The 72,089-nt window shown below is 35.1% G+C and overlaps 3 protein-coding genes and 1 pseudogene across 4 annotated transcripts; 2 read left to right on the top strand and 2 right to left on the bottom strand.

The window, feature by feature from the left end:
* The first annotated feature begins 40,217 nt into the window (after positions 1–40,217).
* LOC113292579 lies at positions 40,218–42,765 on the top strand. Its single transcript, XM_026541466.1, has 2 exons — positions 40,218–40,492; positions 42,159–42,765. Exons 1-2 carry the CDS (start codon positions 40,335–40,337, stop codon positions 42,481–42,483), a joined length of 483 nt encoding a protein of 160 aa, XP_026397251.1. The 5' UTR covers positions 40,218–40,334; the 3' UTR covers positions 42,484–42,765.
* A 598-nt stretch (positions 42,766–43,363) lies between these two features.
* LOC113296970 lies at positions 43,364–45,449 on the bottom strand. Of its 2 annotated transcripts, none has more exons than XM_026545338.1 (3): positions 45,292–45,440; positions 44,480–44,550; positions 43,364–44,048 (listed from the first exon to the last, which is right to left on the bottom strand). In XM_026545338.1, the coding sequence occupies exons 2-3, from the start codon at positions 44,546–44,548 to the stop codon at positions 43,509–43,511; spliced, it is 609 nt and encodes a 202-aa protein (XP_026401123.1). In that variant the 5' UTR covers positions 44,549–44,550; positions 45,292–45,440; the 3' UTR covers positions 43,364–43,508. The 2 variants fall into 2 exon arrangements, with proteins under 2 accessions (XP_026401123.1, XP_026401122.1); XM_026545337.1 differs by having other exon boundaries at positions 43,380–44,048; positions 44,480–44,555; positions 45,292–45,449.
* An 847-nt stretch (positions 45,450–46,296) lies between these two features.
* Positions 46,297–48,309, bottom strand: LOC113296969 (cytochrome P450 89A2-like). Its single transcript, XM_026545336.1, has one exon. It carries the CDS (start codon positions 48,103–48,105, stop codon positions 46,564–46,566), a length of 1,542 nt encoding a protein of 513 aa, XP_026401121.1. The 5' UTR covers positions 48,106–48,309; the 3' UTR covers positions 46,297–46,563.
* A 13,844-nt stretch (positions 48,310–62,153) lies between these two features.
* LOC113294517 overlaps positions 62,154–72,089 on the top strand; it is a 12,308-nt pseudogene continuing 2,372 nt past the window's right edge.

Raw genomic sequence — 72,089 nt, forward strand, 5'->3', positions numbered from 1 at the left:
TTCACCTCGGCTGCAGTTGCAGCTCAACTCTGCCATTCATTCACTCAGGTCTAAACATTCATCTAAAATTCGCAATCCATGTAAATGCAGTTGTAAACAACCAGCACCAGCCTTATGCAATCATCTACAAGATCACTTGAGCACCACCAGAACTACCAACTCCATTTATGTATCTTCTGCATACAGCTACACCAACAAACCCTGCAGAAAGCCATTTCTTCCTCTCTTCTACAGTTTTGACAAAAAAACAAAACTAAGATAAAACTGCTCTAAATAACTACATCAAAATTCAAAAATGCAGAGTAAAATTCAGATTTGTCATCGCTTCAAACACATCTTCTTCTTCTAATAACAAATTTATTATCGTTTTTCCAGATTAAAATGTTGGAGCTCTGAGATGTAATCTATAGAGAAGAAAGAAAACCCTAGAAAAGAAATTACATGTTCATCATTTGCGGTGATGAAGTCTTATCGATCTTTCACTGCTGATGATTTTCTCGATCTTCTTTAATACAAACAAAGAACTCATTCAAAACAGATATCCTCTATCACGAAACAAGTCTGATGATTTCCGGTGATGAAGTCTTCTCGATCTTTCACTGCTGATGAACGAATCTAAGCTTAAAAAGATGAAAAATCGTTGAATAATCTCGCCGGAGCCGAAATATGGAGAAGAGAGAGTTAGAATTTCAGTAACTGAGAAATTACTCTGATTATGATTTCAGTAACAGATTTGAACTGAAATCAAACTATTAAAGTTTCCCAAATAATTTTTCAGAAAATAAAAATCGAAATCTAAGAATTAAATCAACCGATTGAATTGAAATTTTACATGTCCGATTTGATTTTCTAGGAGAATCTTCAGATTCAGTTCCTACTAATGATGATTATCCATTGATTTTCATTGAATATCCGAAGAACAACTGATGTTGATTTCGGCTTTATATTTAGATAATCAGGATCTTTGTTTGTAAAGCTTAGATCTAAGTTCTGAAATCATTTATCACTGAAATTTCGATTGGAAATCTTGTTCTCGGCATGTTTGTTCGTCTGAGAGAGAAAGAAAAAGAAAATGAAAGAGAGAAAGAGATAGAAAGTGAAAAAGAAAATGAAACTGAAATCTAAACCTAATTTTATTAACTGTACATATTAAAGGGTAGTCCTAGTACTATGAAAATTATTCTTTACTAACAAGCCTTGAAATCTAAAGTTTTGGGCCTAGAAATATCAAAATGTGAAAGAATGGAGTTGACAGTGAATGATCCATTTAGTGTGGTTTCTATATATTGAACCCATATAGTAGGGGGTTCTAGTGTTTTTCACTTTCAAATTTGGCATCCGCATCCAATCCAACATCCAACGAATTGGCATCCAATGGATGCACGGATGAACAGATTTGATGCGGATAATCCAATGGATTTGTGTTAGTTAAAATTTATAATGTAAAAATAAATCATATATAGATGACTTCTTATAGAACCTACACATTTTATATATGTATATTAATACATAAGTGCCATGGACAACACTCCAAGCAAACGCCTAAAATATCTTAAACTATCCATATATTTTCTAGAAACTATATAAATGCCCTTAATCTAACGAGTATGGATGTCCAACGGATTTTCAAGATTGGATATGGGTCTAATCCATAATACGTTGGATTTCAAAAATTCCATCCGCATTTAACCCATTAGCGAACGGACCGGGCATCCATCCGCACAATACGATTGGTCCCGGTTAAATCCGCGGATTACGAATAAAATGCTCACCTCTACTTGTAAGGTATATAAGAGAGAAGGTTATAAATAGCACCGGAGTTATACTAGTAGTTGTTACTTCACTGGAGGCCTAGCCATTAGTTCAGTGAAACTCGGTGGACTAACTTGCTAAAAACTAATTTTACTAGGGTTAATTAAATAACTAGAGATGTTTTAGCAGAAAAAGGGAACACGAATATCTCCGGTAGTCAGTCCATTTCCATCAGCCGGCCGGTGGGAGCGAGAAGTATGGGATGTAGTTGGTGTTTCTTCCATCAATCATCCGGATCTACGCCGTATATCAACGATCATGGTTTCGAGGTACTTAGGTATGATCTCCTCTTTTTTAATGCATAAACTCCTTCTTTCAGTCTGGTTTAAACTGGAACGAAATGGATTAAAAAGTACGGAGCTATCAGTTGTAACTGATGGCGGCAAATAAAATATTTTGATCCTTCATATTAATTTTTGTTATTCTCCCTTTCGGCAACTTGAACGGGTGGGGGCTGAATGTTACCGAGTGGCAGAGAACAATCCGAACCGGGTGTGTGTGTGGGGGGGGGGGGGGGGGGGGGGGTTAATCAACCCTTAGCTCCGTTCCTGAACCGATTGAACCCATGTTAGTGACTTGGGATACAGGCAAACCAATTCTAAACTTGTTTTGGAAGTGTGGTGTAACCGATTCCAAGAATGCAAATGCATGTAAATATGAAATAAGGATTTGCAGTAAAAAGATGTCAACATACTTTGAACACGAGCAGTAACTCTTATCATTTATTATTCAAAGATACTCCTTGGTACTCAAGGTGATCCTGTGTTGAAATAAATTAAGAATATTTTAATTAAGGTTTTTAATTTTATATGCATTAATTACCAGCAATTAATGTATATCTCTAGAAAATAAAAATTAATAATGTGCATTTACTAATTGGAAATTTTATATTGAGTGATTTCAGAAATATTGGACAACCATTTATTGGAATTAGAAAAACCGAATTTTGCAATTCATTGCATATCTTGATAATATTTAGGTTTTGGAAATTCCTTGTTGTCCGAACATCCTTGGTCTATAAGTACCTAAGTTTGTATTTGTAGAAAACTATCCTAAGATCCAGGTAAACTTCAATTCTTGTTGTTTCTGGTGGAGCCGTCTATTCGGAGAGGAAAGCATCCTAATTAGGTGAAGTCTTTATGTGGGATCAAGAAGCTCTAGAAGTACCGTGGTGGGATATTATATAATTGCACTATTATTAGTTTTCGATTTGATGTGATTGACTAACGGTTGTTGAAACTTTGATTGCACCTAGTTTGTTTATGCTTGATAATCTTCTCTTCTGATATAAGATTCACTCAAACTAGATCAAAGTATTGACGAGATCTTTAGAACTGATGTTAGATCTAAATATATCTTGTGATACTCCATTGTTAAGAGACTTTATTCTATGCGTGATTGATTACAAGAGATTCAAGTGGTATTGTGCAGGTTTTGAAGATAAAAGAAGATTTGAAGACGAAGAAGATTTGTTATTAGTTTTCGTATCTTGTGAATTGTGTGCACAAACCTTGATCGGCTGGGATCCAATTAGAATCAGTTTATCTGGTTGATTAGTTGCATGAGATCGACATTCTCTATATTTCTCTTTGATATCTATATTGATTGAGTGAATCTAAATGTTAGAGCAGTGCTCGTTCGAACTCGCAAGCGTTGCTATCTCAAGCTTGTTTGTCAAGTTTAGTTGCCAAAACTATAAGTCTTGATTTATAGTCTACTTATAGCTATGTCTAGGATTAGGATAGAATGTGTAGTTGAGCTTTAGACTTCACAACGTTCATCGATTGAAGAAAAAGAACTACTAAGGGGAGCTTGTGGAACTTCATCAACAAAAGGTATGTGGAGACTTGAACTCATCTATCACTCAAAAGTCTATTTCTATTCTATCTCCTTTTGAGATAAAATTTGTATAGATATATAGACTTTATATTATACACATTTAATATTTCGAGCTAAGATTAACTCGCTTACACATTTCTCGAAATATGTGTTGGTAAGCTTTCGCTTTAACCAAGTTCACCTTTATTCTTGACGAAAGTCAAAAGATGATCATGTGAAAATCGCATGGTAACATCTTACATGATTTGTGTGAGAAAGTCATTTGATGTAGACACGGAATTTATCGTATTGATCTATTGATCACTTGAAAATTGCTTTGAGGCTAATAGTTTGTATGATACAGCTATTCCCGTCTTCCAAGAATGTTTCAATGATTAACATGGAGTTTAGAACGATTAACTGTTGATTAGATATAGAAAAGTATGCGTACTTGTATGCTAACTGTTGCAAGTTATTCCAAGTCTGGGAACCATAGCATGCATACCCGTATGCGTACTGGTTTGATAGTTGAAGTCCGGGAACTTAGTATGCGTACCGACTGAAAATTTCAAGGCCGGGAATTCAACTGAGTTTGGTCACGTACGATAGTATGTGTACCCGTTCGCATACTGACGAACCCAGACCAAGTCCGGAACTCTAAGTATGTGTACCCGTTTGCATACTTGAGTCGGTTAAGTTCTAAAATCGGTTTGTTCATGAAAAAATACATTTATATATTAAGGGATGCAATCTTTTGCAAACCGTGGCTATAATGTCCATGAATTGATTCGAGTGAATCAAAATCGATTTTGCTTCAATTGTGTCTTGTATACTTCTATGAGAATATAAACAATTGAACAACTTCATAACTAGTTTCATTTGAGTCATTTGAACTAGTTGTGATTAAGATGAACAAGGTTGATATGAAAGTGTTCATATGGCTAACTTTGGTTAACTATTGTTGAGCCAACCATGTGCATACGATTGGATATGGTTACTCACACCTAAATGAAGTCACATTTCATTTGTGTATAACAAGCTAAGTTCGATCTGACGTTTGAAAGATATTAGCTTGACTCTAATCAGGTTTTCATCTAACGGTGAATATTGAATGCTTGGTTACCAAGGTAACATTGATTGCAAACCCTGATTTGAAGACTATATGAGGGAGAACTCTAGCAACCGGGAAACCTAATCCCCATACCTCGTGTGTGATACTAGTTGCGACTAGAGTTGATTCTCCTTCAACCTAGGCTTTTCCTAAAACCATTATAGGTTAACGACTTAAAGACTTCATTGGGATTCTGAAGCCAGACCCAACTATTTTCTTTGTAGTTGTGTGTTCTCATCTTACTTTGTTCTATCGTGTTGAGTATTATCTTCTCTAAGATTTGCTCGAGATTTAATCTCCGGTAGGTAAGATAAAAAGTAGTCACAAACATCTTCGTCTCATCGTTTGTGATTCCGCAATATCTTGTTTCGCTTCCATACGATTAAAATTATTGTGAGGTGATTGATATTACTAGGCTTTTCTTCGGGAATATAAGACCAGTGTATCAATTGGTTCCTGTTCACCTTGATTTATCAAAAGACGGAAGAAAAACTCGTAGATATTTTTGTGTGAGACGTATTTATGTATTCACAGGTTGTGCGTAGTTCAATCAATTGGTAAATACAACCTTTGGTTGTTGATTGAAATTGATTGACGCTTGGATATTAGTCCTTGGTACCAATCCAAGTTATTTCTCATATTAATCTGGCTCATAGATTTCTATTTGTTCGATTGAAGATTGATTTGAGAAATTGAGATAGAACTCTTGGATGTATTTTCCTTGATTGAGTCTTATTGTCTAGTTGATTCTCTTTGAAATATATTGGAGTTAGTCCATACAAATTGCCTAAACGAAATATTGGGTGTGGTTGTTAGACCCCAAGGTTTTTCAATTGGTATCATAACTGGCAAACACGTTTAACACCTCATAAGTCTGTGTTTGTAGCAATCTGACTTTATTGACAGCAGTGCTATCTCTATAAACGTACCACCAGTCTTTAATGGCTCAAATTACTTGTGGTGTAAAATTGCTATGCGTGCCTTTCTTTAAGCACGTGATTTGCAAACATGGGTTCATGTAGTTAATGACTATGATCCTCCGGTTGTTACAGAAGGTGATGTAACTGTTCCAAAGGATATTGGTAGATATGATCCTGAAAAAATCCTTTCTATGAAGCAAAATTCTGACAGTTAAATGTTATCATACATGCCATTACCCCAGATCTTCAGCACCATGTGACTATGTGCACTAAGTTTAAAGGTGCTTGGGATATCTTAGAAACTGTATTCGAAGGAAAATCCTCTGAAAAAGAAGCTAGGCTTCAAAACCTGAATTCTGATTGGGAAAACCTTCGTATGGTTGATGAAGATTCGTTTGATGAGTTTATTCGCAAGGTGCCTGAAATTGTTAATGCATCTTTTGCATTGGGTAAGACTATTCCTGAAAAGTACATTGTGATGAAGATTCTCAGATCGCTTCCAGCTAGATACGATTCTAAGAAACACGCCATCTTTTAAGGAAATAACCGTAATACTCCTTCCAGAAATAATCTGGTTGGGAAGTTAAAGATCTTTGATCACGAGCATATATCCAAATCTGGAATGGATATTGCTTTCAAAGCAAAAAAGAACATTAAATTACTTGATAAAAGTAGAAGTGTTGGCAACTCTGAAGTTGATCCAATTGAGACTGATTCATCATATGAAGATCTTGACAACTCAATTTCACTTATCACTAGACAGTTTAAAGATCTTCTATTGAAGAGAAGTAAAGGGTTCATCAGAGATAAACCAGGTCATCAGTCAAACCTCACGACCGTTCCCCTCCTAAAAACATAGACACCGTCGACACTGATGACGAGTATATGCCACATTGCTTCAAGTATAAATGTTTTGGTCAATTTGCTAATGAGTGTCCAAATCGTACAAAATACACTGGGAACAAAGGTGTTGATGCAACTCTTGATGAGATGTCTGATCATTATGATTCAGATGAAGATGAAAATCCAAATGTTGCACTCCGTGGTGAAAATATTGATTTTGATAATTATAGCAATACGTACATCAATCTTGATATTCTTCCTGGAGAAACTTCGTCAACTACTATGGATGATAAAATGGATTTTTCCCCGTCTACTGAAAATTCGATTTCACATGTTTAGGGTACGGAAATTTGTTTTGCAGCATGCTCAGCTATAGTGTCTGAACCGTCCTCAACATTGACATGTTCTTATTGTACTTTTACGGGTCATGAACTCTCTAAGTGTTACAAGTACAAACATAAAATAAGATATGTGAATAAACTTCAATAGAGAGCAAATCGATTAGCAAATAATCTCAAACTTGTTTAGAAGTCTAATTCACCTGAGGTAAGTAAAAAACTCAATTCCTCCCTGAAAAAGTTAATTTCTAAAGAATCAATTAGACCTCTCCGGAAAAGAACAAGGTCTAAACATTCTGTGAATAAGGGTACTAATAATTCCGTGCAAGAAGTGTATGGTGGACAATTTATTGTTCACCCCAACACAAGTTAAGTATGTTGATTGTGCGTCTTGTCTCATGTGCCTGACCTCTAAGAGACAAGAGTTTGCACAGTACAGGCTTTAGGAAAAGTTTGTTTTTCTTTTTGGTTGTTGTTTTCTGGAATTCTGTTGATCTTTTCATATCATAAATTAGTATAAAAAAGAATTTCCTTTTCATTAAAAATGGGTTAAAATCGAAAATTCTACAATCTTTAGCGTTATGAATTGGTCGTACGTGAATCCTACTCTGTATATAGGTTCTGTAGCCCAACATTCCTTTTTCCTTCCCTGAAAAACTCTTTTTATCACAAGATTGCTTGTTGAGCTTTATTTGTGTATTTCTTTCGTAATTCCATAATTGTATGGAGACTCCAAGCATCATGTCTTATGATAGAAAAGATGTTAATATGATTGTTAAGACATCAATCATGAAGGAAAAAGATAAGTCACCTTCCTCTACAACTTTAAAGAGAAAAAGGAAGAATATGAAGAAACCAAGGGCTACCCCCTCTAATATTCAGAAGTTTTCTGGTGCTCTTGAAGAGTTGAAGGAAACAAGGAAGGAGATTCAGCAAATAAAGGCTATTGTTTTAAGGACTCTTGAGATTCATAAGGACCTGATTTGACATCAGTCAAGAAGGTTTGTTGGAATTGACTCCTTTCTTCATGAACTTTATGTTCCAATGGCTATTGATGACAAGGATTACAGGACGATAAATAATTTTTCAAGGCTCTTAATGTCTAGGAAACTTCTTATAAGAATTTTTTCTCGTGTTTTAAGAAGGATAACTAGGGTTTGGAATAGCTTATATTGTGATTAAACATTGCTATTGCCAACGATTTTCATCTTGCAATATTTTTAGATTTATTTATTTAAATTCTAAAGTTTATTTGGAAGATGATTTTGCAGTATTAATCTTTATTGGTTTTATATATTGCAAAAATTGTTATGGGATATGTGGGTTTGCGTCTGTGAACTATGATTGTCCCATATATGTCAAAAGTTAAGTCTATTGTGTCATTATGCAATAATGATGGAAAATAGAATGAACTTTTGAAATGCAAAGATTAAGTCTATGATATCATTATGCAAATATTGATGAAAAAAATATAATGAATCTTTGAATATTCTGTAGTATTGATCTTTCCCTGATCCACTTCAATGTGAATGTACTGTATGACTCCGTAAGTTTTCTTATGTTGAGCATTTACGATTAAATTAATCATGGGTTCTCTTGTGGTTAATTTAATTGAGTTTTCTGGATACAAATTCATATTTCATGTAATTTGTTAATGTCCAAAGAAATCCTTCTTTTCTTGTGAAAGTAAGGTCGCTCTTGTTGTTCTTTCAGGAAGGACATTTTATGGGGGAGAGATCTTATTTGAACTTGTGCTTAATTGTCAAATCTTTGTGGGGAGTGCAGCTGTGGAATATTATAAGAGTTTTCTTGTATCTTTATATACTCCTTGATGAATACACTAAAGTTCGACTATGTGAAATCATCGAAACAAAGTTGGTATGTTCTCTTTTAGTCATGAAGTATCTCTATGAGAATTTCATTACGATCCAACTAGTTTTCGTATTGCCAATTTATATTGACAAAAAGCGGGAGAATTAATGTGTATTTCACACTACAAATACATATGGTTTACGGATCATTATGTAGGGGGGGGGGGGGGGTTCATTGTGAGATGAAGTATTGACTAAGGGGAAGTGATACATATCACCGTAGTAGTATTGTCAAAATTGTAATACAATTGAACTTTGAGCTGTGTAGTAATACTATGACACTGTATAACAATAAAATAAATCTTGTGGAATTATTGTTATGGCTACGGATCTTCAACAACTATATGATGAGTTGAACACGTTCAGAATCACTGGAGTACTTGGAAGTGATGCAGATTTCGAGTAATGTTGAAGAACCAGGGAAATCAAACATTTGGATGAGAAGCTACAAAGTTTATTTATTTTGTAATCCATATGTATTGATAGTTTTGTCACTAAAATTGACAAAGGGGGAGATTGTTAGAGCACTGCTCGGTCGAACTCGCAAGTATTGCTATCTCAAGCTTGTATGTCAAGCTTAGTTTCCAAAACTATAAGTCTTCATTTCTAGTCTACTTATAACTATGTCTCGGATTAGGATGGAATGTGTAGTTGAGGTTTAGACTTCACGGCGTTCATCGATTCAAGACGAAGAACTACTAAGGGGAGCTTGTGGAACTTCATCAACAAAAGGTATGTGGAGACTTGAACTCATCTATCGCTCAGAAGTCTATTTTTATTTTATCTCCTTTTGAGACAAAAGTCGTATATCTATATAGACTTTATATTATACACATTTGAGATTTTGAGCTGAGTTTAACTCGCTTACATATTTCTCGAAATATGTGTTGGCAAGCTTTTTCTTAGACCAAGTTCATGTGAAAATTTCCGATTAACATCTTACATGGTTTGTGTGATACAACCATTTGGTGTTGTCTTGGAATGTTTTGTAATGATTATTTCAATAACTTGAAAATTGGTTTAATGCTAATAGTGTGAAAACGGCTATTATCATCCTCTAAGAAAGTTTCAATGATTGAAATAAGAGTTTAGAACACTTAACCATTATTAAATATGTCATGTTGTGCACTCTTGCACATATGTAATCCATGTCCGAGAACCATAGCATGCGCACCCGTTTGTGTACCCGTTGGTTTGAGAAATGCGGGAACCTAAGTATGCGTACCCGTTTGCATACTGACGTACAGGTTTATGTCCGAGAATTTCTGCTGGTATTTGTAGTTCGCATACCCGTTTGCGTACTGGCGGAACTCAATCTTAGTCCGGGTATTTGAAGTATGCGTACCCGTTTGCATACTTGAAGGTTAAAGTTCTAAAATCAGTTTTGACATGAACATAAACATTTATATAATAAAGAATGCAATCTTTGCAAACCGTGGCTATAATGTTCATGATTGATTCGAGCGAATCAAACCGATTTTGCTTCAATTGTGTTCTTGTATAATTCTATGAGAATATAGCAATTGAACAACTCTTTAACTAGTTTCATTTGAGTCATTTGAACTAGTTATGGTTAAGATGAATAAGGTTGATATGAGAGTAATCATATGGCTAACCTCGGTTAACTATTTGTGAACCAACATGGTGTATACGTTTAGGTACGGTTACATAAACTAAATGAGGGTAAATTTCATTTGTGTGTAAAAAGCTCAATTCGATCTAACGGTTGAAAGATATTAGCTTGGATGAATCAGGTTTTTCATCTAACGGTGAATATTGAATGCTTTGTTACCAAGGTAACTTGGATTGCAAACCCTGATTTGAAAACTATATAAATGAGAACTCTAGCAACTGGGAAACCTAATCCCCACACCTCATGCGTGTTACTAGTTGCATAACTAGAGTCGATTCTCCTTTAACCTTAGGTTTCTTCGAGACCCTGTAGGTTAACGACTTCTAAGACTTCATTGGGATTGTGAAACCAAACCCAACTATTTTCTTTGTAGTTGCGTTTTCTGATCTTGCCCGATTCTATCGTATTGAGTACAATTGAAATAATTGACTCGAGATTAATTTCTCCGATAGGCAAGATAAAAGTAATCACAAATATCTTCGTCTCATCGTTTGTGATTCCACAATATCTTGTTTCGCTAGTCGATTAAGATTATTGTGAGGTAATTGATAATACTAGGTTGTTCTTCGGGAATATAAGACCGGTTTATCAATTGGTTCATGTCCACCTTGATTTATCAAAATACAGAACAAAAACTCTTGGGTATTTCTGTGTGAGACATATTTATTCAATCTATAGACTTTTCTGTGTGAGACAAATTTTTTTATCAAGTCTTTGACCTTGGGTCGTAGCAACTCTTGGTTGTGGATGAGATCAACTAAGGGAATCAAGTGCGTAGTATCCTGCTGGGATCAGAGACGTAAGAAACGCAACCTGAATCCGTGTGCGATTGAGTAGGGTTCAACTACAGTCCAGTCCGAAGTTAATTGGTAGTAGGCTAGAGTCTGTAGCGGCTTAATACAGTGTGGTGTTCAATCTGGACTAGGTCCCGGGGTTTTTCTGCATTTGTGGTTTCCTCGTTAACAAAATTCTGGTGTTTGTATTATTTCTTTTCCGCATTATGTTTTGTTATATAATTGAAATATCACAGGTTGTGCGTTAAGATCAATCAATTAGAATATCCAACCTTTGGTTGTTGATTTATATTGATTGACACTTGAACATTGGTCTTTGGTACCGTTCAAGTAACTCCTTATTCAATTGGGCTCGCAGATTTCTATTTGCTGATTGCGGATTGGATTAAGAGTTAGAGATATTAAGATCTTTGATATACTTTACTCTAGATTGAGTATGGCTGTCTAGTTGATTCTCTAGAAATTATATTGGAGTAAGTCCTCACAGATTTCCAAACGAATTGTTGGGTGTGGTTGTTAGACCCCCGCATTTTCAATTGGTGTCAGAGCAGGAAAACACATTGAAGACCTCATAAGTCTGTGTTTGTAGCGATATGATATGGACAGAAGTGCTATCTCTAGAAACGTACCACCAGTCTTCGATGACTCAAATTACTTGTGGTGGAAAATTATTATGCGTGCCTTTCTTCAAGCGCGTGATTTTCAATCATGGGTTTTTGTGGTTAATGGCTATGATGCTCCCGTTGTGGCGTAGGGAATGCCACCGTTCCAAAGGATATTGGTGCATATGACGTTGCTGAGATACTTGTTGCAAAGCAAAATTCCGATGGTTTGAATTCCATCATACATGCCATTACCCCAGATCTTCAGCACCATGTGACTATGTGCACTCAGTCTAAAGATGCTTGGGATATCTTAGAAACCGTATTTGAAAGGAATACCAGTGAAAAGGAAGCTAGCCTTCAAAACCTTAATTCCGATTGGGAAAACCTTCATATGGCAGATGAAGATTCATTTGATGAGTTTAATCACAAATTTTATTAAATTGTTAATGCATCTTTTGCATTGGATAAGAGTCATAAGACTTTTCCTGAAAAGGACACTGTGATGAAAATTCTCAGATCGTTGTCATCTAGATATGATTCTAAGAAGCATGCCATCGTTGAAGGAAATAACTTTGATGCTCTCTCTAGAAATACGCTGGTTGGAAAGCTAAAGATCTTTGATCATGAGCATACATCCAAAATCGGAAAGGATGTTGCTTTCAAAGCACAAAAGAACACTAAATTACTTGACAAAAGTAAAAGTATTTATGCCTCTGAGGATGATCTTTCTGATGCTGATTCATCAGATGAAGATCTTGATAAGTCAGTCTCTTTGATCACAAGACAGTTTAGAAATCTTCTATTGAAGAGAAGTAAATGGTTTTCCAGAGACAAACCTAGGCCATCAGTTAAACCTCACAATCGCATTCCTCCTAAAAACAGGGATGCTGACGAGGCTGATGACGAGGATATGCCACATTGCTTTAAATGTAAAGGTTTTGGTCATTTTGCAAACGAGTGTCGAAATCGTAGAAAATACACTGGGAACAAAGGTCTTGCTGTAACTCTTGATGAAATGTATGATCACTATGATTCCCAAGACGAAAAATCAAGTGTTGCGCTTCTTTGTGAAGATATTGATTTTGATAATTGTAGCAATACATACATCAATCTTGATATTCTTTCAGAAGGAGACACAAGCAATCTGGAAGAGAAAATTAACCTTTTTATTGGAAACTCTCTATCGGATTTTTCAGGTTCCACTATGTGCCTAGCAGCTTGCACATCTCAGGCGTCTGAATCATCTTATCCATCGGCATGCTCTTATTGTTCACTCAAAGGTCATGAACTTTCAAAGTGTTTCAAGTATGAACACAAGATGAGATATGTCAATAAACTTCAATGAAGAGCAAATCGCCTAGCAAGCAAGATTAAACTTGTTCAAAAAACCGCTGAGGCATGTAAGATTTTATCATCTTCAAAGAATTTGATTTCCAAAGATAGGTCAAGACCACTAGAGAAAAGAGTATGGTCTAAACAATTTGATAGACATGGGTCTATGAATTCCTTTCAAAAAGGTTATGGTAGACAGATTGTTGTTCACCAGAACACAACTTGATTGTGTTGTTTTTGTTGCAACTTGATTCATGTGCCTGATCAAAAGAGACAAGATTGTGCACACCTCAGGCTTTAAGAAAAAAAAATGTTTTTCTTTTCTTAGATTTGTCGTGTGAAATTGGAAGGGACTTCCCTGGTTAATCAATAAAAGAGGGTTATTCTCGACAATTCTACTATCTTTAGGGTTGTGATTGTGCGTGCATGAACCTGTATGGTTAAAGGTTACATAACCCTACATTCATTTTCCTTCTCTGAAACTCTTTTCATCTTAAGACTGCCTGTTGAGTTTAAATTGTGACTTCCTCTCACAAACCCATACAGGTATGGATACTCTAAGCATCATGTGTTCTGATGGAAAAGATGTTAATATGATTGTTAAGCCATCAATCATGAAGGAAAAAGATAAATCTTCGTTACCTCCAACCTTGAAAATAAAAATAAGGAATGTGAGGAAGCGAAGAGTTGTTCCTTCAAATTCTTAGAAGTTTTCTGGTGTTCTTAAATAGTTGAAGAAAACAAGGAAGGAGATTCAGCAAATAAAGGATTTTGTTATGAGAACTCTCGAAATTCAGAAGACCCTGGTTCGACATCATCAGTCTAGAAGGTTTGTTGGAATTAACTCCTTTCTCCACGAACCTTATGTTCCTATGACTGTTGACGACAAGGAGTTCGGTGACGATAAAGAATCTTCAAAGGTATCAATGTCTAGTAAATCTTCTTATGAGAATTTATTTCTTGTGTTTTTAGAAGAATACCTAGGGTTTGGAATAGCCATTATTGTGAGTACACATAGCTATGTCCAACGTTTTCATCTTCATGGTTTTAGATTTATTTATTTAAATTCTAAGTATTTTGGAAGATGATTTTTATAATTTAATATTTATGATTTTATATATTGAAAATTGTTATGGGATATGTTGTTTACGTCCGTGAACCAGTGACTATCCTATACTTGTTCAAAAGTTATCTCTATTATGTCGGTATGAAAGTATTTATAAAAGATATAATGAACTTTTGACTTACAAAAGTTATAGCCTTTTATGTCATTATTTGATGGAAGAAAGGATAAAAATTTTGTTTACAAGGATTATGTCTATTATATGTCATTGTGCAAATAGTGATGGAAAATAGAATGAATCCTTGTGTATTCCGCAGTATTGGTCGATCTCCGATCCACATTTTTGTGCATATATTGTGTTGGTCCGTAAGTTCTTTTATGTCGAGCATGACCAATTGAATTGATCATTTTTTTTGGTAGATTCAATTGAGAGTTTTGGATTCAAAATCATGTTTTCATGTTATTTGGTTATATCCAAAGAAATCCTTCTTTTCTTGTAAAAGAAAGGTCGCCTTTGTTGTTCTTTCGGGAATGACATTTTATGGGGGAGAGTTCTTAATTCAACTTGTGCTTAATTTCCAAATCTTTGTGAGGAGTGCGGTTGTGGAGTATTATAGGGGTTATCTTGTATCTTTATAAACTCCTTGATGAATGCATTTAGATTCGGCTTTATGATTACATCTAAATAAGTTGGTACGCTATTATTTTTTAGTCATGAAGTATCTCTATGAAAATTTCATGAGGATCCCACTAGTTTTCGTACCTTTGCCAATTTATATTGACAAAAAGGGGGAGAATTAATGTGTAGTTTCATACTACAAATACATATGGTTTACAGATCATTATCATGTCGAGATGAAGTATTGACTAAGGGGGAGTGATACATATCACCATAGTATTGTTGTCAAAGTTGTGATACAATTGAACTTTGATGTTGTGTAATAATACTATGACACTGTATAACAATGATTGAGAGCATTTGGTTTCTCATTGGTATCGCTACAGATCTTCAACAACTATGATGCATAGTTGAACACATTTGAGATTTCGAGCTAAGTTTAACTCGCTTACATATTTCTCGAAATATGTGTTGGGAAGCTTTCGCTTCGACCAAGTTCATCTTATATCATGTGAAAATTGCCGAGTAACATCTTACATGGTTTGTGTGATACAATCATTTGGTGTTGTCTTGGAATGTTTCGTAATGATTATTTCAATAACTTGAAAATTGCTTTGATGCTAATAGTGTGTGAAAACGTCTATTGTCATCCTCTAAGAAAGTTTCAATGATTGAAATAAGAGTTTAGAACACTTAACCATTATTGGATATGTCATGTTGTGCACTCTTGCACATATATAATCCATGTCCGGGAACCATAGTATGCGCACCCGTTTGCGTACCTGTTGGTTTGAGTAATCTGGGAACCTAAGTATGCGTACCCGATTGCGTACTGGCGTACATGTTCATATCCGAGAATTTCTGCTGGAATTTGTAGTTCGCGTACCCGTTTGCGTACTGGCGGAACTCAATCTTAGTCCGGGTATTTGAAGTATGCGTACCCGTTTGCATAATTGAAGGTTAAAGTTCTAAAATTGGTTTTAAACATGAACATAAACATTTATATAATAAAGAATGCAATCTTTGCAAACCGTGGCTATAATGTTCATGATTGATTCGAGTGAATCAAACTGATTTTGCTTCAACTGTGTTCTTGTATAATTCTATGAGAATATAGCAATTGAACAACTCTTTAGCTAGTTTCATTTGAGTCTAAACTAGTTATGGTTAAGATGAATAAGGTTGATATGAGAGTAATCATATGGCTAACCTCGGTTAACTATTTGTGAACCAACATGGTGTACACATTTAGGTACGGTTACATAAACCTAAATGAGGGTACATTTCATTTGTGTGTAACAAGCTAAGTTCGATCTAACGGTTGAAAGATATTAGCTTGGATGAATCAGGTTTTCCATCTAACGGTGAATATTGAATGCTTTGTTACCAGGGTAACTTGGATTGCAAACCCTGATTTGAAAACTATATATAGGAGAACTCTAGCAACTGGGAAACCTATCCCCACACCTCTTGTGTGTTACTAGTTGCATAACTAGAGTCGATTCTCCTTTAACCTTAGGTTTCTTCGAGACCATGTAGGTTAACGACTTCAAAGACTTCATTGGGATTGTGAAGCCATACCCAACTATTTTCTTTGTAGTTGCGTTTTCTGATCTTCCCCGATTCTATCGTATTGAGTACAATTGAAATAATTGACTCGAGATTAATTTCTCCGATGGGCAAGATAAAAGTAATCACAAACATCTTCGTCTCATCGTTTGTGATTCCACAATATCTTGTTTCGCTAGTTGATTAAGATTAATGTGAGGTGATTGATAATACTAGGTTGTTCTTCGGGAATATAAGACCGGTTTATCAATTGGTTCTTGTTCACCTTGATTTATCAAAAAACGGAACAAAAACTCTTGGGTATTTCTGTGTGAGACATATTTATTCAATCTATAGACTTTTCTGTGTGAGATAGATTTTTTTATCAAGTCTTCGACTTTGGGTCGTAGCAACTGTTGGTTATGGGTGAGATCAACTAAAGGAATCAAGTGTGTAGTATCCTGCTGGGATCAGAGATGTACGGAACGCAACTGTACCTTGAATCAGTGTGAGATTGATTAGGGTTCAAATACGGTCCAGTCCGAAGTTAATTGGTATTAGGATAGAGTCTGTAGAGGCTTAATACAGTGTGGTGTTCAATCTGGACTAGGTCCCGGGGTTTTTCTACATTTGCGGTTTCGTCATTAACAAAATTCTGATGTCTGTGTTATTTCTTTTCCACATTATATTTTGTTATATAATTGAAATATCACAGGTTGTGCGTTTAGATCAATTAATTAGAATATCCAACCTTTGGTTGTTGATTTACATTGATTGGCACTTGAACATTGGTCTTTGGTACCGTTCAAGTATCTCCTCTTATTCAATCGGGCTCGCAGATTTCTATTTGCTGATTGCGGATTGAATTAAGAGCTAGAGATATTAAGCTCTTTGATATACTTTACTATAGATTGAGTCTGACTGTTTAGTTGATACTCTAGAAAGTGTATTGGAGTAAGTCCTCTCAGATTGCCAAACGAATTGTTGGGTGTGGTTGTTAGACCCCCCGTATTTTCGGTTTGTGATTCCACAATATCTAGTTTTGCTTCCATACGATTAAGATTATTGTGAGGTGATTGATATTACTTATTCGGGAATATAATACCGGTGTATCAATTGGTTCTTGTTCACCTTGATTTATCAAAATACGGAAAAAAAACTCGTAGGTATTTATGTGGGAGACAGATTTATCTATTTAATAGAATTTTCTGTGTGAGACAGATTTATTTATCAAGTCTTCGACTTTGGGTCGTAGCAACTCCTAGTTGTGGGTGAGATCAGCTAACGGAATAGAGTGCGCAGAATCCAGCGTGGTTCAAGAGGCGTAAGGAACGCGATTGTACCTTATTCAGTGTGAGATTGGTTAGGGATCAACTACTTTCCAGTCCGAAGTTAACTTGTAGTGGGCTAGAGTCTGTAGCGGCTTAATACAGTGTGGTGTTCAAATCTGAACTAGGTCCCGGGATTTTTCTGCATTTGCGGTTTCCTCGTTAACAAAATTTCTGGTGTCTGTGTTATTTTTTTCCGCATTATATTTTTATATAATTGAAATATCACAGGTTGTGCGTAATTCAATCAATTGGTGAATCCAACCTTTGGTTGTTGATTGAAACTGATTGACTCTTGGATATTGGTCTTTGGTACCATCCAAGTTATTTCTCGTATTAATCCGGCTCACAGATTTTATCTGTTTGATTGCATATTGATTTGATAAATTGAGATATAACTCTTGGATGTATTTTCCTTGATTGAGTCTGACTGTCTTGTGATTCTCTTGGAGATATATTGGAGTTAGTCCATACAGATTGCCTAAACGAAATATTGGGTGTGGTTGTTAGACTTTAGGTAGAGGACTTATAGGTTGATTAGAAACTATGGAGTTTATTAGATATTTTGGAGTTAGTCCATACAGATTGCCTAAACGAAATATTGGAGTTTATTTGATTTTATGGTTTTTCACTAAACTTTAATACTTTCGTAGTTATTGGATAGATTGATCTAACCAGATGAAGGAGTTTATTAGATTAAACATATCAACGACTCATCTGTATCTTGTATCAAGATTGATTAGAGTGGTTACCAAACAGATTCTTCCTTTGATGTTTAAAATACGATCCAAAGGACTTGCTATTCACGTGCGTGACTCTAAAAGTCGACGACGCATGGATACTGAGGGAACTAAGTATCTATGGGTAGTCTGCTTGGTTCCAACTATACGAAGTTTATATTAGATTATGTATAGCGGCTTAATTCTGAGAGTATTCAAAACTTGACTAGATCTCATGTTTTTTTTTTTGCGTTTGCGGTTTCCTCGTTAACAAAATCTTGTTGTGTTTTTTACTTTGATTTCCGCATTATAATTGTTTATTATATTAAAGTAAAATACACATATACGTTAACTCCGTATTACTTGATAGTGATCCTATAGAGTTTGGTGATTTCCGAACCTATTATCAAGTAACACACTTTGTTGTTGTATTTTCTCGATCTTGTATCCATAGTCAATCACACAAGTTATGTTGTTGTCGTATTATCTCGATGTCGTGTCCATCGACGATCACACGAAGTATGAACCTAATTGTTGTATTGTCTCGACTATGTCCATAGAAGATCACATTAGGTAGAGGACTTATAGGTTGAAATAAAAAGAATATGGTGTATTTGGGTACCCTCGTCTTTTCAAAGATAATACAAGACACCAGAAATTTTGTTAAAGAAGAAAATGACAATGTGCAGAAAAATCCCAGGACCTAGTCCAGTTTAAATATTGCATCATGTTAAGCCGCTTCAAATACTAGCCTAATGGATAGTTGAGAACGAATCAACCCTTCGAGTAATTAATCGTGCTCCTTACATCTCTATATCCAACGTGATCCTACTCACTTGATTCCCGTAGCTGAAGCCTATTATAACGTAAGGAGTTGTTCAGCCTAAATAACTAACCTTACTTCAACAGGTAGCCTATTGATTTCCTTCATAAAGATATACAATCAAGGTAATGGAAATATATTTTCTTATGAGGGATATTTTAAGGTAAAGAAGATGTCAAGAAAACCTTAGCAATTAGGATAACTTACTCTCTTCAAAAGGTTATAGAGATTCCTAATCAATTATATATCACAAAATCAATCTCACATATATGATACTTGTGGAATTACATAGTATTATATCAATCTTATTCCCTGATCGATAATTCTTCAATGGTCGTATAACATAAGAGACTGGCCTTCATAATAGGCAGGGATTACTATAATCAGGATAAGATTCTGGATATCAAGAACTATCCGGTAAAAGATAATCCGACTGGGATTCACGAATCCCTTAGTGAAGACTTCAAAAGTCGTAACCTAATATAGTTTCACAAAGAAACCTAGGTCTTTAGATGACGAATCTAGCTGCAACTAAGACACAAAGATGCCAGGATTGAGATTATATTTTGCAGAAAGTCTTTTATCTATAATGATGAACAAGGCTAGGTATCTTATAATCTTATAATCAAAGTTGAGTTCTTGAACTTGTTTCTATATTCACGATTCATTTTTATACCGAGAAAGTTTAAGCTTTTCCATATAGATTGATTAGGGAAGCATGTGAGAAGTTTTCCTTGAATTACAAAGAAAAATGTGCAACTGCATATTTGTCGAAATAAGTTATGGTGCACCGAGTGGTTAGACCAAGAACATGGTTAGGTTGTACTTGAAATTTCAAGCGTTAATGTAGTTCAATAACTCTACAGAATAAAAAAATTCATGAACTAACAAAAATAGTTAGTGAAAAATTTGTTGTTTATGAGTTCAAAAACTTTTTGTACTGATAAGTTCGTGAACTGTCCAAGTCAGTTCGTGTACTAAAGTTACAAAAAGTATCCAAGAACCTCTTAAAATTACCAGTTCACGTACTGACCAAATCAATTGGTGTACTTGAGGATTCAAAAGTGTTAGAGCATTGCTCGGTCGAACTCGCATGGCGTTGCTATCTCAAGCATGTTTGTCAATGTTAGTGATCAAAACTATAAGTCTTGATTTCTAGTTTACTATAGCTAAGGTCTCGGACTAGGATAGAAAGTGTAGTTGAGCTCAAGAACTCCATGGAAATCATCATACAAGACGAAGGACTACTCAAGGAACCGGTGGATCGTCATCGACTCAAAGGTATGTGGAGACTTGAACTTATCCATCACTCAAAAGTCTATTTATCTCCTATCTTGAGACAAAAGTCGTTTTGCTATACAGACTTAGATTATACACATTTTCTATTTCGAGCCGAGTTTATCTCGTCTATCTATTTCTCGAAATATGTGTCCGTCAGCTTTCGCTTTAGCCAAGTTCATCTTTACCTAGTGACGAAAGTCATGAAAAGTTTCAATCACTTTGAAAATTGCTTACTTTGACGAAAAATAGTTTGTGAATAACAACTATAGAATATCAACGTCCTCTAAGAATGTTTCAATGATTGAAATGAGAGTTTAGATTACATAACCATTGGAGGATATAAGCATTGTTGTGGAAACACATATATGTATAAGTCCTTATTCCTTGAACCGAAGTTTGCGAACTTTGTGGATCAAGAAAACCGGAATGGTGGCGTGAGCCAAGTTCGCGTACTCAGTCTGCGAACTCAGTCCGCGAACTGGCGGAAGTTCGCATCCCGAGAAATTCTGTTGGAGTTTGTGAACTCCGTCCGAGAACTTAAGTCCACGAACCCAGTCCCCGAACATGAGTAGGTTATATCTAAAAACGATATTTTCTTATTCTCATATAAACTAAGGAATGCAAATTGCAAACCATGGCTATATAGTTCATGAACCGATTCGAGTGAATCAAATTGTTTTTTCTTAAATTGTGTCTTGTGTAGTTACATAAGATTTCCTTGCAATTGAATAACTCTCTAACTAGGTCATTTGAGTCACTTGAACTAGTTATGGTGAAGAAGAATATGGTTGATATGCAAGTGTCCATATAGCTAACCATTTGGTTGATTATTGTTGAACCAACAAATATACAAGTTTGGGTACGGTTACACAAGCCTAGAAACTTGCATTTCATTTGTGTGTAACAATCTAGTTTTCGATATAACGGTTGAAAGATATTAGCTTGAATCCAATCAGGTTTTCATCTAACGGTGAATATTGAATGCTTTGTTACCAAGCTAACATTGATTGCAAACCCTGATTTGAAAGACTATATAAGGGAGAACTCTAGCAACTGGAAAACCTAATCCCCACACCTTCTGCGTGATACTAGTTATGATAAGCTAGACTCGATTCTCCTTTAACCTTTGGTTTCTTCTTCTAAACCAGGTTAACGACTTAAAGACTTCATTGGGATTGTGAAGCCGGGCCGATACTACTTTTATTGTAGTTGTCTGATCTGATCTTGTTGTTTCTATCGTACGAGTACAATTGTAATAATTGGCTTGAGATTTCTATCTCCGATAGGCAAGATAAAAAGTAATCACAAACAAACTTGGTCTCATAGTTGTGCGATCTGATATTGATGTTTCTATCGTACGAGTACAATTGTAATAATTGGCTTGAGATTGATATCTCCGATAGGCATGATATGAAAGAAATCACAAACACTTCGTCATCATTTGTGATTCCGCAATATCTTTTTTCGATGCGTCGATTAAGATTATTGTGAGGTGACTGATAATACTAGGTTGTTCTTCGTGAATATAAGTCTGGTTTATCAATTGGTTCATGTTCACCTTGATTTATCAAAAGACGGAACAAAACTCGTAGGTATATTCGTGGGAGACGGATTTATCTCTTACCGTATAATTTTCTGTGTGATACATATTTGTTTATTAAAGTCTTCGACTTTGGGTCGTAGCAACTCTTAGTTGTGGGTGAGATCATCTAAGGGAATCAAGTACGTAGCATCCTGCTGGGATCAGAGACGTAGGAGCATAACTGTACCTTGGATCAGTGTGTGATTGATTGGGGTTCAACTACAGTCCAGACCGAAGTTAATTTGGAGTAGGCCAGTGTCTGTAGCGGGTTAATACAGTGTGTGTTCAATCTGGACTAGGTCCCGGGGTTTTTCTGCATTTGCGGTTTCCCCGTTAACAAAATTCTGGTGTCTGTGTTATTTTTTTTCCGCATTATATTTTGTTATATAATTGAAATATCACAGGTTGTGTGCTGTTCAATCAATTAGAATATCCGAACTTTTGGTTGTTGATTTAAATTTATTGACACTTGGATATTGGTCTTTGGTATCATCCAAGTTATCTCTCTAGTATTTGATATAGACTCGCAGATTTCTATTTGCTTGAGTATATATGAAATCGAAAGATTGAGATATAAACTCTTTGATATACTTTTTATCTGGATTGAGTCTGACTGTCTAGTTGATTCTCTAGAAAGTATATTGAAGTTTTTCCATACAGATTGCTAAGCAAAATATTAGGTGTGGTTGTTGTACCCCCACTTTTTCAATTGGTATCAGAGCAGTCAAACACTCTAAACCTGATAAGTTTGTGTTTGTTCGTTCCTTAAAAATTATCCCATGGGAAATTTCTTTGGAAAACTTGATCTTGGCATCTGTAACGTACGCCAGAAGTCCTTAAAGATTGCTCAAGGATTATTATGGTTAAAACCTCAGGGTTCACATGATAATCTCATTTCATCTAAAAATAAAATTTTTGATGATGAGAACCAATCTAAAGGAAAAAATAAAAAGAAGGATAAATTGAGGAAACGTTCGTCACGCTCAAGGATATGGACCCTCACTAGATTAACTCTTGATCTCTTTGAGGAATACTATCGTAATTGATCAATTGATAAAGATCTATTTAGAGCGTTCGAAGGCGTTTTTAAACTCTTAGAAAAACTTAATTTTGTTAAGTCTAAGAATCCTTCCGAAAAAGGTTTTGTACATGTTAAACCATCGAATAATATTGTACGACATAGGATTCGGAAGAATTTTCCTTCTAGCCAGATCAAACGAAGGATAGAAAGCTCTGACTGCCCTGATTATCATCATTACGTTGATTATATCACGGGGACTGTTCACACATATCAACCAGAAATGTTGCATGAGAATTCCTATGCACATTATGCCTCTTGGTAACAAGCCTGGCACTACCACATTTGTATATATCTTAGAATGGGTCAATAAATGTTTGAGTTGTGTACAGTTTTGTTATTCTCTTATAGAATACCAAATAAAGCTTTCTACTGCATCCATCGTCTCTCACAAAAGTGTGTTGTCACGGGATGCATAACCTTTGATGTGCAAACGGCTAAGAAAATCCTACTTTCCTTATGTGGGTCGCGGTTCACAAACGGGTCCAAGCCCATTTTTAGTATCTTAAAGAAGAAGTTCGCGCACCCTCTTCTTCATCACCCGTCCGCGTACGTAAACCTCTAGGGTTTTGTGTGTTTCCTCCATTGAAGCCTTCTTGGAGAAATTTAAAGAAAGGGTGTTCAAGATTCACTCCAAGTAAGTAAATTCCTCTTGTTCCTTTCAATTTCTCAGATCTCATGATGAATTCCAAGGGCTCAAAAAGAAGCTCCAAAACCTCAAATACCTCTAGCATGGATTCTCCTTGTGACCAAAATTCTCTTAGGATTAGGTTTGTGGATGATTCTTGTGCTAGAATTTTTGAAAAGATTTCATCTAAAGGTTTTATCCTAGAAAAGAAATTGGATCTCTCTAGTGGGCATGAAGAGGATTTAGCTTGCTTCAAAAAATTCAAGCTTGGAAATATCTTTGATGGTCATGGTCAAGGATTTGATTCCCTCACAAGAATTTTTTATGCCAACATTCATGATGTTGATCTTAATAAGATGGAATTCAAATCCATGATAAATAGAAAAATATTTCTTGTTGATAGAGAATTAATTCAAAGATTACCAACATTCCGCTGGGAAACGTGCGTCTTCCTAGACCAAGTGACGAACGTCCATCATGTGATGAAATCTCTATTGGGCTTTGTGGAAATAAGGTAGTTTGGAATCAAGGAAAGTTTCCTACTAATGATCTTAGTATTGTGTTGATGGCATTCGGAAAACTTGGTATCTCGAATCTTTGTCCCTCCACAATTGAGAATTCTTGGTGGAGCCATGAGTTTGCGGAATTGGTCTATTTCCTTGAATCGGGTGTTCAAAGTCTCGATATTTGTGGTTTTATCATCTTTCAAATGACTTCGATGACTTCACCTATCAAGATGTTAGGTTACCCTTGCTTGATTGGTCAAATTTGTCGTGATCGTGGTTTTGATCCAATTGGCAACTCTCCCGGGGTTCCCAAACCAGTTCGTCCCTGTACTTCAGACGCATAAGGGAGAATGTGTGCGAAGTACAAAGAGATGCTTCAATTAACGATTGTGACCCTATCACCTTGAGACTTCTTCAAAAAATTCACAAGGGCGTGTCTAATGTCGATTCAAGGGTGAAGTACGTACAAGAAAAATTGTCATTGGTTGCAACTAAGTTTCCTGAGCTCAAGGAAGAGTTGAAAACAATTCAAGCATCTTGGAGTATTTCCGATGAGGAAGACAATAAGTAAAAGATGATCTTTTTGCCTAGTAAATCTTCTATTTTCTTTTTTTTGTTAGAAGAATAACTAGAGTTTGGAATAGCCATTATTGTGAGTACACATAACTATGTCCAACATTTTCATCTTCATGTTTTAGATTTATTGGTTTAGATTCTAAATTTGTTTGGAAGATGATTTTTGTAGTATTAATCTTTATGGTTTTATATTGCAATATTGTTATGGGATATGTGTGTTTGCGTCCGTGAACTGTAATTGTCCCATACCTTGTCAAAAGTAAAGTCTTTCGTATATCGATATGCATGTATTGATAAAAGAATGAATAGACTTTTGCCAAATACAAAATTTAAGCCTATTATGTCAATTATTGATGGAAGATAGGTTAAAATCTTTTGTTTGCAAGGATTATGTCTATTAAATTTCGTTATGCGAATAATGATGGAAAATAGAATGAATCCTTGTGTATTCCGCAGTATTGATCTTTCCTGATCCATATTTTATGTATTACTGTGAGGCTCCGTAAAGTGTCTTATGTTGAGCACTAAACGACCAAGTTAATTATTTTTATGATTAGCTTAGTTGTTGTTCCGCGAGATACTTTATGTCGAGCATATTCAACTAAATCAATCATCTTGTTTGGTTATTTAGTTGTTTCTCCGTAAGTTTTCTTATGATGAGCATGACCAATTAAATTGATTACTTTTGTGATTAGTTTGGTTGTGTATTTCGATTAGATTAATTATGGGTTCTCTTGTGATTAATCTAATTGTATTTTTCTTAAGTCTCCATAAGTTCACTTATGTTGAGAATCTTTCGATTAAATTAATCATGGGTTTTCTTGTGGTTAATTTAATTGAGTTTTTTGAATTCAAATTCATACTTGTATGCGTTTTGTTATGTCCAAAGAAATCCTTCTTTTCTTTCGAAATTAAGGTCGCTCTTGTTGTTCTTTCGGGAATGACATTTCATGGGGGAGAGTTCTTAATTGAACTTGTGCTTAATTGCCAAATCTTTGTGGGGAGTGCGGCTGTGGTATTTATAGGGGTTATCTTGTATCTTTATAAACTCCTTAATGGATGCATTTAGCTTCGGCTATGTGATTGCATCTAAATAAGATGATATGTGTTTCTTTCTTTTGGTCATGAAATGTCTCTTTCGGAAATTTCATTAGGATCCTGTTCTTGTACCTTTGCCAATTTTATTGACAAAAAGGGGAGAATTAATATGTAGTTCACACTACAAATACATATGGTTTTCGAATCATTATGTAAGGGGGAATGGTTTCCATGTGAGATGGAGTATTGAATAAGGGGGAGTGATACATATCACCATAGTATTATTGTTGAAGTTGTGATACAATTGAACTTTGACGTTGTGTAATGATACTATGACATTGTATAACAATGATTGAGAACTTTTGTTTTCCCGTTGTTATAGCTAAGGATTTTCAACAACGATGATGCTGAACTTACAACCTTTGGGATCATTGGAGTACTTGGAAGTGACGAAGATTTCGAGTAATGTTGAAGATTAGACATGTGGCATAGGAACTACAAAAGTTAATTTATTTATTTTTTGTATTCCATATGTATTGATAGTTTTGTCATTAAAATTGACAAAGATGGAGATTGTTAGAGCATTGCTCGGTCGAACTCGCATGCGTTGCTATCTCAAGCATGTTTGTCAATGTTAGTGATCAAAGCTATAAGTCTTGATTTCTAGTCTACTATAGCTAAGGTCTCGGACTAGGATAGAGAGTGTAGTTGAGCTCAAGAACTCCATGGCAATCATCATACAAGACGAAGGACTGCTCAAGGAACCGGTGGATCTTCATTGACTAAAAGGTATGTGAAGACTTGAACTTATCTATCACTCAAAATTATATTTATCTCCTATCTTGAGACAGAAGTCTTTTTGCTATATAGACTTAGATTATACACATTTGCTATTTCGAGCCGAGTTTATCTCGTCTATCTATTTCTCGAAATATGTGTTGGTAAGCTTTCGCTTTAGCCAAGTTCATCTTTACCTAGTGACGAAAGTCATGACAAGTTTCAATCAGTTTGAAAATTGCTTACTTTGACGAAAAATAGTTTGTGAATAACAACTATAGAATATCAACGTCCTCTAAGAATGTTTCAATGATTGAAATGAGAGTTTAGATTACATAACCATTGGAGGATATAAGCATTGTTGTGGAAGCACATATATGTATAAGTCCTTATTCCTTGAACCGAAGTTTGCGAAATTTGTTGATCAAGAAAACCGGAATGGTGGCGTGAGCCAAGTCCGCGAACTCAGTCTGCAAACTGGCGGAAGTTCTCGTCCCGAGAAATTATGTTGGAATTTGTGAACTCCGTCCGGGAACTTAAGTCCGCGAACCCAGTCCGCGAACTTGAGTAGGTTATATCTAACAACAATGTTTGCTTATTCTCATATAAGCTAAGGAATACAAACTGCAAGCCGTGGCTATATAGTTCATGAATTGATTCGAGTGAATCAAATCGTTTTTGCTTAAATTCTGTCTTGTGTAGTTATATAAGATTTCCTTGCAATTGAACAACTCTCCAATTAGTTCATTTGAGTCACTTGAACTATTTATAGTGAAGAAGAATATGGTTGATACGAAAGTAATCATATGGCTAACCATTTGGTTGACTATTGTTGAACCAACAAATGTACAAGTTTGGGTACGGTTACACAAGCCTAGAAACGTGCATTTCATTTGTGTGTAACAAGATAGTTTTCGATCTAACGGTAGAAAGATATTATCTTGAATCTAATCAGGTTTTCATCTAACGGTGAATATTGAATGCTTTGTTACCAAGCTAACATTGATTGCAAACCCTGATTTGAAAGACTATATAAGGAAGAACTCTAGCAACTGGGAAACCTAATCCCCACACCTTCTGTGTGATACTAGTGTGCTAATCTAGAGTCGAATATCCTTTAACCTTTGGTTTCTTCTTCTAAACCAGGTTAACGACTTAAAGACTTCATTGGGTTTGTGAAGCCAGACTGATACTACTTTCTTGTAGTTGTGTGATCTGATCTTGGTGTTTCTATCGTACGAGTATAATTATAAGAATTGGCTTGAGATTGATATCTCCGATAGGCAAGATATAAAAGAAATCACAAACACTTCGTCTCATCGTTTGTGATTCCGAAATTTCTTTTTTCGCTGTGTCGATTAAGATTATTGTGAGGTGATTGATAATACTAGGCTGTTCTTCGGGAATATAAGTCTGGTTTATCAATTGGTTCCTGTTCACCTTGATTTATCAAAAGATGGAACAAAAATCGTAGGTATATTCGTGGGAGACGGATTTATCTATTACCGTAGACTTTTCTGTGTGATACAAATTTGTTTATTAAAGTCTTCGACTTTGGGTCGTAGCAACTCTTAGTTGAGGGTGAGATCATCTAAGGGAATCAAGTACGTAGCATCCTGCTGGGATCAGAGACGTAAGAGCATAACTGTACCTTGGATCGTGTGAGATTGATTGGGGTTCAACTACAGTCCAGACCGAAGTTAATTTGGAGTAGGCTAGTGTCTGTAGCGGGTTAATACAATGTGTGTTCAATCTGGACTAGGTCCCAGGGTTTTTCTGCATTTGCGGTTTCCTCGTTAACAAAATTCTGGTGTCTGTGTTATTTCTTTTCCGCATTATATTTTGTTATATAATTGAAATATCACAGGTTGTGCATTGTTGAATCAATTAGAATATCCGACCTTTTGGTTGTTGATTTAAATTCATTGACACTTGGATAGTGTTCTTTGGTACCATCCAAGTTATCTCTCTAGTATTTGATAAAGACTCGCAGATTTCTATTTTCTTGAGTATATATCAAATCGAGAGATTGAGATATAAACTCTTTGATATATTTTTTATCAAGATTGAGTCTGATTATCTAGTTGATTCTCTAGAAAGTATATTTAAGTTTGTCCATACAGATTACTAAGCAAAATATTTGGTGTGGTTGTTATACCCCACTTTTTCAAAAAGTATCCAGGAACATCTCAAAATCAACCAGTTCGCGAGTTGACTAAATCAGTTCGTGTACGCAAGTTAATTAGAGAATAATTCATCAAGTCTATTATTTATAAGTTCCAAGTTCGTGTATTGAGAAATCACTTCGTGAACATAAAAAACTAACTTGACAACTCCTTATAAACTTAATACGCAATTACGATATGTCGAACAATAAATTGCTCATAACCTATTATACATTAAGTTCTTCATTTGCTTGAATTTTTGATTCGGATTTTATCAAGTACTATCTTGAACTGGAGAATTCTTCTTTGTAGTAATATTCATCATAATACTAAAGTTATACGACGTTGTCTCGGTATATATAATGGTAGATAATATGAGAAAATAGGATAATCAGTCTCCAAATATATTTATTGATGAAGTTCTCGTAGATGTCTCTGTTGTTTTTCAGTTTTCAATCTTCAAGGTCGATTGGTGAATTTTGATATTCATCTTTTATTCCTAGTATGAGAATGATCTTAGTAGACTATAAATCAAGATGTAGTTTGACCATCAACTAAATTTGATAACAAACTTGATATACCAAAACTTGTAAGTTTAACTGGGCGATGCTCTGACACTGTCTCCGTTCCACTTTAATTGCATAAGTAGGTTTTTTGAATCCCAAATTACTTGATGATTATTCATACTTTCACAAAATTTCATGATTTGTTGATATTTTAAAATCGACAACTAACTTAGAAAATTGTGAAGTTTCAAGTTTCTAAAGCTCTTTCTCAAATACTAACAAATATTACAGCAAAAAATAGTATTTACACATATATAAAACTATTAATTAGTGTTTACACACAAAAATTTTCAATATATGTTTTTATCCGCACTTTAATATATTATTGTAGTTACTAGGTGTAAGGATATGTTGGTTTTTCCAACAAAAAAACATGCCACTTTCGCCTTCCTGTAAATATATATCAATATCTAATGATGTATTTTTACATATGGGAAATATTTTTAAAACTAAGTTAGTGTTAATACAAACCCTATATTTCTTCCCTAAATAATTATGTGAAAATACCACAAGCTTCGCCACTTCATGAAGCTGCACAATAACCAATTTCTTCTCTCACCTAGGTTTTATCAATCTTCATTTTATTTCACTTTCATTGTATTTGCTTTTCAATGGTGAAAAAGAAAATTATATCTCTTATTGAAGCTTTAGGCTTGTTGAAACAAGTGTTCCTTATGCGGAATCTGTTAATACCGGGTATAATGAAGTAGTATGTGGAATAAGGGCGGTTAGATTTGTGATTCAGGTAACCATGAAAGACTGTAGTGAAGTTACTGGAGGTATGAAGATTGTTATTAACGGATCACAACTGTTCGCAAACGGCTTTAATACAACAGTTTGTAATGGTGATATTATAACTGGTAGCGCTGAATGCATATCTGGCATCATAACAATCAATGCAGGGGCCAGAGCTGCTCTGTCAAATATTCCTAACGGATATTCATAAAGTGTCAAATTAGCTACTTGTTGTTTATCAATCCTCAAAGGAATAGGATCTATTATCACAAATATACAACAAGCTTTGGTATAACATTACCATAGTGTTGATAGCATTTTTAGAATCGCTAAAACTCGTCATTACAATGTTATATTGGTTAAACCTCAACTTTTGATTAAAGATTCAAAACCTTCTAAGGAGATTCAGTCCTTCAAGACTGGTTTTGGTGTTGTAGAGTTAAAACATGATCTTTATTCTATTGTCAATGCTGATCAAGAGCTCCGTTTTATTGTTAGTGCTGAACTACACCTTGGATCTTTTGTTTTCGTGGTCTTAGACATTTCTGATGGAACAAAGACTCTGTAAGTTTTCTTCTTTCTGTTTTAACTTTCTAAATAAAATATGTTAATCATGTTTGAGTTTGTTTAGTGATAAAAAATTTTTTTATGAATTTTTGATAAGATCCCCTTTTTTAAAATAAAAAATCTTTTTGTCTAAATTTCTTGCTAATGAATATCATTCTGTTAATTTTTGTTAGTTTTTTTCCTGTTATCTTGTTATGAATATTTTTTGATGATGTGTTATTACAGTAAAACATTTTTTTACTGTTTTTTTGGTCCGAGAAGCACTTTTCAGATATCCATTATTATTTGTTTAACCTAGATTAGTTACTCAGAAGGATATGTTTGTTTCTTTAACTTAATATGTTTTCTTAATTCTTTTTATCATTATTATTTCATTTACTCATTTCCTTTTTGTATAAATCTTGATGTTTGTAAAAACCTTAAAATTACCAACCATGCTGAAAATGCAAATATAGATTAATTTCCAAACAGGATCGGTCAGGGATCGGTCCATGCACCTAGGGTCGGTTCTTACCACAACAGATGGGTCCTAGGATATGTCTTGGAGTCGGTCCTATAAATGGATCGGTTCTGGACTCTCTTTCGATTACGAAAAGTTATTTCGCAAGTCTACTTCCAACTCTCTTTCGATTACGAAAAGTTATTTCACAAGTCTACTTCTTTAGATTATATATATGATATTCCATCAAATATAATCCCAAGGTTTGAATTTATTTTGGAAGTTCAAACATGCTAAATATTAATAACTTACCAATTAGAATAATGTCTATTCACGAAGCCTATAGATAAACTATACCTCATAACTTTGTATACCAAAGTTACAGAAATCAACTAGTTTATCAATCCTTGATGCTTTTATCATAGTATAATGACCAAGTCATAGATACTAGAGACAATTAAACAGAATATATTTTGTATATTATGTTTTCAATAAATACTGAATTGAGAGAACTATGATAGAAATGGAAAAGTCAAGTTTGTTGTTACTAACCTCGAACTGAAGGATGATGTGTTCGTCGATGCCGATACATCTTCAGGTTCTTCATGAGTAACAAGAACGACTCTTAACATTTTGATGTTCCTAGTCTAACCTAATGAATTTGACTCTAGTAATTAAATCAAGTAGCTTCGAGTTTTGGAACAAAAATATGACAACCAAAATTGACATACCAGCGCTTGGTGAGTTCAACCAAGTAATGCTCTAACAATATCCCCATTTGTCAATTTTGGTGAGAAAACTCTTTATATAAGGATAATACAAGAACTAAACGACAAATATATTACATTACATAACAATCTCTTAACTTTATCTTCATACGCTTGATTCCAAGTTTTAACAACACAAAGTTCTGCAACTATTCAAAAATAAACGTTGTTGTTGAAGCATTTGAATTAAAAAAAAAACTTACTCCCCCTAAAGGTGAGCTAGGCATATATTCAATCTGAACATAAATGTTATCCAATTTTGTAGTATGTAATACTACCCTGCATTGTACTTTTCATCACATGTATTCTTTCTCATGTTATTGTAAATCACCCTATACTCCGTACATTTCTCCCTATCTTTGTCACAAAAATGACAAAGGTACGAATAATACAACAATCATTTCGAAAGGACCTTCAGGTTCATAAGGATTGGATACGACCTATACGAGTAGAAGCGAATTGGAGGTCTAACATGCCACTTTTAATAAGCAACACTAGATCGAAAACTACCAAAGTAATTGGTTTAACATCTTACAAGGAATAACTATCCGAAGTAATTTTTCTTCATTTTGATAAGTCCAACTAAGATTGAATTAACTTAGTTACTTGTCAGGGTCCAATTATACTTAAATAATTGTACCTTATTTTGATAAGCCAAACTAGATTTGAAAAGAAAAACTAATTTCTTATCAGGATCCAATTGTACTTTGATAATGTTTCCTATCTCGATAAGCAAAAACTAAGATCAGAATTAGTTTTTTTATCAGGAAAACGGTTAACCAATAACTGTTCCCTAACTTTGATAAGTCAAACTAGAATCAAAATCGATCTAGTTACTTATCTTAAAAGTAATTATCATAAATAATGTTTCCCTCAATTATCATAACTAAACTCCCTACAAATATATATCACTAAGCGCAAGTTAAACATATAACTCTCCGTCCATATATGTTATTCCTTGCAAAATAAAATAATTACACACACACAAAAAAACCTTTGACAGAGGAAGGTTACATAATCTTAGTCATCCTTCCAACTAGGACACATGATTGAGATTATTTTTTGTAGAGAGTCCTCTATTTATAATGAAGAACAAGGCTAGGTAGCTTACGGTCAAAGATAAGTTCGTGAACTAGTTTCCACGTTTACGAATTATTTTGATGCCAAGTAAGCTCAACTTTTGAGTATAGAATGATAATGCTAACATATGGTAGGTTTGCTTTGAATTACAAAGAAGAATGTGCATTCGCATATTTATCGAAATAAGTTTTATGCACTAAGTGATTAGCCCAAAGATAATGGTTAAGTTTTCCGTGAATCATCAAGTATTCGTGGAGTTCAATTACTCTCAAAAACTAAATCAGTTTGTGACGTTTCCGAAACAGTTTGTGAAGAAATTGTCGTCTCAAATTCTGAAACTTTTTATATCCATAAGTTTACGAACTATCTGAATCAGTTAGCGTACTCATGTTATAAAAAGTGTCTAAGAACCTTTTAAAATCAACCAGTTCGCATACTGACCAAATCAGTTCGTGTACGCGAGTTAATAAGAGAATAATTCATCAAGTGTTATTATCTATAAGTTCAAATTTCGTGTACTGACAAAATTAGTTTGTTAACATAAAAAACTAACTTAATGACTCTTGTGAACTTTGTAAACAATTACGATATGTTGAACAATAAATTGCTTACGACCTATTATTTGATAAGTTTTTCATTGCTTGAATTTATGAGTCGAATTTTATCAAGTACTAGCTTAAACTTGAGATTTCTTCTTTGTAATACTCATCATAATGCTAAAAGCATACGATCTTGTCTCGTTATATTCAATGGTAGATAATACGAGTAAATAGGATAGTCAATCTTCACATACCTTTGTTCATGAAATTCTCATTGATGTCTCCATTGTTCTTCAGTCTTCAATCTTCAAGGTCGATTAGTGAATTCTGATACTCAACTACCATTATTCATAGTCCAAGATTGACCTTAGTAGACTATAAATCAAGATATAGTTTTGATCAACTGAATTTGATAACAAACTTGACATAACCAAAATTGTGAGTTTGACCGAGCGTGCTCTAATACCAACTAATGTAAGAACGATTAAAGTCACCAGAAAACTGGATAAAGGGGAGCGCGAGTAGTTCGTTGATTTGTTAAAAGATCACAATGATGTGTTCTCTTACTAGTATGACAAAATATCGGGTCTGGACACTAACCTAGTGGTCCATGCACTGCACATGATACCTGGAAGCCGACCAATTAAGCAAATAAGTTGCACCTTTCATCACGAAGTCGATATATAGCCATTAAAGAGAAAGTCGGACGCCTTTTGGAGGATAAGTTCATTAATTTGATGAAACACCTCCACATGTTTTAACTAGGGCTGCACAACGGGTAGGATGGGTAGGATATGGCCTATACCCGCCACCCTACCCGTTTACTGGCGGTTAAGAAAATCTTTACCCGTCACCCTATCCGTCAAATAATGGATAGGGTAGGATATGATTAAAAAACTGGCGGGTAGAGTAGGGTTGGCGGGTATGGATAGGGTATGTACACTCCTAGGTAGGGTGGGTAGGATATGGCATATACCCGCCACCCTACCCGTTTACTGGCGGTTAAGAAAATCTTTACCCGCCATCCTACCTGCCAAATAGTGGATAGGGTAGGATACGGTTAAAAAATTGACGGGTAAGGTAGGATTGACGGATATGGATAGAGTATATGCACCCCTAGTTTTAACAGAATAGTAATGTGACCAAGAAAAATGGAAAAATTCATTGTTGTGGTTATTTGAGGGACCTTAACAAGGTGTGCCCAAAGGATGATTTCTCGACCCTGAATGTGGACCTGCTAGTGGACTCCACCAATGGTCATCTGATATTATGCTTCATGGATGGCTACAAACATATACAATCAGATAGGATCGCACGATGTCGATGTGCCTAAAACAACTTTTTAGACTCTTTTCAGTAACTTTTATTTAGTTGCATTGTCTTTCAGATTAAAAAATGCAGTCACCACGTATCAAAAAACGTCCGCCCGATCTTGCACGACTTACTACACAAAGTGATGGAAGTGCATGTAGACCAAATCGTGGTAAAGTCACGAAGACGTGAAGGTCACCCTCACCACTTGTGGAAAATCATCGGTTGATGTCGAAAATTCAATCTAAAAACGAACCATTTCAAGTGCCCATTCAGAATCACTTCATGGAAGTTACCGGGTGTTATAGTCACCAATAAAGACATTAAAATTGATTCTGGAAAAACATAAGTCATCTTGACCATGCAACCCCAAAAGATCAAAGAATTACAAGGTTTCGTAGGAAAAATCTCATACGTATTTTGTTTCATTCTAGGGCTGACTCAACTCGCGGCTAGGTTCCTACAACTGTTAAATAAGGACGTGGTGATTTAACTGGGGCGAAGAGCAACACGCAGTGTTTAGAAAACTCTGGTGGTTCCTGGTTTGCCTTTACATGTTGAGGCCCCTGGTAAGGGGAAAACTTCTATATTTGTATACCATTTGCGCTAACTTTGTTGCATGTATTTTATTAATGCAAGACATGGGTCATGAGCAACTGATCCCAATACAGTGTTTTAGTCACGCGCTTAAGAACGCAGATGTGCGGTACCGAGAGTACTACGAGGCACAAAACTTACGATTATATATACTAGCCCACGTCACGTACTAGACGATCGACATCTAAGCAGCAAATCCAATAACTCAACGACATCAAAACCACTACTAACCGGACGAATCAGAAAGTGATTATTATAACTTTCTGAGTTCGAGTTGTATTATAAACATCCAAAGGGCTTCTGCAGGAAAGCAATTGTGGACTTACATACTGCTTTTCCCGGGCATCGGCGATGTTGATGAGAAGGTGTCATAAAAAGTGACAGAGGCATTTAGTAAAGAACCTTGGAGTATGTTTTCATCGTTCTTTTTCGGATCCTACGGGAGCAAGGGATAACATTTGAGACCCCCATAGGGGAATTGTTATCCTACGGATTTATACCCATCAGATATCCTGAGACATACTATCAAGAAGGTAAGACTATCTTAACATCCGCGTTATCATTGTTTAACGACGATTTAAGAATCTTCTTTACATGAGAAAAATAAGGTCTTATAAAAGCTTGTTTCCTAATTCCTTCAGATCATATGGCCAGGAGAAACATAAGTTTGACACAATGATGATAATGTTCCTCAATGCCTTAAGCATCTCGGGTTTGGATATTTTTTTCCTGAATCTCCGAATAAGGAATATATTGTAAAAAATAATATATCAAAGCATATGTGGCTACTTTTGACTACTATCGCGAGGAAGAAATTTTTACATATAACCGGAAATATCACATTTTTTGATGACCATGTTAGTAAATCTTGTGAATCCGAGAGATGTTCACAGAGCTCCCTAATCAGTATTGTCTTTCTGGAAGAGTGAATTAGTCTCTCACAAAACGAGTTTTGCTCAATAAAGAATTTTTTTAATCGGGATGCTTCCAATTTCCAACTACCTCCCACTGTAATCGGAATGGTTCCAACTTCCAATCACCAAGTGGTCTGGTAGTTGGTATGCTCCCTCCCACTGCGGAGGTAGGGGTTCGAACCCTATAATTGCAAAAATTCACCCCAATTTAAGGAGTTTCGATGTAGTTTAGGGACCACTAGCCTAGGATATCAAGAAAAAAAAAAAAAAAAACTTCCAACTTCCATAAGGAAAATGAACAGTTGAATAAGAGACTTTTGAATGTGGAGTCACAGTTAGATCAATTCAATAAAGAGTAAATAAGAACAAATAAGCTTATCAATATTCTTAACTTAAATATTAATGGTAACTTGAGAGTGGAAAACTCAACTTAAAGTCTCGTAATAATCATCAAAAGTAATTTAAGCACGAGAATAAATTTCGAAAAACGCTACCAATATATATATGGTGAATAATATACCTAATTCTTCTAAGAAAATATGACAGCACTTTCCTCAATGCTCTCTAAAGGTACATATAAAGTCATTGTGGCACGAATAACAAATAACTGAGTAATTGGTTCAAAAATTTGCACGCCCTTTAAATCCGAGGTGCACATTCCGGCTCCAACCATAGTCCCACATGCCTTATTCTGATTTCCAGTTTCGTATCCTAAACAACTTTTGAGTTTTCTAACTTATCCTTATAATTAAACATATTCGTTTTTCTATCTTCTTCTTTATCTCTTCCCGTTTTTAACTCAAAAAAACTAAAGAACTAACCAGAATTAATGGAATAATAAATTGATTTTGTAGACTTCATTTACCTATACATAATAACTTATATTTGATATTAGGATTTGGGAACCTAGTTACTAACTGATGCGTATTTATAACGTCAAACTCACGACAATTTTATGATCACACGGCTAATAAATCAGATCAACGTCATCTATTAACAAGAAATCAACATGAGATAACCCATGAGTCTGCATATGATCTTCATCATCTACCGCTCCATCTCCAAAACAAAAAAGAAAAGAAAAAGAAGTACCGGATCACCCCATGCGTATCTTTGATTTCAAGGACAATATGTATACTATAAACACATCAGTGCCATTAGTATTGTATGATTATTTGATTTTAATCAGATATTTGTAATTAGTTTCATAATTTATTTTAGAGCTTATTGTTTGCATCTCCAATTATAATGTTCTCTTAAATTTGAGGAATGACTTAATTGTGTTTCTGAAACAAAATATTTGATGATTAAGAAAATTACCAAAATTAAAATTCTCTCTAGCTAAACTTCTCGTATAGTTTTCAATCATATTTGTTCTAAGGTCAAGGTTTTCTTTCCCTTGAGTGATTCCAGTAACAATGAAAACAATGAGAATTTTTTGGAGGATTTTCGTCACACCCTAACCAAATTCAAATATTAACTATGAAAACAGAAAAAACCATGATACATCAATATATTAAGATTCTCGAGCAAATACGGAGATGGAGGAGATAGATGAACCAAAGAAAGAGATTCAACTGAGTTTTGGGGGAAACAAAAAAAAAACTGAAAGTCAAAGAGAGATATGTGTAATATCAGTAATTCTTAAAGTACAACAAAAGAAAAGTAAAATTAAGAAACCCTGAAAACCAGGTGGTTTTTCGAAAAATTTATCCACCAATGAACGAAGCCGGAATGTGCAACCCCAATTTTTGAGAGGTGTACAAATTTGGACCCACAAGAAATACTCTTACTAAGTTTACATGATTGCATCCTTATTTATTTATGGATATGAACCGATTATGTGATTATTCTCACATTATTACTGAGTTTCGACACCAATATTTATTAAAGTCCAATCGAGAATGAATCTGAAGTTAATTATTTGGTGATATGCTCCTCTTTTAAAGCTTTTTATTTACGGAAACTGATTTTAGTTTAGAAAATTAATGTTAAGCGACAAATAATGGGGTTATAAGTTTATATTCCCGGATCGCGTTTTTAGTAAGAATATACGGAAAATAAGAAGTTGGGGATACTAGGTTAAATCAGGATTCTATAGGATGAGAATCTGTTGTATAAGGAAGACCTTGGTCAAATAGGTCAGTGGTTGGTGATCTTGGAGAAGAGAATACAACGTCGGCTCGGTAAGCAGGTGCAAGTGGAAAAGCAGGATCCGGAGCAGAGCTCGCCAATCACCAAAAAAAAATTCTAATTAAGCATGCCATAACGCGCTTGCCTGGGTGATTAGGTTTCCGCATAGCCCAATGCTTTATGATTCTTATTTTTACTAATTTTAAAATGAGAACATACGGCTCACTAAGAAACTTATACGATACTCTCTTTATCGAAATAGATTTAGTATGCATGTATACCTGCCTATAGATCTTCATCCCTCAAGCTTTGTCTTACAAGATTTCCATATCGACAGATGAAAAGGCTAAGAATACATTGAAAAGATGAGCTCAAGTGTGATTCTATAGATCTACCTTTTATTCTCTGCCCCTTCTCCTCCCTACTTTCCCTCCTGATGACGTGTTTGTATATGTGGCAAGCTGATTTGGATGAAATTTATACCTCTCTTTGACGTGTGATGATTTAGTCTTCTTTCTTCGACTTGCCTTTCGTTTCTTCTTCTGTCTCTTTTTTTCTTCTTCTTTGACGGTGAGTGGTGATCACATATAGAATGAATTTTTAACCAAAAATCAGATAAAACTCTACACTAATCAGATAATGTCATCTCCATTACTACTACCAGTTTACAATCACCTCTATCATAATTGTAGTTTTACAGGCTTACTAGCAACCCAATTTGATCAATAGTTTGATTTTGCTGGTGGAACTTGTATTAGTTGTATTGCTAGTAAGCCTGTAAAAATACAATTATGCCTCGGAGAAGTATTGATGCCAAGTATCTGACAATCCCGTTTTAGTGGTGATTATATTGAAAAGTAGTGATTATATTGAAAAATAAATTAGCTTAATCCACGAGAATATACAATAATTATTAGAAGTCAATATTAGTTATCTATGCCATTTTTAGGAATCCTAGGTATTGTTAGATGGCTTGTTAGATGCTAAAAATATCTTGTTACCATTTTTAAGGTTTAAATAATTATTTTTTCAAAAAAATAATAAATGAATATTAATTAGTTAACAACTGGTTAAGGTGAGCCATCGTTTTGTTTTGTGCACACTCCTTGACTCGAAGAAGACACGTTCTACTTACTTCTTACGTGGCACATAACAGATATTCGAGAGTCTATATTTGTTCACACTTCTCTAAAAAGTGTATACTCAACATATTATTCTGATTGGTTAATTAGTTAACTGATGGTCCCATGACTCTTCTTATTTATCAATGGTTAAGATTAATATGTTACTTGCACACTCGTTAAGAAATGTGCACAAATTCGTACTCGGTATCCGAAGGAAATAGTTACCAAAAGAAGATTTTGCTAATTTAACTTTTTAGCCGAAACAATGCAAATTAACAATGTTATCGGGAGGAAACTCAAAATACCCCGTCAAATTAAGTACAGCCATGGTAACTTTAAGTCTTCCGTAACTATTTCTGCTTACTGCCAGACTAATCATTTTTTCGTTCGTGCATAACCGTTGAACGTGAATATGAGTATGAATTTGAATGTGTAAGGTTATTATTGCCAATTTCATATGTACGAAACTTATGTCATTGACTCATTGTCAGAGCTTTGAAGGAGTTTTATGTAATTTAAAAAGGAAAGCGATAGTTTCGAGAAAGAAAGAAAGAGAAATGGCTCCAGAATCTAAACCAGACATTTATAACCAAATAAATAAATAAAACAAGTGAGACATGTTTGACAAGAAACAGACCAATCTCTCTCTCTCTAGTCTTCTATTTCTATACATTGAAAACACTTGACACAGGCACCCCTATTACCTTGAGAGAGTGTGAGTTAGAGAGAGAGAGGGGATTTGAAGAAGAAGAAAATGGAGAGTTCTACAGTACTGAGTCGACTCATTTTAGTTTTATTCATTCTAGGGTTAGCAGTGACAGTAGCAGAAGCTATCAGGGGTCATCAAGAGAAAGAACTGATAAGAAGACCTGGGTTTATGTACTCAAGGATCAGAGGAAGGTGTACACCACAGTAAGCATCATCAACTTTCTCTTGTTAAATAAAAACTGTTATTAGAGGACATCTTACGTTACTGTTTGTTTTCAGTAGATTTCTTTTGATGTTCAGCTAGGAACGAAAATGAAAACTATCTTTGAGATACCCCGTGAAAAGGTTTTTACGGTTGACTCGGAATTGTTCGAGTTGATTCATATCTGTTATAGGTTTAGTATACTGGATGACTGAGTCAGAACTTGTATATACCTCATTTTAGGTCTAACTACAAATTTGGATCTACAGATATACGAAAATGTGGTAGAGGAATCCAATGTTAGGGTCTGATGTGGGACCCACTAAAATCTTGGGGTCCCCTGTGAATTGCTAGATCTTACTTCAGATGATTTCCATTCATCAAGATTCAAGACACGGATCAATGGTCATAGGTCTAACCTCTTCTCATTTCTAGTTTAGACTTGATAAAACTTGTTTAAACACAAATAGTATAATGTGAGAAATGATTTAGTATAAGTACGAACCTTTACACAATTGGTATAATTTGAGAAACGATTTAGTAGAAGTATCAACCTTTATACACTTGTACCAAGTTAGAGGCTTTCGGCGGATTCTTTGAGGTCATAGGCATGTGTTTGTAATGTGAGTGGGCGAACTCAGGGGAATAGGTGTTGGTTCTTGGGACATTTGCTAATTCATGATTAATTAAGGTATCTTATGTTATGATGGGGGATAAATGATTCTTTGGTCTCATATAATCTTTAACAAACAATATGTCAGAGTCCGCCATACCTTTCTTGTTTTGTCTGCATCAATCTCAAGTATTATTCTTCACAAATTCAAAATTCAAACACTTGAGCGTTGGTTTTCATGCTGTTTTAGATTTATTTTTACTTTAAGTTTGCCTTTTCTTTTCATTTTTTATGGTGTATGTCTTTTGTTTATTCTAATTTTCATTTTGTAATTATTTTGAAAATGTGACAGTTGGTCTTGGTAATTGTTAAATAGTGATATCTTTAAACTTGCTTTGAGGAGAACCCACCATGTGATTAGTGGGGATGTGATTTTAGTTGGTCAAAATATAAAGTTAAAGCTTCATTCAAATCTTCAAATGAAGTGTGGTCCGTGTGGAAGTAAGAAAACAATGTACTCAGTAAAAATACTTAAAACTAGCAGGTTTGAAAAGTAACATAGACTAGTCGTCGCACCGGACTCTTTGATGTCATTTCCGGAAGCAAGAGGGGAGAATGAGCTTTGGCCATTAGGGGTAATTGAATGGTTTCCGAAATGACAAGTCTGTCGGACTTTGAGTAAGCTTTTTTGTCCTGTAGGCTTCTTCTTCTTTGGTTAAACCATATTAAGGTGGCTTGTCTCAGACTCGTCGACCATGAAATGTTGTGGTACAACCAAACACATAAACTTGCAGTCAATTCGAACTCCCCATTAGGAATTAGTTTAATATTCCATGACCTACCACATAAGAAGGGATGCACATGATGTTAGTGCAAGATTGGGGATGTCTAGTAAGCCTATTTGTTGGAGTCCAAATATCAGAATTTATTGAGCTACCGATTGCTGGATTTTCTAAATTTCTAGAGTAAAATCTCTCTGTTTTTATTTTATTTTTTTATGTGGAAAGAAATATTTCTATACACACCGGAAGAATGCTAAATGTGATTCTCTTCAGGTTTTGGAGTAGCAGAAGAGAGGCATGGCCGAGGATGGTCCCACAAACATCATCAGTGTCAAAGGTGTTCGGCTCAAGAGTCTATGAACGATACAGAACAGACTTAACATTGTTAGAAGCAACAGAAAGGAATGACGACAACAACAATGCCTTTTCAAGTTTGTTGAAGCAATCTAGTGCAGCACTTCTCAATTCATATTCTAGAAAAGACTTTCCGTATACGGCTTGGGAAGTAAAGACTGCATTAATTCAAGCTCTTGTCTCAGAGGAAGCAGCAAGTCTTCAAGCCCAACGTTTCTCCCATGCAAATGAGGCCTGCACTTAGATTTCAGAAAACATGCACAGTCCGGTACCGTTCAAGTGCTTATACATATGTTAGCAGCTAAATTTTAGTTTTTTTTTTTTTTTTTGGTTTTAATTAATATGAACTGATGTTCTGTAGATCTCTACTGTTTAGCTGTGTTTAATATCAAAAAGAATACCCTCTCCTGGGTTTTGATTGTAAAAATACCTTAAGGGCTGTATCGAACTCTCTTTCTTAGCACAAGGCTTTGTAACTGTGCTTTTAACTTTTTATTTTTTGAGAACAAAGACATGTTTGTAGAAATGGGTATTGCTGCTTAATCAGTTCGGTGTTCGTAATAGGTAGCTAAATATGTTGCGATGAAAGTTAAGTGCGCTTTAAATTTACTACATACAGAACTGGCAGTATTCTGAAGTATGCTTGGTTTCATAATCTTTCCAGAATCCCACGAGTCACGACCAGAAACAAAAAGCTCTATAGAAAGGGACAACAATTGCTTGATCCTTTGTAGATACTAGTAACTTAAAAGAACAGTCATGCTGCTAATGCTTACTTGGTCCTTAGTTCCAGTAATAGTATACACGAGTACACGAGAATAGGGAATTTTGCTACCAAGGAAGCACATTGGATGCTGACTTGCTTTAGTTTCTAGTAGGATGTCTCGTCAGGAGATATGCACTATGACCCATACACAGGATCACGAACTTGAACAAATTCTGGTCTTATGGAAACAAAGAAAGAAATCACTGTACGGTTACCTTGATGGAACAATGAACTTGTTTCTTTCTTAAATATGTGCAGAAAGCTGAACAACTGGGTTTTCACTAACGACGCGCTTCCCTGGTAATCTCTAATTGTACTCAACATCACTATTCTTGTACATCATTTTACCAAAAAAGAATGAAGAAATACAATAGTTGGTGTAATATTATTTCATTTTATTTTCTCAAATGAATATGTATCAATGAAACTGCACTTTTTCTTATACATCATTTTACAAATACAACAATACACCTATACAGATACAAGATAAAAACATAGACAGGCTAAAAGCGAACCCAACATCGGGTACATAAAGCCGCACAGTCTCCTTTACAGTCAATAGTATAACCCAACACCTTCGGATTGCGTAGTAGAAGGCTTCGAAGAGTTTTCCCTTTAATTGCCCAAACTTTCTCTAATATTTGTACGTTATTTTTCAGCTCAGTCTCAAGATTACATCCAAGAACCTCAGGAAACTTCTTGAGTAACTTATAAAGATCTTCATCTGCAAGCCCTAAACTTTTTAAATAATCCAATATGCCGTTTACAGTCTCAAGTTTTGGAACTTCTTTTGTTCTTTCTTCACCCCAGTAAGGTGAATGTAACTGACCAAATGCTTTTCCTAATATTTTTTCTTCTTCTTCATCGTTGAAATTAAATGCAGATAGAGCTTGTTTGCATGATTCCCACATTGCTTTGTCTTCGTCGCCTGAAATTACAATCTGGGTTTGTGCAGCTGAATGTAATTCCCACTTCTTCCTTGATACACAGACAGAGACCCATGTATTTCCTTTGATAATGTTGGGTTGAACTTTTGGTGTTACCTGTTATCACAAGTGTTCAGGAGAGCATAACTATAATAGTTTAAATGATGAGAAAAAATGAAACTGTGCCCTTGAAGAAGAAAATATTACACGCAGATACGCAATTAGAAGTCAAACGAAAGAATAAACTTTTGCATTGTCAAATTGTAAACGTTAGCTTAAGAATTGACATCTCTCACCAAGAGGAAACAAGTACGAAATCACACAAAACTAAACTAGATTGAGAATCAGCGTGAACTCGGCTAAGGTGGCCTACAAGGTTGAAACCTTCCCATATATAGTCTTCACTATTCTTCCATACATAACAAGCATACCATTTTTCTTATCTTCTTAGTTCTAGCCATTCCAAACTTAATCTACAGTATTACACCAGTTCAACGACCATGTATGATTTTGCGTCAACAGGAAGTATGAGCAAAGAAGAAACTTACAATTGATAAAGAACAGCGTGTTGCATATTCCAAAGTCAGCACAGGAGAAGCTACTAATTTGGCCAGCATCCCTGCACTGTCAAATCACCCAAATTAAGATATCAAACAAAAGAACAACCATCACAGAGCTGAACAACTTCTAAAAACAAAGTAAATAGAACTAGAACTGTAAAACATGTAAGCCATCCTAGTTGGAAAAGACAAAGATGCTGTCGATCCAAAAATTTACATATGAACACTTTCTGTATTTAGAATCCATCACTTGTTAAATGTTGATCTTGCTAGGATGATGGTTTATCTAATTATTTAGGAAAAACTTGAATTTTGGGGCTTAGTGTAATTATATTCTAGAAATTATCAAATCATGCCTAGGTTTATTTTTGATCCACAAATACAAGGAGATCCTTACATTGAACCTTCCATGTTTGATCTGTAATTAAAATGAACATTATCTGCCAAACCCTTCACTACATAGAACATTTATAATCATATAATTTTAACTGTGTTGGCACCTCCACTCCATTTGTTAATATGAGAAGCAGAACCTCAAAAAGAAATTAATTTTTCCAAAAACAGAAAACCAATAGCGTCTCATGGCATCTCTAATTCTAACTGAAACGATATTAGAAGATGAAGAAAAAAAACACTCAAACTGGTCCTTATATGAGTACATAGTGGATAATCTTTGAGCTGTTTGATTAATCTGTAGCATAGTTAATGGTGATAAGAAATAAACAAATCACAGATTATTTTGTTTAAAGAAAGAAGAATTAGCAGGTGAAACTGGATTAGATTTTGAGTAGCAGTAGTACCTGAAGAAATTGAAAACCCCTAACCAGAAAAATCAATCAGCAGAAGAATGAAGTCTGCACCACTAATATGGAGACAAGACGTGATTTTGCAGAACTTAGGTTGGGAATTTTGTGAGGGTAAGAGAAAACGTTCGTTGCAGTCACCTTAGCCTATTGTCCTCCTTATGGGGTCAACTGACTCTATATCCCAATGGACAGCCAAATGCTTCTTTTACGTGCCGACCCGGCACGTTAGTTTCAGGGAACAGCTCCTTGGTATCAAGTCAGTCATTCCGCACTCCTCCTAAAATGCTCGGTGGTACAGAATTTTATCCTTTTGTGAACTCCGCCGTTAGAAGTCAGTCATGTCGCAACAGAACAATATAGATTTATCATTTATGCAACAAAATATATATGTTCATTCAGTGGTAAATGTAGCGTATGTTCAGCTTTAGAAATTTTGCTAAATGGATCCTATATGTTTGATGATTCACTTAGCCGAATGGTTCCGTCGCATCTGGAAGCTCTGTGCAAACAAAGCTGGATGTTTTAAGAACCTCCCGGTTCTCTTTGCCGCAAGCCCTTTTTCTCTTTCTTTCTCTTCAGAAATTGTAAGGCCAAAGTTTCTCATGCGGTCACGCAATTCATCAGCTCAATTCACACAAGAAATGAGTGAGCTGTCTAGACTTTTTATTTTTTGTTTTGTTTTGAAGAGACTTGCAGTCATAGATCCTGTATTCCTCCTATTCCTATAAGCCATACACAGCAATTTGAGAATCTTGTTTGGTATCACGAATTCAGGAAAGGAAAATACCAAAGCACAGAATTTGTCCACTTCTTGAAGATGCCAAGTCGTTTGGGGACTGTTTCAATAGCTGCAAAAGCAAATACAACACTCGGAACCACACAAAACGAAAACCCGAAAAAAATGAAATGCAAGTATAACACCTTACTTACATGATCAAAGGGGGTAAACCCAGTATGTACCTGTAAGTGCAAACCATATGCCAAATGGCCAACCCTGTCTTTTAACAACCAAGCTAGAACTTTTTCGTACTGCATATTTCTGAACTAAAGGTTACAGGGTAGTGTACTTTCTTCTCTTTACATTTAGAGTAATTTCTATACATTCAATTTGCTCCTTTATTAAGCTAAACAAGAAGTGAAAGTAAAAACTCAAGATTCATGACAGATATCTACATTACCATATCTTCAATCAAATACTAAAAAGAAGTACAACTCCAATGATCTGAGGAAACTTATTTAAAGCTCAACCACTGACAAAAAGAAACACTAACAATCTTGTTCCCTTGGAGAAACATGAGCCCATAATGGATTCTTCATGACAATAGTAAACTCTTGTTTCTCTGACAAATCTATATCATCTCCAGCCTTAGCAGTCCACTTGAATTCCTTAATCAAATTAGCAACAAAATACTCAAGATGGAGCATTGCCAAACCAGAAGCAGGACACATTCTTCTACCAGCTCCAAATGGTATCATCTTAACCTCTTTGTTCCCTGTTACATCTGACAATTCTTCATTCAAGATACCATCTTTACTCAAAAATCTCTCTGGTTTAAACATCATTGGATCTTCCCATACTTTTGAGTCCCATCCAATTTCTGCTATCATGACATTCACTGTGGCTTCTTTTGGCACAACATACCCATCTAATCCTATATCTTGAGTCACTGCATGAGGTAGAATAAAATGGCCTGGTGGGTGTCTTCTTAGTCCCTCCAGTATTACAGCTTTCAAATATGGCAGTTTCTTTAAATCTTCTTCTTTAATCTCATCATCACCAGAATACAATGTTTTGATTTCATCATATAATTTGGACTGAATCTCTTGGTACTTCACTAGATTAGCCATGACCCATTGTAAAGCTGTTGATGTAGTATCAGTACCTGCATTCAAAAACTCAGAACATAGACTGACAATTTCATGTTCAGTCAGTTTTCTTCCACCTTCATCAGGTAATTCAATATTCAGTAATGAATCAACATAACATAACCCTAAAGATTTCTCATTGTCTTCAAACGTTTTCTTCATTTTTTCTTGTCTTGATCTAATTAAAGGAATTAGTACCTTTTCTTGATCACTTCTCATCTTATAAAAATCTTCCCATCTTTTCTTCAAAAATATTTTAGTGAATTTTGGGAAAAAATTCAGAATCTGAAATTTACCAAACCCCAATAGGAAACTTCTCTGAACAGACTCAACTTCTCTAATTTTCTTCTCATCAAGCTTTTCCCCGAAACACATAAAAACAAGTAAACAAAACATACCAAATTGAAAATGATCGACAACAAGGACAGGGTTTTGCCCTGAATTCGATTCTTTCTTAATATTTTCCTTGATTATATTCAAAACCCAGTTTCGAGCTGGAGAAAAAGATTTGATCTTCGATGGATGAAGAATCTGCATAGTTAGATTTCTCCGAAGTAGTCTCCATAAAGGACCATAAGAAGCTCCGCTAATATTATGCTGATTACTCGAAACAATTTTAGATGTTGCTGGTGCGGGTGGCCGATCAGCAAAAACTGCTCCGTTCTGAATCAAAGCCTGATGAGCTAAACTCGAGGTTGTGATGAAAATTGATTTGCGATGACCAATCGACAAAGTTACGATTGGTCCGTACTTTGTTTTGAGATTTCTAAGAGTCGGTTCTAAATCTGCAAATGATTTTCGAAGCCATTGGAAACTGGTTATGATTGGGATTGAAACAGGACCAGGTGGTAATTTCTTAGGGGTTTGAAGAAGATTGATTAGAGCTTTTATGGTTGCACAGAAGGAGAGTGTGATTATGATTATGAACCAGATAGATTCCATTGGAGATGGTTTCAAGAGAGTGTTGTTGTCAGTGTATTTAAGAGGTGATTGTATGGCTGAGGTGAATAGTTTGGAGGATTACGTACCGAGTCTGACTAGTGTTTCCAACCCGTATGTGTTGCGAATAATTTTTTTATTTGCGTGCGGTTCACACATATATGAGGCGTCACATGAAACAAATGACCTGCAACAAGGATGCAAGACATACCGACTTCTGGAAGCTGCGTGGGAATCAATCAGCTGCTTTTATATTATAGATTTGCGCGGTCCATGGGAGTTTCCTTGATGGTTAATTTTCTACAAGAACACAAGGATAATGCTTTAAAAATAAAAGAGAATGCTGACTGCTGACGAACTCAGTGACAGAAGCAGGGCTGGCTCAGTGGAGCTGGAGCCATGCAAAAAGTGTAAAAGCTGATTTGAGCCTTGCCAAGAAAAACCCATTTACTATAACAACAACAAGAAAAAGCCCATTCCGCAATTCCAGGTCCTTTAGCTACCAATGGTCCAATTTAGATTTAGTGACTATACAGTATTCTTTTACTTGTATGGATTATCTTCTTTGAGTTTGAGGTTAGAATGTTAGTATTCGATCGATCATTGCAGGTTCTCAGCTCTCTCCTGTCTCCACTAGGCGCTATCAGACTATCTCTTTATAGTTGGCCCGTTTATAAGCATTTTGTACAAAAAACTCAGTACAACGATGATCTTTTGTAATTTGCTAGTACATAAATGCACAGTTGTGTTATCTTTTGCAATTTATTCATCTCATTATTTGTTAGTATGGTTTTGATGATTTATAAAGCTTCTTTCTAGAGCAATATGCAAAAATGAAAAATCCTATGTGGTATAGATGTTTGAACAAGTATTGCATCAGGTAAACTCCATGTGGTTCAGTTACAAAAAAAAAAAAAAAAAACAATTTATTTATTTATTTCTTTACAAAATAGTAGTAAAATGAGCACATTTGATTTAATTATGTCGCGCGCTCTAAGTAAGGACACTCCAGCTCAAACCCAGTGTGCATGAAAGAAAACGCAACGTGTATATTTGTTTTTTTGGAATTTTGATTTCAAAAGGAATTTAAATGAGAACGAACTGGCTGAACCGGGAAGTCATTTTATTACTTCAAACTATTGGTTATGAATCTCTAGATATCGATGGTTTTCGTGTGTTTCCTCATAAGCAACTTTGGAATCCCAAGGTTCCTCTAAAAGTATCTTTCCTAATATGGACTCTTTGTTATAATGGTGCTCCAATGTTGGATTTCTTACTCAAAGCTGGTAAAGTGAATTCCGATCGGTGTATGTTTTGTAAGGGCAATTCCTATGGGAATGAACAAACCCATTCTTTTGTTGAGCCAGGTGGATGGCCAAACTAGTTTTTCCACTATGGTAAAGCACTGGGCGTTAGATCAATAGGCGTGCGACTCAGGTAAAAACGCTGGTGTCGGTAGATCCAACTCTGGCGTTGGAAGGACAAACGCTGGCGAGGGAAGAACCAACGCGGCGTCTCAAGATAAAACGCTGGCGTTTTTGCTATAAATGCCAACGGGTAGTTTTTTAAAATTCTAAATTCACTTTATACCTCTATAAATTACCACCATCTTCAAACAATTCACTCACACCAAAATTCACTTGAATTTTCTCTTCTAAAATGGTTGAAAAGGCGATCACACTTTTTTGCGATGAAAAACTTGAAGCTGTTGTTTCTAAGATATGTGGGAGTTTTAAAAAGATTGAAAATTGTAAAAGGGAAGCGCAAGTTTTAGAAGTTGCTCCAAGAAAATGTTCCGCTAAAAGGCAAAGAAGAGCTCCAGTTTTGAAAGTTAACAACAAAAAAAATCAAAAACAAAGGTGAAACTGTCAAAGAGCGCGTTGAATGGAAAATACGTCAAATGAAGATAAACAGGAGGCCAAAACTTGTACTTGATTTTTATTGAAGTTTTTATTATTGTCTAAGTTTATATCTTTTAAATGAATTGACTGTAATATCATGAATGAAAATGTTTATATCTTAAAATAGATTTCCACTTCAGATTAAGTGAAATTTATTACAATTTAAACTTGCAAATAACATCAAACTACATTTTAATAAAGCACAACAAAAACATCAAACTACATCAAATCCAGCGACATTCTCTCTGTAAAGTTCATAACATTCAAAATGCCTAAACTCTCTTCCACTTTCTTCGGTAAACTTGGTCTGAGCGATGGTTTTCTAGTAAAACAGATAAATAACAAGTTCGGATATTTTATGATGCAGTTGAGTCCATGAGGACAAAGGTAAGATACTCACCAGTTCTTCGTTGGATAATCCAGAATTGCTACGATGAACCATCCACAATACTTCTGTATAATGTTTGACTTCCTTGGTGATGAATGCAAGTTCTAGGCTCTTACTATTTCTTATGGCTTCGTTCCGCGATGCTACACAATGTCCCAATACTCTTTGTCAGAAATTGTCATTGTTCATTGGTCTCATCATACGATGTAACCAACATCGAACAAGAGCAACATCTTCTTCCATTGTAAAGACCGGCAGCGGCATTCGAGTGCAGTAACGATGTGCTTGAGATGGACCATCTTTTAGAATTCTGAAACACGCTTCGTAACGAAAAGGTTTACCATGAGCTTCCTCCCAATTATCAAGAGTTGTTTGGATCACTTCATCTTCAGTTACACCGACGAACTTTTCTCGATCAATTTCCATTACAGAGCAACAAATGGCTAGACTGCAAGCCTAATAGATTGAAAACGAGCACGCAATCGACGAGCATCTCGGTTTTTTGGGTTTCCCGTAAGTGAGACGAACATTGAAAAAACGTTCTCCCAAAAAGAACCGTCATGAGAAATAACAACACCAATGATTACCCTATGAAAGAAATATGCTTTGCATAGAGTTATATCCTCTACTTGAGTAAACTTTGGACCACGATTTCTAACAGAGATTTCTGCAAAGGGGGAGAGATTTAGCAAAAAAGAATAAGAAGAAAATGTGATTTTGGAGATGGGAGGAATGAAATTTATAGGCCGAGAAAGAAAAGCCGTTGGAAATTTTTCCGTTGGCGTTTGAAGTAAAAGCGCTGCGGATTTCCTTTAAGCGCCTATTTGAATTACATAGAAGTTGGCACTTGTAGTAAAACCGCGCGACTTTACTAAAACCGCCCGTTTGAGTTACCAACGCTTATTTTCTATTATAAATACATCACTAGGTTTTATTCTAAACCAAACCAACCGATTTCTTTCTCAACATTCACCATGTATTCTAAAGGCAAAGGGAAGCAAATATTATGTTTCGAAGCAAAAGAGGTTTGTCCATTATGTTTCATGGATAACCACATTCTTATGCAATTCCTTGGATGTATTCAAAGTGTCCGCTGGAAGGTTGTTCACGCATCAGAATAGTGATTGAATCACAACCGAAAAAGCTCAGGTATTTGCAATGTCAAGATCCAATTGTCCAGAGGAACCACATATGCTAGATGATGCTATGAAGATTAAAAAAGAAGAAGAAGAAAAGATTGCAACACTCTGCAAAAACTTCAAACTTAAAGCCAAATTGAAGAAGGAGCTATTACACTGCAAGCATTGTGGATATGGAGATCACGAATACAAACATTGTCCACAGAGAATCAGTGCATGCTCAAAGCCCGGTTGCAAGACTTCTATGCATTTACGGACTTCTTCTGAAGAAGACACATATGGAAGGCATTTCTGGGAATGTCCCATGTTTTTTTAGTGGAGTGGGATGATTGAAGTTGTAGGAAAAATCGATTCACTATGGTATTATGTTATTACGATTATCTTCATGTTTGCACATCAGTAATTTAATTTTTTCCTGAATTAAAAATTACACCATCAATATTAACATCATAAATAAAAACGTATTGCATTGAACACCATCACATCATACATGAAAATAAAAACAATAATTAGATTAAAACAACTACTACATAGGCGTCAATTCTCGGCGTGTAGTGGAATTCCTAGAGTAGGGGATTGTATCTGTTGAGCACCCTAAGAATGTTGGAACAAGCATGGAAATCGAAAGGACGACCGCCGTGAGTTACTGGCCACATCACTAGAGTTCTGGGTTCCACTTCATGTTCGGCTTCACTGTTAAGCTTATCTTCGTGATTCTCCATTAGTAAAGCCATGAACTCCAATACTTTCATACTAATTAAACTAAAACGCTGCGACAATCCGTGAGAATCACGCCCATAGATGTTCCCCGTTTCAGCGGTGAACATTCTGTAAACTTTCTCCCAGAAAGTCAACGTCGAATCGGCTACATCACTCATGAAAACATCTTGTGTGTGAAAAACAAAGGCTCTACAAATAGCTAAATCCTCTTGTTGAGTGAATCTAACACCACGAACTCTGGGAGGCATTTTTGGAGATGATTTGAGAGTGAAGAATATGTGAATTTAGAGTTGAAATGAGAAGTATTTATAGAAATCAAAAAATGTAGCCGTTGGATCACAAGATTTTTCAGCCATTCAGATTGAGCCGTTGGCGCCTTTGGGTCAGACGCTGGCGTTTCTAATATGCACGTTGGCGCTTGAGGTCAAATCACGCGTTGGATGTAAAAACGCTGCCGTTTTTTCTACACACGCCAGCGTTCGTAGCAAGCTCGCCCGTCGTTACCACAGCCGCGCGCTGGGTTGTCCATCTCGATATTCAAATCAACAAATATATTGATTTGAACATCCATTTTTCATGTCTGTTCATTCCATAATGGGAGCAAAATGAACAAACTTGGAGTTTGTTCATTCCATAGGAACTGCTCTAATGTTGAACAAGAGACTGATATGCATCTATTCCTTCACTGCTCCGCAACTGCTAAGATATGAAATTACTTTTTGTCTTCTTTTGGCTATGATTATGTGGTTGTAGATAATGTTAATTCCACTCTATGGGAATGACCTAACAAAAAGAGTACAATTTTAAAAAAGAAATTACGGGGACTTATTTTTTTTGCAGTTTGGTGGACAATCTGGATCGAAAGAAATACAAGGTTTTATGGGAGTAGAAGGAGGAATACAGACCAACTAATCACTTCAGCTAAATGTACTCTTTCTAATTAGGCTCTGCTGACTAAAATCTTTGATGGCTATGTTTTAAGTTTGCTTATTTATAATTGGAATGTTGTGACTGGTAACTTCTAATCACTTTTTTTTTTCCGTTTTCTTGTAATTATCACTTTTCCGGTGACAGTCTACATCTTAATAAAATTTGCCTTTTTCTTGTCAAAAAAAATATTTTTTTTTCCTTTTTTAATTTACCGATCAAAAAAAAAAGTCGCATTAGAGTGAATTATGGACCTTCCAACTTGACTTATGAGTCATTAAACAGTTTCACTTTAAGTTTAGGATCAGAATTTCATCCATTTGTGGACTCCGCAACAGAACAACAATAGAGCGGCAAAATATACATGTTTATTCAGCATTAAAATGAAGCATGTTTTCAGCTTTTCATGCATAAATTTTGCAAAACGGACGGACCCCTTATGTTCTTCATGTTTGGCTCCAAATACAAATTTTGCAACCAAAGCCTTATATTGCCATCTTAAATGCCAGGAACGTCCCAGAGTCCCCCCAGTTCACTTTGCCAATCTCTTTTTTGTTTTCTAATTTAAGCAATCTCACAGTTGCAAATCCCATGAACACACCACCAACCTCATACTTGTTTTTACTTTATAAAGGGAAAGAATGTTGCGTGACCTGCACTAGTTATTATTTCATGAACCTTTTGGCCAACTTGATGTCACTGTGTAACCAGACTCTTGCGATTAATGCCTGAAAATAAGCGTGGGGTCCACGCAAAAATCAAACCATGGTCCCATCAGAAAATTATTAAACCAAATTTTTCCACGCCTTGGCCCAATAAGACTTCATTTCACACAAGAAATGAGAGAGTTGTAGGCTTGCAGTCATAGACATTGATTAGGCCCTACGGCTCGGCCAGGGCCGATCCTGAAATCTTTTTGTCCCGAAGCAAAATAATGTTTTTTTTTGCCCCTATAAATTTTTTTTTCTACAAGAGCAATAAATAAAAGATCAACATTAATGGTTAAATGAAACTAGAATATGTTGTTATAATGCACAAATTCTAAAAATTAAAGGGCATTGGATTCATTTCATATAATTAAATATAATTAATATCATAATTACTCAAAATCTCAGTACGGAGGTTCATCCATCATATAAAAACATAAATTAGGGCAAAAAAGAATTGATCAAATAAAAATTAGGGCAAAAACAATTACAACATTACATCAGTACCTAATACCCAAACTGCGCTGATGATGGTTGTGGGAAAGGAAAGAAAAAAAGGCAACGGGTGCTAAGTGCTAAGTGCTAACACTCTAGCAACATAGTACCTACTAAAGGTGATGCACACAGATGCGGTGAGTGAAGAAAGTTCGAAACAATGAAACAAATAGAAAAGAAAGAAGAACGAAGTAAAAAAAATAAAAAATTAAACATACGTGAACAACATTTCAGGTTTTGTCACTACAACTTACGTGAATAACATTTCAGGTTTTTTGTTGCCCTTGGACCATTGTTGCCCCGAAGTGGGGACTGTCCTGCTTACCTACCAGAGCCGGCCCTGCCTACGGCCGCCATGCCTGCAATTTGAGAGTCTCGTTTGGGCATTCCATTTGGCTTTATGGAGCTAGCTTCAGCATTATCAAAAATCCGAGGTTTTTTCATACATGAAATTGGCAATGCCACTTGTTCCTACTAACTGCAGGTTTTCTAATAAGTATATCAAATTTGAATATTTGAATTAAAATTCTCTAAAAGTGAGAAGAGTTTGTTGCTAATCTATCTAAGTTTATTGTCATCAACTGTTTTCCATGACAATTATTTCTTTAAAAAACACATTATTTTTTCTAGTCATTTTTCTTTAGATGGAAGAGGAACCTTATTGATGCTTTGAATGGGAAGATAATTTCCATTTCTTGAAAAAGCAAGGTTGTTTTAGAAGAAACTAAAAGAAAACATATTACTTGCTGCCAAAATTTTCTCGGTTTTAAGTTTATCCATATAACTAGAAATGGACCACCTATACTCTTGTGAAAAAATAAAAGAAGCAAAAAACTATTTTACACTTTGAATTGAGAAGGGATGCCTCCCATATGCATTAGACGAAATCTTGAAATACACAAGTCTAATATGTAGAGTAAGAACCAACCAATCTGCACATTATCAGATAACTCTACTATTTATGTGATGGAATAGAAAATTATGCCTAAAGCGCTAAGGCGCACAAGCCGTAAATCCCTGATGCGCCACTATGATGATAGTGACCGAGCCTTGAAGCTTCATTTATAGCTTCGCAGATGTACGTCATATTTCCTTTCCAAACATGCTTCGCAAGCATGATGCAGATTCCACATCGTTCCAACTTTACCATTGTTTTGTGAAGGGTATAAAGCCATAAAGGCTTATATCGATGCGTTCTTGTATGCATCACTGGCTTCCGAGTATTGTCTAAGCATAAGGCATGCCTTCGAATTGCACATAAGCCTTTGCAAGCCTATTTGCGATGCCATACTTCACCTTGAATTTGAGCTGAATGCATGCACTTGTCTTGCTTGAGATAAACGTGCATCAGTCAGACTCATGTCGCACTTTCCTTGCATTATTCTTGTGATGTCAATGGCTTATGCAAGATCCCCTAAATTTTATACTGAATTAGCTTCCGTCTATGGTCATTCCCAATTCACAATTGGTGCATTCCTACTTCAAACAACTTGATAGGAAATATGAGCATCCAAGGAATGAAAATGCAACTACCCCATCAAGTATGGAAACAATCATCTCTTGCCTCGTACTTCCGAGGCAGATGATATGAGTTACCATAATGTTGCAGTCACCTCACAATTAAATGATATGAGGGAAAACATTCTGGCACATCAATGCTGCAACTCATTGTGGTTGTATGTGTACGTTACTTCATACCTTGAAGGGATCAAGCACTGACTGTAGTTCATCCACGTCGGGACAAACAATTAAATCCGAGTCGTGTTGCAAGATCAAAGACAAGATATTGTTGAGCCCATATAAGCCATAGGATCTTTTACAAATGATGCGCAATAATGTGCATCATTGGCCTTCCTTTGTGTTGCACCAGGGTGGTACAAACTGGGTTCAAAACGTCGCAACAACAATTCATTAGCATCATGAATCTCTCTCGACTAAGACACGCGTCATAATAATGCCTCAGGATCATTTGGACTTTGGCAGCTAAGCAATGAAGCTTATTAGTGCATCTCTGCTATATGCACCTTCAACCAACTATCTCTCCCTATATATATCTTATTGACATTTCTACAACTAAAATTTGGGAAACATTTTGATACTCACCGAGTGTTAGATTCACTATTCATGGTTGTTGCCAAGGCCAAGTCTCATGATACGCGCTATAGAATTCTGGATCGTAAGTCAACTCGAATGTTACGCCATGATGGCACTAATTTCCTCTAGGCCAGCCACCCAACTGACATGATGCACCATGGCGGTGCGATATTTGCCCTAGGCCAATGTAGCATACGCAATGCACCATAGAAGCGTGATATTGACTCTAGGCTAATGTAACTCACGTAATCCACCATGATGGTGTGTTATTCTCCCTAGGCCAATGTTCATCTTAATACACTACCATAATCTTGAGGTGAGGCTTCATCTCATACTAACGACGCATCAATGAGAATGCACCATGTGAAAATTGCGGGTGTTACAATTTTTGTACTAAACTTTGCTAGTCGTTCAAGTTAGTCTTTAATGAATCATCTAACTTACAAGAAACAAATTTATTATCTTTCCAGTTATGAAATCCAACAAAAAAAATTAATAGTATGATTGCAGTTAGTTATTAGTGTTCAGTTTGATCTTTAGAATCACCTAAGTACTCTCACATGTAAATCAGGTTCACGGACTAGTCTCTGTAAATTTTCTGATTGTGAGAGAAAGAGATATAACTCTAGATATTATTCCTTGATTGAGATTCGTTAAGTTAAACTCTCGAAATTGTGTTTAAGTTTGTCCATACAGATCGCCTAAGAAAAATTTAGTGGTGTATTTCGGTACCCCCGCGTTTTCACTAAAGATAAACAAACTTGTTGGATTCCAGTCAATCAAGTGTGCACGAAGTATAATTACAAAGATCGAAATACCAATCAAAAAATGCTTTTGTCTTCAAATCATCGGTCTTCAATGAACCTGCATAAATAATCTTGATTCCTTTATAATCAATCACGTACAGAACTGAGTCTGTTAATAATGGATGATCACCAGCCTATCTTGAGATCTAAAAACATATATGAACTTTATAGATCCTTGATTTAGTTCGAGTGACCTTATATCAGAAGAGGATCACGGAATAAACAAACTAGGTACAATTAAGGTTCAACTATCGTTAGTCTATCAAAATATGATTCCAGATTCCCACTAACGGTACTTATGGATGCTTTTTGATCCTACAAAAATCTTTACATGAATAGCCCGTTTGGATACTCATGGAGAAGCAACTTATTTGCTTTTTTAAGTTGAAAAGTTGAAAGCAAGTTTGGGTATCTTATTTGAAATCAACTTCTGTAAGTAGAGAAGTTTCTTTTTTTTGGAGCAAAAAAATGGGCTTATGACTTCTCTCAGAAGCTGCTTAACTACTTCTCCTCTGTAATTCCAATCTATTTTATGTTTTTCTTCCCATCCTCTGTATCTTTCCAAAACAGAAAATAAGGGTAGTTGTGATAAACTAGGAGGACACAGATGATGATCATAGATTTGATGAGATTTCTATCCTTAATGTTCTTTTTAAGGTTTTGTTTCTCCTTAATCATACTGAAATCTTATATATCTTTGATTTGTTTTTTTTCTTCATGGATGTTGCTTTGGTTTATGCAGATTTGATTATCATAGAATTATAGTTAGTTGTCTGATTATCATAAAACTTGTCATCCTCCCCATCCTTTTTAATTTTTCTTCATTAGTAGATATAAATCAAAATTTCAAAAAAAAATTGATTTGTTTTACTACTCCTTTATACATAACAAACAGATTAGAGATTTTAAATCTCTCAATATGAATTATCAATTTGTTTTATAGCTTTTATTAATTTGTTTTGTTAGCATATTAATTTGTTTGCTAGTTCAGTTGAATCTTTACAACGTTTATTTTTGTTGGGATATTTATCATGGATTTCCCCCCTCACATTCAGTAAGTTGGAAGTTATAGCAAGTGGGAAGTTATGTTTATCATGAATTTTGTGAATTTACATTCAGTAAATAAGTATTTGCTTTGGAACTTTATTATAGGCTCTAGTAAATGGGAAATCATACCTAAATTATTTGAGATTTATTATTACAGAGAGAATTTTCATTTCCATGGTGAGTGAGACTGAGACACTTAGTTGCGGTGGTTAATTCAAAGTTATATGGCTAAGTACATTAAACCCACTTCGATCTTTTCTTCACGCATGGTGTTTAAGTTCTGTTATTTGACGCATGCGATCTTGTGTTAATAGGTAAAATTGATGTTAAAACCAGCATCATTATCACCATTTCCATTAAAAAGTAGATGCATATCTTCATCAACTACAAGAACATGATCAATACCATTTACATGGAGTCCAGGATTATCTTGTTCTCCATTAATGAAAGCATGATTGTAATAATTACTGAAAATGAGAGGGTACCAAGCCATCAACTTTTTTCGTTACAATAAATACATTTACTATTTGCATTATTACTAACCAATTTAATTTCCAATATGTGTGAAAAAATAATGTGTCACAATATAAACTTTTGATTTTATGCAGTGTGCATTTACACTCAGCTAACTTGTAAACTGTATGTCTAAGATATAGTCTAGAATTAAAACAAAGTTCCTAGTTACCCTTAAAGCTTATAATATGAAAGAATGCATACGATGAAAGGAATGGCATGTCACATTTTCTTAAAACTACTATGTTCCACACGTGTACTTTTGTTCTTAATCTTCAGCAGAATTTTTATTAATGGCAATACACAGTATGTCCCCTTCGACTGTTGCTATTCTAAAACATCAAAACACTAGAATTGGTCTTGTATTACCTGAAGTCGGATGGTTGTGTGTAGAGAAAGAAATGAGCAGCGCTGAGAATGAAAATCACAAATCGGCAGCGAGAATGGTAGAACTCTAAGGAGAATATAATAAAAAACCCTAAACAATGAAGATTTTTATACGATTATCAAAATAAGATAAAATTTTCATTTTCATAATGGCCCCATATCCAAAACACTTAATGTCAACTGATGCATATGTGCTTATTAAGTACTCACCTTTTTTTAGGGGAAACAGACTGCACAAGAAAGCGTCCCCTTTGTCAAGATGCTTATATAAGCTTCCGTGGATACAGACGTTCACTTTGTACTCTGGGGCGAGTTCTTATGAGCAACAATGAAATGTTTTACCTGTTCTCTTAACTTTAATACCAGTATAAGACTGCACTTTTATTTCAAAGCCCTGAAGCTCGAGTCTTCCGCGTAACACTACCTTCACATGTTCGGACGATGCCAACTGCACAATGCACCTGCCTAATGAATCTTCCACAAGGTTCGCCAGACCGAAGTGGGCCATAAGATGGACATAATAATATCAAAAAATATTAATATACATCAAAAAAAATGATAACTTATAAGACTTATCAGCAAACCATCCCATAAATATCCAGTATTGGCTTCCCATGAATCAGATAAAAGACTCAAGTTCTATCCAAGATTATGAAAGCTTTCATATCCAACGTCTCACAGAATGAACAAGAATAAAGCCTATACATATACCCGTAATTATGCTGAAGCATACCTTACTGCAAGCAACTCTCAATGACTTTAAGTTATTACCTCCTCCTTCAACAGGTACCGTTTCCAATATTTATATTACTCTCAGCTACATGGCCTCCTCCTGATGTAAATCAACCGGATTAATACCATTAAGGAGTTGTAGTTCACCTAATAAATTGTACGAACCATTAAAAAATAAAGGATTTTCTATATCTTTATCAGTTACAAGAACTTGATCAATACCATCTACATGGACTCCAGAATTATCCTTTTCTCCATTAATGAAAACATAATTATAATAATTACCTTGTTCATAACCTAATTGAGCATCATAAACATGTCACGTTGATAATCTTCAACATTATCAAAGTTTCAATCAAGAACATTACTAGGATCAGAATTCTCATTGTTACCTTCACCACCATCGCATGCACTTTCTTCATTATTCTCATTAGGTTGATGTTGATTGTGATCAATATTAGGATCATTATCCATTGTTTATTTTCTTTTGATTACACTTCCTTTTCTCACCAAGTTACTTTAAGTTTTATAGATGATAACTTTCTTATTTTGTTTTCAAGAATCTTTCTTTTTGTGATTTGGTTAAGTTCTCTGTTGTTATCTGATGAAGAAAACGAATTGTTGATAACATAATTATAACGTTCATCACTTCGTCACTTTTATAACTAACTGTGGTGGGAGGAATTATTTATTAAGTGAATAATTTTACTATATTGGCTCACGTATGTGTCATTCACTTGTTATCATCCACATTCCCTTTGTTTATTTATTAAGCTAAAGAAAAACACAGAGAGAACTTTCATTTCCATGGTGAGTGAGACTAAGACACTTAGTTGCAGTGGTTAATTCAAAGTTATATGGCTAAGTACATTAAACCCACTTCGATCTTTTCTTCAGGTATGGTGTTTAAGTTCTATTATTTGATGCATGCGATTTTGTGTTAATAGGTAAAATTGATGTTAAAACCAGCATCATTATCACCATTGCCATTAAAAAGTAGATGATTTGCTATATCTTCATCAACTACAAGAACATGATCAATACCATTTACACGGACTCCAGGATTATCTTGTTATCCATTAATGAACTCATGATTGTAATAATTACTGAAAATGAGAGGGTACCAAGTACACCGCCAACTTTTTTGTACGGCAACCTGACCATGTATGGACAAACCTAATACAATTGCAAGTAGACCAACTTAATGATCCTTGACAATTTGTATATAGAGTATATATCTCAATGTCTTCTCAATCATACAGTTTAGACAATGAAGTCCGTGTTAAAGCATTGCTCGGTTGAACCCACCAAGCGTTGGTATGTCAAGGTTGGTTGTCATAGTATCAAAACTTAAAATCACTTGATTAGATTTTTAGATTCAACTTCGTTAGGTTAGACTAGGAAGTATAGAAATGTTGAGACATACAAGTATTAGACTGAAGACCTGAAGAATCAGAAGATGTATCGACAAGACTTAACTTGTTTCCATTCATACATTTTGGTAAGAAGTTTTAGAAAATAATTTCCTTATTTCAAATAACTCATATACAAAACAGATATCCGTTTGAAATGATAATTGTTCTCTAAAAGTAAGAAACGAAGATCTTGAAATAAACTTTTTATATTAAATATTGATGAATATTTATATGAGGGTAATATTAACAACAATGTACTGTCACATTTTGATGCTTGGTTTGCTGTGGATATGAATGGAAGAAAGAAGGATATTTAGAGCTCTTTGGTTTATGCAATCCTGTGGCACATTTGGAAGGAAAGATGTTCAAGAGATTTTGGTGAAAGAAGTATGCAGTCTGATGAGCTTTGTTTACTCATTAAACAAACTCTGTTGCTTTGGTTTTTTGAGAAAGATGTATTTAGAGGGATGGTTGTAAGTCAAGTCCTCTTCAATTGGGAAACTGCCATTCATGTTTAACTTGTAGTGAATGTCTTTCCTAGGCTTGTATTTTGTTTCCTTTTTCTCTTTAATATAACCATATTTTCTCAAAAAAAAAATATGAGGGTAAAATTAGAATGTTATTTAGTGGAAAATTATAATTTAAAAGTTGGATGTGCAACAACTAATTACTAGTTTCAATATTTCACATACGTGTAAACACAATAAAAAAATATTTAGAGTATTGGTGACATATATAGCCCATATTTGGAGTCCGACTAGAGCCTCCAGGAATTATGAGATGGCCCTGCAGTCGTTTGCTTACCCGTTAGACCATTACTCAGTTGAAACCACCAAGCGTTGGTATGTCAAGGTTGGTTGTCATATTTTAGTATAAAAATTCAATTAGATTTTCCTGATTAAATGTATTAGAGACAACTTTGTTTAGTTTAGATTAGAAAGTCTAGGAATGTTAAGACATACAAGTATTACCTTAAAGACCTGAAGATTGTGAAGGTATCGGCTACAACGAAGACATCTTCCACTTGAGGTATTGTGATACTGGCTTGACCGGTTTCCATTCCTATCGTTGCTTTCAAGTCATTTAAGAATGAAAACATAGGTTACATTCAATTCTCTAGTAGTAGACTTGGTCATTTCATTATGATCAAAGTGTCAAGGAAGAATATTTGGTTACGAAGTTTAACGTTTATCTTTTGAACTTCGTAAATGTGACATCGACATAATTAACGTAACTTGTTACTTGATTGTGTATTAGATATTGGTGTGTGAGAAGATGAAGGTACCCAAATACACCACAATATTTTTGTTTCAACCTATAAGTCTTCTACCAAATGTGATCGTCTATGGACAGAGTTGAGACAATACCAAAATTCGATTCACACTTTGTGTGATCGTCTATGGATACGAGATCGAGAGAATATGACAACAAGATAACTTTTGTGATTGACTATGGGTACAAGATCGAGACAATACTACAACAAAATGTGTTACTTGATAATTGGTTCGGTAAAACCCAAACTCTATAGGATCACTATCAAGTATTACGGAGTTAACATACAAGAGTATTTTATTTTATTATAATAAACAATTATAATGCGGAAATCAAAGTAAAAGACACAACAAGATTTTGTTAACGAGGAAACTGCAAATGCAGAAAAACCCCGGGACCTAGTCCAGTTTTGAATACTCTCAGATTAAGCCGATATACAAAATCTAATACCAACTTCGTATAGTTGAGACCAGGCAGACTACCCCTAGCTACTTAGTTCCCTCAGTATCCCTGCGCCTTCGACTTATAGAGACACGCAAGTGAATAACAAGTCCTTTGGATCATATTCCAAACAACAAAGGAAGAATCTGTTTCTTAACCACTCTAATCAATCTTGTTACAGATATAGACGAGTCATTAACAAAGGATCTTCCGTTTAATCTAATAATTTTCTTTGTCTGGTTAGATCAATCTAACTTTAACTACTGAAACATTCAAGTATAAACTCGCACTCAATCAATATAGATATAAAAGAGAAATATATAGAATGTCGATCTCACACAACTAATCAATCGGATCTATCAAATACAAATTGATTCTAGTTGGATCCCAGCCGATCAAGGTTAGCGCACTAAATCCACAAGATATGAAAACTAATAAAAGATGTTCTTCGTCTTCGAATCTTCTTTTTTCTTCAAATACCTGCATAACACCACTTGAATCTCTTGTGATCAATCACACACATAATGGAGTCTGTTAACAATGGATTATCACGAGATGTCTTTAGATCTAACAATAGTTCTAAAGATTCCGTCGATACTTTGATCTAGTCTAAGTGAATCTTATATCAGAAGTGAATATTTTCAAGCATAAACAAACTAGGTGCAATCAGAGTTTCAACAACCATTAGTCAATCAAATCAAATAGAAAACTAATAACACTGCAATTATCTAGTATCCCACCAACGGTACTCGTAGAGCTTCTTGATCCCACAGAAATCTTTAAACGAGCGGTCATAAGAGATTTCACCTAATTAGGATACTTTCCTCTCCGAATAGATGGCTCCACCAGAAACAACAAGAAATAAAGTTTGCCTGGATCTTAGGATGGTTTGCTAGAAATGCAAACTTAGGTATTTATAGACCAAAGATGTTTGAACACCAAGGAATTTCCAAAACCGAAAATATTCTTAAGATATGCAATGAATGTCCAAATTCGGTTTTCCTAATTCCAATAAATGCTTGTCCAATATTTCCGAAATCTCTCAATAGAAAATCTTCAATTACTAAATGCACATTACTAGTTTTTATTCTATAGAGCTATCCATTAATTGTTGGTAATTAAAGCATATAAAACCAAAAATCTTAATCAAACGATTCTTAATTTATTTCGGCACATGATCACCTTGAGTACGAAGGAATATCTTTGAACAATAAATGATAATAGTTACTGCTCGTGTTCAAAGTATGTTGACATATTTTCACTGCAAATCCTTATTTCATATTTACATGGATTTGCTTTCTTGGAATCATTTATACCACACTTCCAAACAAGTTTAGAATTAGTTTGACAGTATTCCAAGACTACTATGTGATTGGTCATATCAAATCACAATGGTTAGTTGTGATCGGTTCTATCGAGTCACATACATGGTTCAATCGGTTGTACCAATCACTAGGATCGGTTATACCTAAATATGGTACCTACTTGTGATCGGTCACACCAACCACTAGGACCGGTTGCACCAGTTACAAGGATCGGTTCCATATACACATGGTATCTACTTGTGATCGGTCACACCAGTCACTAGGATCGGTTACACCAATTACAAGGATCGGTCACACGACACTTATGATCGGTCATACCAATTACTAGGATCGGGCACACCAATTACAATGATCGATCATACCATCTCATGGTGATTACTTAGGATCAGTTACACCAATTACTAGGACCGTTCATACCAAATCATAAGTCTAGGCATTGTGATCAGTTATACCAAGATACATAACCTGAGTTAAGATCAGTTCTACCAACTCACACATATTGGTCATCCAAAGATATGCAATGAATAGCCGGACCAACAAGCCTATTTATTTTCCTTTCAATTCACGAAACAAGTTCATGAATTTAATTTCTTTAAACAAATGTAAAACATTGTTTTCTGGGATGAAATCTTCACCATAACCCGTACACATAATTGATAGACGCATTTATGTGTCTATTTTCATCTCTTTTGTGTATTTTGTTAGTACCCATTTTTGCTTATTGTGGTGTTTTTATGTTTGTTTAGGTGTTTTTGGAGAAATACCCCTTGTGTAGAAAGAGTTGCTCAATAAGTAATGTTTTACACCCCGGAGAAATGCACTGAAAGGCACCCCAGAAATGCACCGGAAACGTCCCAGAAATGTACCGGAGGATCCCAGAAAAATTATCATTTCCACCCCAAAATTACTATTTCCACCCAAATTACTATTCGCACCCCAGCACTCTGGATAAGGGGCACCTTCTTCTCAAATTCAAATAAACTTTTTGGCGGGAAAATTGGTTCATCAACTGGCAGAATTTCAATCGACAAAATGAAGGTGTTGTGGTGCGATTCAATGGCTCAAACTTGGTAGGAAGATGTGATATAGGTTAAGGAACACGTTTTAGGCTTTTGGTTCGATCAAATTTGGCCATAATTAGCTGGACAATTCACGGAAGCAAAACAGGGAAACACGGGTTGGACACGGGATTGGAGAAGATTTGAGCGTGTTCTTCTCATGCATGAGGGCTCTAGCAACGTTTTGGGTCGTGTTTAAACACTTCTAGAGTGACCAGGATGGAAATCTATGCGTACCAGAGCAAGAATGGAAAGAAAATATTCCCAAGAATATTTTTCTTTACTGCCGAGTTAAAGAGAATTATATGGAGTAATTGAGGGAGATTCAACGAGCTGTAGGTGTATAAATATGTTCCCTAGGAGTACTAGAGAGGCTGTCGAGAGTTTTGGGGAGGTTTGGAGGCGAGCAGAGAGGCGCAGGAGGAGTTGCAGAGAAGTTACTTGCTGCTGCTGCTGCTGCCATTAACACGCCTGAAGAACACGAAGAACGGACCTGCCAGAGCAGTCGTTCTTAAACAGTGACAGCGACAGCGGATCGTGGGTCGTAGTGTGGGTCTTAAAACGCTACAACAACAGTTTATCTTTTTATCGTTCTTCCTTTTGTAACGGTGAACAACGCCTTTGCAACAGTTATTTCTGTTGCAATTTTTCTGTTCACTTGTTTTACTCCCTTTAATCAACTTTTTGAGCTTAATACATGTATTTTGAGATTATGATTAATATGAGGAGCTAAACCCCAACACTGGGGTGATGGAGAAAGCCTTATTTCACACTTGGGTAATTATATTTAATTCTTCTCATGACTTTTGCATTAATTTTAATTGAAATTATGATTTGAAAAAATTAGTTGTCATTTGATTTGATGCGGCATGCTTAGCTTAGATGATTTGATGCCTCATGCTTAACATTTACATCTAATATTTGGAGAATTTATCTTGGCAAAAATAAGAGTCAATATATTTTATATATTTACTGAGCTATAATTGTTAAAAGAATCATTATTTGAACCTTAAGAAATGAATTCGGTGGAATCCTAAACCCCAGTACCTCTTGCACCATTGTTAATATCTTTGTGTATATAATTTTTATAAATCTAAAAATCCATTACCTTCACAAGTCCGAGAGTTTGAACCTTTATTACTACAACCACACGAAAAATCTTAAATCAATAATCATATCATTATATACAAGATTATGTCGATGTCATATCTATGAAGTGTAAAAGATAAGTGTTATAATTGGTAGTCTAATTCCTTAATACTATGATCATACTATTGTGATCATGTCATATCATTAGACTATTATATACGATATGTACAGTATATACAACTTTGAAGTTACGTTTTCAATATAGCACGACTTGAAAGATACGTTAGGAATGAAATAGTTCAAGTCAATATTACTAACCTCAAGTGGAAGGATGATATCGTCGTTGTAGTTCGTTACTTATTCACATTCTTTAGGTCTTTGGAGTAATACTTGTATGTCTCAACATTCTTATACTTTCTAGTCTAACCTAAACGAAGTTGACTATAATATTTAATCAAGCGACTCTAAATGAGTTTTGATACTAAAATATGATAACCAAACTTGACATACCAACGCTTGGTGAGTTCAACCGAGCTATGCTCTAACAATCTCCCCATTTGTCAATTTTAGTGACAAACCTTTTATTACATATGGAGCTAAACGAATTACAAATAATTCATTCTCCATACGCTTGATTCCAAGTTTCAATAGCACAAAACCTGGATATATTCAATCAATTAATGTCGTTGTTGACATTTGAATAAAAAAAGCTTTTGCTTCCCCTAAAGGGAAGTTAGGTAAATATTCAATTTTAACATCTTTATTATTCCCCTTTTGTAGTAAGAATTATTGCACAACAATATGATATATTTCTCCCCCTTAGTCAATGCTTTACTCTTTCATTAGATATAATGTTTAAGCACAATTTTCCTTTACTAGTGATTAAAAATCACTTGTTTACTCCAAATATTTTCCCCCTTTTTGTCACAAAATGACAAAGGTTCGAGCAAATAAAGGACAAACCGAAAAGATCTTACAAATCTAAAAGACTTGTAAACAACCTATAAGAGTTAAGCATGGAGATTTCACATACCATTTTAGATAACCAATATTAAAACCGAAACTACAAATTAATTTAGTTTCAATATGTTATCAAGGAAACAATTTCCCGAAGCAATTTTCCCTATAATCCAACAAATCGACTAAGATACTTAATTCCCTTGTTGGACCGATTGCATATGTACAATCGCTTATTTCAATAAGACCAAAGAAAGATCAGAATTAACTTTATTTTTCTCATCGGGTTCTAATTATTCATACATTGACTTAGACCTTTCCCTTTAGACAAGAAAAACACTAGTTAGTTAACTAGTTTTTCTTGTCAAGGCATTCAATTAGACTTGAATAACCGAAGCCTCCAATTTTATAAGTCTAACTAAGATCAGAATTAACTTAGTTTCTCTTTTTCGGAATCAATTGGACTAAGCAAATGATCCCGTATTTTGTTAAGCCTCAAACAATAGATACAAACCAAAATAAATTAACTTGCACAATTATTTTCTTAACCGGAAGCAATTAAACAAATATAAACATTACAACACCGCAATTGCACCGAATTTCATTAAGCAAAAACACTTGATACCCAACAATAAAACAAATTCACAGTTATGTTTTCAATATAGCACGACATGAAAGATACGTCATGAATGAAACAGTTCAAGTCAATATTACTAACCTCAAGTGGAAGGATGATGTCATCGTTGTAGTTCGTTACTTCATCACATCTTCAGGTCTTCGGAGTAATACTTGTATTTCTCAACATTCCTAGACTTTCAAGTCTAACCTAAACGAAGTTGACTCTAGTATTTAATCAAGAGACTCTAGATGAGTTTCGATACTAAAATATGACAACCAAACTTGACATACCAACGCTTAGTGAGTTCAACCGATTTATGCTCTAACAGTGTGATTTCATCCTAGGAAACTGTGTTTAATTACATATATTTAAAGGAAATACATATACTAAACTTGTTTCGTAATCAAAAGGAAATCAATAGGCGTTTTGGCCCGATTTTCATTGAAGATCTTGTGGGTGACCATTTCAAACCTAGGTAATAACTTCGGTAGAATCGATCTTGACTTATGTTGAGAACTATGTAGAACCGATCTTTACCTAGTTTGGGATATGCGGTAGAACCGATCTTGACTTATGTTGAGAGCCCTGGTAGAACCGATCCTTACTTATTTGGGACACATAGTAGAACCGATCTTAACTATTGTTGAGAGTCTTGGTAGAACCGATCCTTACATATATTTGGATACTTGGTAGAACCGATCCTAGCTATTGTTGGGAGTCATGGTAGAACCGATCCCTACCTATATTTGGAGACTTGGTAGAACCGATCTTAACCTATTGTAGGAGTCATGGTAGAACCAATCCCAAGAGAAAAACCGATCCTTCATATTCACATATTACTTTACGATTCTGTGTGAATTTGGAATTAGGGTTTGCTAAATAGGAAAATTCTAGATGTCGATATATATTGGACATGGATACAATTCTTATCTTTTATTGTCCAGAGATATTCCTTGATACTCAAGGTGATCCTGATCTGAAATATTGAGAATCTTTTAATGAAGATTTTCGATTATATGCTTTTGATTTTCCAGCAAATCAAAAAACATATCTCTTGGAAAGTTATATTAGTTAAGTGCTAAACTAACATTACATGTTTTCTAATGAGAGATTTCAGAATTATATGTTGGATATTAGTTGGAAATACGAAAACCAAAATTAGGTACTTATTGCATATCTTGAGAATATTTTTGGTTTTGAAATTTTCTTGTTCTCCAAACGGTCTATAAATAGTTGAGTTTGCATTTCTTGAAAATTATCCTAAGAGACAGGCAAACTTCATTCGTGTTGTTTCTGGTGGAGCCATCTATCCGAAGAAGAAAGTACCCTAACTAGGAAAAATCTCTTACGACCGCTCGTTTAAAGACTTTTGTGGGATCAAGAAGCTCTACGAGTACCGTTGGTGGGAAACCAGATAATTGCATTGTTATTTTAGTTTTTGATTATTAATTTGATTGACTAACGGTTGTTGAAACTTTAATTGCACCTAGTTTGATTATTCTTGAGAGACTTGTGTCCTAACATAAGGGTCACTCAAACTAAATCAAAGTATTGACGGGATCTTTAGAACTGTTTTTAGATCTAAAGACAACTTATGATCATCCATTGTTTACAAACTCCGTTTTGTGTGTGATCGATCTTAAGTGGATTCAAGTTTGTGGTGTGCAGGTACATAGGAAGACAATTGAAGATATGGAGACAGGAATATTTTTTCGATTGGTTTTCGTATCTCATAATTTGTGCACACATTTTGATCGAATAGGATCCGACTTAGATCCGGTTTATCTCTTGATAGATTTGATCATAAAGTCCTTTAGATCAGCAACTATCATTTGGTGGTATTCTTTAATATATCTAAGTTATTGATTTGGATTGATCTTACCCGACAAAGGAGTTTACTTGTTTAAATGGAAGAGGCTTTGTCAAACTCAGCAAATATTTTTCTAAAATATTATTGGAGTATTTACCAAACAACTTTGTTCGTCTACTGTTTGGAAGACGATCAAAAGGAGTTGAGTGCTTAAGAATTTACATCGGTAAAGCAACTTAAGATAGTGATTTTCTGTCTTAGGATTCATGTGCGTGACTAGTAGGTTGTAGACGCGGGGATACTAAGGTAAATAAGTAACTAGGTGTGGATTACTTGGTCTCAACTATACGAAGTTGGCTTTGTACTTTGTGTAGCGGCTTAATTCTGGGAGCATTCAAAACTGGACTAGGTCCTGGGTTTTTCTGCATTTGCGGTTTCCTAGTAAACAAAATCTTGTTGTGTGATTTACTTTTATCTATCCCAATTATAATTGTTTTATTATAATTAAAATTAAATACACTAGTACATTAAATTATAATCACTTGACATTGATCCTATAGTCAATCGATCTTGTACCGTAACTATTATTAAGTGAATATCAAGTTGTTATAGTGTTTCGACTTTGTCCATAGACGATTACACTTGGTATCGAACTTATAGGTTGATACGAAAAACCATAGTGTATTTATCCTTCCTCTCTCATTTCTATTACTAGCTAGATTGTCTTACGTAAAATACCCTCCTTCAGTACCATCTTCCTTCCTTCTACCTCTCTTTCTCAATATCAATCCCACTTTGCTTCAATCTCTTCCATCATTTTTCAGCGTTACGGCTTTTGTTCATGGTTTAACGGGCAAATTTGCACTTTTGTATAGATCAGTACCACTTCAACCTCGTCTTCATATTGCGTGGATTTTCCTTTCTGCACAAGTGACTGTTAGTTTGGGGATTAGTGCCATTTTATTTTCCGGTGTTTGGCCTGATTATGATCATGGTACTAACAAAAGGATGTTGATAAACAGGCTTGTTTTCTTAATTGGTTTGCATGAAACTATGCTTCATTGGGGAAAAACTGTCGTAAGACCTGTTGTGGATGATACAATTTTCGGGAAGCAGGGAATGAAAAATGGATTGAAAAGGTGGCAATAAGCGTGGGTATTGGTGGGTTGTGGTTGTGGAGTTTAAGAGCCAAGGTTGAAATGCTAGTTCTCCGCGTAGAAACTAAAAGAGAACTTTTAAGGGCAAATTAATAAAGTAACCAACTTCAACACCCCTAATTAATAAACCGGCCGTTTTCTCAAAATGTTTTATAAACTGGCCTTTCCGTTATTTATTTCATACGGTCCCACCAAGATGGTCCAACAAGTTGACTTAGTCAATTTCTATACTTAAAATGACCACCATATCCTTCATCTAACCCTTGTATCTTCTCTTTGGTTTTTACATTGTCGAGAGTCTATTTTGAAAAAAAATTTCTAAAGCCAGGAACGGAGAAGCAGCGACCTTCATCTTCTGATTTTAGTTAGAGTTTGCAACAAATGGGATGAACCACCAGAAGATTTTCTTTGTCTCAACTGTTCTTAGTCTCTCCCTTTCTCTCAATTGTTCTTAGTCTCTCTCTTTCTCTCAACTGTTCGTAATCCTTGTTAATTCAGTTAGTTGTATTTTTTGATAATACTTTAATTGAATTGATTCAGTTTGAGACAATGGGTTTGTGTTAATTCATCATATGCATGTTCGTTTGGATCTAATTTCAACAGTTAGGGTTCTGGATGTTGCATTGGGGATTCCTTAATTAGGGTTCTTCAGAAATTAGGGGATTGCGTTAATTAGGATTTTTAATTTTATCAATTAAATGGGTACTGCTGCCATCATGATTAACAGTGGTTGATAAGAAAATCATTTGGGTTTGAATCAGTAACAATTTGGTTGGATTTTGGATGAGTTTTGTTGCTGGTATGGTAAGCTTTTAATTGGGTATTTGATTTCAATTATTGTTGCAGAGATTTGATTTTCATGCACATAAGAATTGATTAGAGTTTAGTTATGTTGATTTCAAAGGGATTTGATTTCAATTGTTCACTTGTAACAGGGAAGAGATGGGGTCTGCTAAATTAAACAAGGAATAGATGAAGAGGCTCATTT

The sequence above is a fragment of the Papaver somniferum genome, chromosome 7 (genome assembly GCF_003573695.1).
Source record: "Papaver somniferum cultivar HN1 chromosome 7, ASM357369v1, whole genome shotgun sequence".
In the NCBI taxonomy this organism is placed as follows: Eukaryota; Viridiplantae; Streptophyta; class Magnoliopsida; order Ranunculales; family Papaveraceae; genus Papaver; species Papaver somniferum.

Bases quoted from the DNA above. Each gene is read 5' to 3' on its own strand.
- LOC113292579 (XM_026541466.1), top strand. From the start codon at position 40,335: ATGGAGAGTTCTACAGTACTGAGTCGACTCATTTTAGTTTTATTCATT. The intron at 40,493-42,158 runs GTAAGCATCATC...GATTCTCTTCAG, and splicing joins AGAGGAAGGTGTACACCACA to GTTTTGGAGTAGCAGAAGAG.
- LOC113296970 (XM_026545338.1), bottom strand. From the start codon at position 44,548: ATGCTGGCCAAATTAGTAGCTTCTCCTGTGCTGACTTTGGAATATGCA. The intron at 44,049-44,479 runs GTAAGTTTCTTC...TTGTGATAACAG, and splicing joins CACGCTGTTCTTTATCAATT to GTAACACCAAAAGTTCAACC.
- LOC113296969 (XM_026545336.1), bottom strand. From the start codon at position 48,105: ATGGAATCTATCTGGTTCATAATCATAATCACACTCTCCTTCTGTGCA.